The sequence below is a fragment of the Helianthus annuus genome, chromosome 15, assembly GCF_002127325.2.
Source record: "Helianthus annuus cultivar XRQ/B chromosome 15, HanXRQr2.0-SUNRISE, whole genome shotgun sequence".
NCBI classification, from domain to species: domain Eukaryota; kingdom Viridiplantae; phylum Streptophyta; class Magnoliopsida; order Asterales; family Asteraceae; genus Helianthus; species Helianthus annuus.
Window position 1 is genome coordinate 78,528,036 of NC_035447.2, and position 72,089 is coordinate 78,600,124.

At 36.3% G+C, this 72,089-nt stretch overlaps 1 protein-coding gene, 3 long non-coding RNA genes and 1 other non-coding gene across 11 annotated transcripts in view; 3 read left to right on the forward strand and 2 right to left on the reverse strand.

Moving 5' to 3' along the window:
- Positions 1–1,390: 1,390 nt before the first annotated feature.
- Positions 1,391–4,266, forward strand: LOC110912109. Of its 3 annotated transcripts, none has more exons than XR_002577696.2 (4): positions 1,391–1,751; positions 3,458–3,541; positions 3,782–3,851; positions 3,973–4,266. It is a non-coding gene; the product is annotated as an uncharacterized LOC110912109 (long non-coding RNA). The 3 variants fall into 3 exon arrangements; XR_004881138.1 differs by having other exon boundaries at positions 1,416–1,751; positions 3,793–3,851; XR_002577699.2 differs by lacking the exon at positions 1,391–1,751 and adding an exon at positions 2,078–2,180.
- Positions 4,267–18,468: 14,202 nt separating this feature from the next.
- Positions 18,469–21,694, forward strand: LOC110912108. 5 transcript variants are annotated; one of them, XR_002577693.2, is made up of 9 exons: positions 18,483–18,830; positions 19,112–19,139; positions 19,582–19,790; positions 19,985–20,050; positions 20,319–20,390; positions 20,495–20,558; positions 20,643–20,706; positions 20,785–20,856; positions 20,935–21,694. It is a non-coding gene; the product is annotated as an uncharacterized LOC110912108 (long non-coding RNA). The 5 variants fall into 5 exon arrangements; XR_002577691.2 differs by having other exon boundaries at positions 18,477–18,830; positions 19,112–19,790; XR_004881141.1 differs by having other exon boundaries at positions 18,469–18,830; positions 19,112–19,359; positions 19,582–20,390.
- A 1,385-nt stretch (positions 21,695–23,079) lies between these two features.
- Positions 23,080–25,035, reverse strand: LOC110909984. The gene is made up of 4 exons (XR_002575748.2): positions 24,640–25,035; positions 24,242–24,424; positions 23,980–24,121; positions 23,080–23,899 (listed from the first exon to the last, which is right to left on the reverse strand). It is a non-coding gene; the product is annotated as an uncharacterized LOC110909984 (long non-coding RNA).
- A 43,369-nt stretch (positions 25,036–68,404) lies between these two features.
- On the reverse strand, positions 68,405–68,510 carry LOC118487813. The gene has a single exon (XR_004882756.1). It is a non-coding gene; the product is annotated as a small nucleolar RNA R71 (small nucleolar RNA).
- A 605-nt stretch (positions 68,511–69,115) lies between these two features.
- Positions 69,116–72,089, forward strand: part of LOC118487478 — a 5,596-nt gene continuing 2,622 nt past the window's right edge. Inside the window, exons 1-5 of the mRNA XM_035984360.1 lie at positions 69,116–69,233; positions 69,423–69,892; positions 69,956–70,807; positions 71,588–71,729; positions 71,853–72,089. The exon at positions 71,853–72,089 is cut by the window's right edge and continues 211 nt beyond it. Of these exons, the coding sequence (XP_035840253.1) occupies positions 69,116–69,233; positions 69,423–69,892; positions 69,956–70,807; positions 71,588–71,729; positions 71,853–72,089 (1,819 nt within the window). The remainder of the gene's footprint in view (positions 69,234–69,422; positions 69,893–69,955; positions 70,808–71,587; positions 71,730–71,852) is intronic.

Below are 72,089 nucleotides of genomic sequence, written 5' to 3' on the forward strand. Positions count from 1 at the left end.
CTTGTGCTTTGAATCTGGTGCTTTTTTGATGAACTTTGATTTTTTGATATGTGGGTTTGATTTGATATGTGGGTTTGATCTGATATGTGGGTTGAATGATGTTCATGTTCCTTGTGGGTTTGAATCTGGGTTTAAATCGGTTGTGAATGTTGAATCTGGGTTTTGAATCGGCTGTGAATGTTGAATCTGGGTTTGAATGTTGAATCTGGGTTTTTAATTTTGTTGAATCTGGGTTTAAATCGGCTGTGATGATGCAAAAAAAAAAAAACTAACGATGGTGCGACAAGGATGGCGGAGGGTAGGGTTTTGAACCTGCAACCCCACTTTGCAGCCTCTGATTATCGGAAAATCTGAGCCAAAACTTCGTTTTTTTTTCTAGAATCCACTCGTTCTTTTGATTTTTGTTTGTTGGGTTTTTTATTTTTTATTTTTAGGCGTCGATGATGATAACAATATATCTGAGACGCTTCACCGAGTTTGCGATTTCTTGGTGCGTTCATTTTTGGGTAAAAAAGTTTTTGTAAAAAAAAATTAAACCGTAAACTTTTTGACGTAAACCGTAAACTTTTTAACGTAAACGTGCGTAAAACGTAAAAAAAACGTTAACGTAAAAAATCGTCGCGTAAAACGTAAATAACGTTAACGTAAAAATGGCGCGTAAAACGTAAAAAAACGTTAACGTAAAAAACCGACGCGTAAAACGTAAAAAAACCGGGGCTTAAAACGTAAAAAAAACGACGCGTAAAACGTAAAATAACGTTAACGTAAACGACCGTCGCGTAAAACATAAAAAAACGTTGACGTAAAAAACCAGGGCGTAAAACGTAAAAATGGCGCGTTGAAAAAACGACGCGTGAAAAAGCCGGGCGTAAAAACGGCGCGTCAAAAAACGAGGCGTGAAAAGGCCGGGCGTAAAAACGTAAAACGTTAAACGTAAAAATCTGTAAATAAATCTGAATTTGAAAATGTTTAATAAAAAAATTAAGTTTAAAAAAATAAAAATCTAATATAATAATACCAAAAAGTAATAAAAAACAATAAAGACAAAAACACAAAATAGTGTAATTTTACTTAAATACCCTTTTAGATTAAAATATAAAAGACATAATAAGACAAAAAGTATTTAATATTATTTTTAGTTACTTTTAATCTCATCCATTGATTTTGAAGATCTAATGGTTAGGAACTGGTTCTCGCGATTCTTACAACTGTAAGTGGTTTTCATTTTAGCGGTACCGTATATATATATATATTCTTCATTAATGTTGTATGCTCAAATTCCAACACATCAACACAAGTGACAAAACTTTGGTTTTCAGAATTACAATTTCAACATTAATCGACCACCAACACCTTTTAATCTCTATACTTATAAATCAAAATGATTGTACACATGGCTGGATTTTAGCCCACCCCTTTTAATTTTTCTCCTATTCTCTATAACCCACTGCTGCCATGTCAGAATATTGTACACGTGTCCAATTTCTTGTATGTACGCTCCTCTCCTAATTGATTTAATTAGGTTAATCCTTTTAATTAGGGTATTATTATACGCCGTTAGAGAACCCTCCCAACCCTTCTCCTTCAGCCCCCCATATCCATTACTCCGATTCCTCCCGATTCTTTTCACACCATGTCAATCTATATGAAACAAACTCGCACCGCTCAAATCAAATTGAACATCCGAATAGAATAGGTATGTAAGAGAAGATGCCGCAGTCCTTCGCCGGTCGATCAAACTCCAGTTCAAGGTATGGTTTAATGATCGAAATGTCAATTTTATATGTTCTGTTTTTTATATATTCATATGGATAGAATCACTGAGATTCGCATTGTGGTTCATTTTGACTTTTCTAGATAATTATGATTTTGATGTGTTTTTTGTTTATTTATTGTGTGAATTATATTATTTAACCTGTTTTTCAATGATTTTTTTGCTCATTCTTTGTTTTTTAATGAGTTTCAACAGTTTTAAGTAGAAGGTTTTTTTTTTTTTTTTTTTTTTTTTTTTTTTTTTTTTTTTGCGAACTTGACACTTTGCTGTCAACAAACTCAAATTAGTTGACAGATAATAGATGAATTGTTCTTGAAAACGAATTCTGAAGTTAGCAAAAGAAAGAAGAAATCCAAGCACTCTTTTTGAAAGTTTGGATGTCTTTGGAAATTATGAAGTTTTAGAGGTTAGTATGATCCATGTTTAGTATGCGATCGAACGTTGTAGTATGCACAAAGAAAGTGTGAATTGTTATATGTTTGCGATCTGGTATGAATGTAAGTTGTGGAATTGGTTCATTTTTTTAGGTTTTGATTAGGATCGTTTCGTTACTTGACTTGCTCGTGTTGACAATTCATTATTGAATTATGTGATTTCCTAGAGAAATGTAAATGATTATTGATATAAGGAATTTTTTAGAGAGTGATGGATTTTGGTCTTAGATTCTTAACTTATACCTACAGAAATTGTCAATTACATAACTAGAGAAATTCATTGGCAAATGATTTCAACCACGGGTAATTTGGGTTATACCGCTACTTATAAATAAAATTAAGTACACGGGGATAACTATTAGGCTCCTTCTTTGCTTTTTACTCCCTAAAAACTAGACACGTGTCGTGTACAAAGCAAAGAGGTATTAGTTTTTTTTTTCGAATATCACCGCCTCGTAACGAAAGTAATCTGTCTTCCGCACGGCTTTTACCAAATTTTTTCATCTAAATCTCAGTAGGATGAGAAGATGAACGCAGGAGGTGCAATATTTGATCCATAATCTGTTGATTTATGAGCACCTGCAGTTCATGTTCTTGACCTAAAAGTATGATGAAACTGTGTTTGGCTGTTGTTTGGCAACTTATTTTTTTAGTTTTAACTTGTACGTGTAGTTAAAAACCTAGATGCAATCATTTTAGGGTAATGTAAAGTTTTTTATTCCCCTCAAGGGACCCCATTTTTATGTGAAGTGATTGCCAATGAAAACGCCTAATTGAATTATTGTTTTACTCATACTGGAGTATCAATATCTTGGTTTTTTTATGGAAAAATAAATTTAGCATTTCTTTATTATCTTGAACTGAAGTTTTTGGAAAGTGTATGTACTTCTAAATACCAAAGAAAACCCAACCATTTTCATTTGTGGTTGTTCCAAAAGAGCTCAGTTTGTTTATCTTTTTGGAAAGTTTTGAATCCTCATGTACTTTTTTGGGCATTAACAGCCACTACAAAAATTCCATATCTATTCAGTTCAATATATTTTCTGAATAAAAGGATTTAGGAGGAAATTACACTTTGGGTAGTTTTCAACTTGTTTGTATCAATTTAATTGTTTCCTCTTAACTGTTAGGTATTAAACATAACTCAAGTCAACTTATTTTATAAGTAAATGGATCAAAATTGTTACCTATTTTATTTAGTATCCTCTTATGTGCTACTTTTGGCTAAACATGTACGTTTGATTTGTAGCTGAAGAAGATCGTTTGATTTGTAGGTGAAGAAGATCAGTAAAATGAGGCTTGCTGGATACATTGAAACTATGAGCGAGTGAAGGTATCCTTCGACCATTGTACGTTAAACTTTGTCACTAAATCACTATGCTTTTTCAAATTGATTTGGGTAATTTGACTAGAAACATACATAACAATATTAGAAAGTTCGACTGTTCTGGTAACGATCTTTAAAGTTTAATGACAAAGTTAGAAATGAAGTGGAAATAGGTTGCCTTTAATTGCAATTTGTCTCTTTTATTTGTATCATTTGTTATTATTTTCTTACTTGGAAAAGATAAAGTGCAATTGTAGGTTAGTTTGGATGCAATGTTCGGGCTGCGGATAAAAAGAATTTGTATGGGTGCACAAAGGTACTAATCTAATCTTTCTGCCAGTATAATTTTTATAATTTTTTTGTGTCTCGACCTTTTTTATTTAAGTTTGAATTTTAATTAGACTATCTTTTTTCGATTGATTGGTTGTTCCTTGAAGAAATTGCACAAGATATTCAAATTGTAGAGGGATTTGCTAAGATGCTTTATTCATCTTGGAGTTCACGAGAGAGCAGGGGAATTTGGTGAAGATGCAAATACCATCCCAAATAGTCTCATGCTTTATATACAACAAATAGTTGTTGTTGGTAGATTACCAAAGTTGAATGTATGTAGTCATGATTTTCTCATAAAAGATAGATGGCACTGGATATATGTAAATATTGAATTGAAATCTCAGTTGGAATTATAGTTTATATTTTACTTTGGTTATAAATTAGACATTCAGAGTTAATTGGCCACAGTCAAACTTTGACTTTGAATATCATATTAATGTATCCAGGACCCAAGTTTATAAAATTTTTAATAATCGATTATGAGATTGAACTCCAACCCCCCTTATTAAAAGTTACTCATACAAAAGTCACCACTATTCAAACCTACTAAGATCAAAAAGGTGCAACACTGCAACGAATCCCACTAAAATCTATACTAGCCCACTTGCACTTATATATCATTACACAACAAGAGAAGAGGAGTTTAGAAGGTAAGCATTTTGTCATATGTAATATGTAATATGTTTTTTAGTAATAAAAATTATATTTTACGGGTTATGAATAATAATATATTTTAATTGTCCAATGTGTGTAGTATACGGTTTATCAGTGTCATATAGTTTTATTTAAAACAACTTTTAACATAATATATTCTATCAGCCCGTGTATCACACGGGTATCTAACCTAGTAAATGTATATACACAATGTAAATAAATACCGATAAGAAGAATATGAAGAAAGCATCCTTTAGATGTATATCAAGAACGAAGAATTCTGAAAACTAGTTAAGTGCAAAATCAATCAAGTAAACTACAAGTATATGTCAACAGTCAAAAGAAAAAGAAAAGAAGATATAATAATCTTTATATATATATATACTAGTAGGGTACCCGCGCGATGCGGCGGGGGCGACACTTTGCATTGCAAAACTCGTTTCTGGTAGTTTTCTTATTCGTATAATATTTATGATAACATTATTGTGGTGGATATATGTCATAAGTTTACACATATGTAAAAGTTTTGTTCTTTTATAAAAAATAATAACCAAAAGACAAAAAATATTGTTTTTTTGTATAAAAATTAATAATCAAAAGACAAAAAATAAAAGATAAGTTGTTATAATTGTAAAGTTTGTTTATTTTATTGGTTAAATTATAAAGTATAATTTTATTCTTTAAAGTTCATAACTTTTTATAAATATCCACATAGTACTCATCCAATAAACTTTAAGTTTAAAATTTTCGTTTTTATAAAAATAAAAAATAGTATTTGACTCGTAAGTACGTTTTAGAGCTTTAACTTAAATTGTTAAATTTCGGGTTTTTACAAATATAAAAAATTTATATTTTTATAAGATTTCATAAACTGTTTTTATAAAAAATAGGATGATAAGAGTTTATATCTTTATTAACTTTATATCATACTAAGTTCAAATTTTTAGTTCCTAACTAATCTTATCTATATGAGTCTACTTTTAACTAATAATCCCTAAAAATATGCAACACAATCTACTACTATGTATCTAGTCAAGTTGATAAATAATTATTTTAGAACTGACTAATATTATCTATAACAATATAGTTGAACTTATAATTCCTAAAAGTTTGGAACCCAGTTTAGAATTTATCTAGTAAAGATTATAAATTTCTGGAGTATTTTATTTATATTACTTGTTATAAAAATGTTTATAAAATAATTATTTTTTATTAACTTTATATCATAGTAAGTTGAGTTTTTTAGTTTAGCTTTAAAGTTTATTACTTTATTACTTTTTAATTAAAAAAGGGTAAATTACATTTTTTCGTCCTTTATGTTTGTAGCGTATTGCAATGGATAACATTTACCTTCAATAATTATAGTCACAGTCCTTTATTTGGAAAACTCATTACACTCTACGTCCTTTAGCTCTAACCAGGTTATAATTTTTAGTTAAATCCAACCATGTGCAAGACATATGAGGGTAAATTGGTAATTTTATTAATTCATTTAAAATATAACAAATAAGATTAAAACAACTAAAATAATCATCCTTTCTCTCTCAACTAACTTCATCTCCCTCAACTATCAGCACAACCATCAATGGCAAGAAACCCTGCAACTCGTCTTCTCCACCATCTTCACAATATAAACTCTCAAAGGTCAGATTTTTCCCATCTTCTAATCAATTTTCTTCATATTCTACACAAACCCACCAATCTTTTTTCTTTTTTCACCCTAAAAGAACCAAATCTCATCAAATTTCCCTTTAGGAACTAAAGCAATAGATATGAGATAAAGTCACAAATAAGACGAATGAGAGAGCATCTGTATTATTGCAGTCATGCGTGAAGCCGTGAATGATATATGACGATACGTACATATTTTACAAACCATTACAGATGTGTGTCAGGGGCTTTAACCTCCTTAATAGTCACCATAGCCGTTCCCCAAAAGAAAAACGGTGAAATCAGCAACGTCCATCCCCAAATTAGGTCACTCAACAACATCGTTTCAGGTGATTCGATTCCGTAATCGCCAGTTCCCTCCGGTGGATACACGCATTCCACATCGGTTTCGGTTCCTACACAGTCGATTTCGCATGATTCTGGTGGAGAATTGGTGTCTGATTTGGAAACCCTATAGAGTGATGTAGGGTTTTGTTGAGGTAATTGAGAGTGAGAGTGATGGTAGGTGTTTGGAGAAGTGGTTATTGAGACGATGGCGGAGGGAGGTGGTAGGTAGGTGGCAGAGGTTAGAGGAAGCGGCCGAGGGAGAGGCAGTTTATTTCTATATCCATATGAATACCCTAGATCTGATATGGTTCAAGAAATGGATCTGCAGAATACCCTAGAAATAAAGTTAATTTCTATTGCAATCAATTTCATATGATTATTCATTAATATATATTTTAAATAAAAACATGAAATGACCAAAATACCCTTAACCGAATAGACATAACTGAAAATTTTAACTGAGTTAGTGCTAAAGGACGAAAGGTGTAACGCGTTTTCCAAATAAAGGACTATGACTGTAATTATTGAAGGTAAAGGTCATCCATTGCAATACGCTACAAACATAAAGGACGAAAAGTGTAATTTACCCATTAAAAATGCAAATTATTAGATTAATATCCAAGAATAAGTGCAATAATTATTTTTTTATTAGTTGACTTATAATTCCTAAAATTTTGGGACATAGTTTACTATTTGTCTACTAAATATCGTAAATTAGTATTAAATAATTCCTAAAATTTTGGGATATAGTTTACTATCTATCTACCAATCCGTAAATTAGTATTAAATAATTCCTAAAATTTTGGAACATAGTTTATCTTCTATCTACTAAATATCAAAGTTTTGTTTTGTTATAAAAATTAATAATAAATAAAGTATAGAAAAACTGTTTTAAACATGTAAAGATTCGTTTGTTAATAAAAAATACTAAACAAATGACAAAAAATAAAAAATAAGTTGCTATCGTTATAAAGTAAGTTTATTTTGTTGGTGAAATGATAAAGTTTATAATTTTATTGTTTAAAGTCCATAACTTTTTTAAATATCCACATCATACTCATCCAATAAACTTTAATTTTAAATTTTTTGTTTTTGAAAAAGTAAAAAATAAAAAATAGTAGGTGACTTGTAGGTACGTTTTAAACACCTTTAACTAATGTTAAATTTCATTTTTATAAATATTTAAAAAAATCATATTTTTATAAAACAGTTTTTATAAAAAAATAGGATGTAAAAGTTTATATCTTTTTTAACTTTATCTTTTTATTTAAGAAATACAAATTATTCCAAAAATCTATAATATTATATAATTATTTTTTCATATCTCGTGTCGTCCAACAGTTTTTTTTATAGAAGGCACTAATGGATATATACGAAATCCTCGTGAAACATGACTGTTAAATTGAATAAGTTTAGTGTGCTTTGTAAATACAATCTTGAATTTACTCCAAACCAAGAGGTAGTTTTCATGTTTTGGCCATTCTTGGTAATCGAATTTATCTCTTTGGAAATGATCAAGTACGAACACTTAAATTATATAATACGAACATGATTAAGTACTAAAGTATATTAGTTCAATCGAGATGTAAATTATAAGTGCAATAAAATAACACAAAACATAAACTTCAAATATAAAATAAACTTTTTTATTCATGGGATAGTCTATATCAAACAAAAACAACTGAAAATGAAAAAAACATAAAAACACTTGATATATTTCATCTAAAATCTCTACTTTTTTATGCGTTTTTCTTGTTTGTGCTCGAATCAGCAGTATCATCTAATTCATCTTCTTTCTCATCGTCTCAGAATCATCTAAATTTATAACCTCGACTCATTTCCATTCAGAGAGTCTCTTAGATCTTTTCTTTTGATTCTCATACTTCTGATCCTTAAAAAACAAAAATTTAATAAAAAAGTTAAAAAATGATTAATTAAATAAATTTAAAAAAAGAACAAATATTGAATAAAAAAATTTTAAAAAGATTAAATAAATTTTAAAATTACCTCTTCACTAAATTGACGTTGAAGCTTGGACTTGTATGGACTGAACATTGCACCATAAGAAATAATTTCAACACTATTATCACCATCATCCTACAATAAAACACCAAATAATAACATAACGAACTTGTTAATATGAAAGATTATAAGCGGAAATATTAATTAAAAACTAACAAAAGCTTGTTCGACAACTGGGGTGTTTAAATTGGTGTGTTGAATCTGAAAAATCAAATAAGTTAGTATTCACATAAAAGTAAATAAAAGAAAACAATTATTCATTATTGCGATATAACAAAACTTATCATATAACCGACCTTAGATTTTTCAATATCGCATGCTTGTTTTTTCGCATCAAGTGAATTCAGAACTGGCTCCATATTTTAAATCTGTTTAGCAATAGAAATATAGAATTGTGAGTGTTTGCTATGTATTTATAGTAGTCCATTAGGGTTTAGTTTTAGATTGGTCATCAATTTATTTAGGAAGTTTGTTGTGAGTTTTATGTTTTTAAAATAAGATGCACATATCCTGTTTAGTTTGTTGTGGCATGTTTAATAGGAAGTTTGTTGTGAGTTTTATCTATACTTAATATATTAAACATACCACAACAAACTGACTCTGTACAAGTAAAATTGGGGAATATTTTAGTTTATTAATGCCGTTCAAAATAAAAAAACTTGGGTAAAAAACAAATGTTAATGTACGGTAGCTAGGTAATGGTCAAAGCTGGCTTGGGTAAAAAACAAATGTTGGCTTTAATCAATTGTACATTTACGCATCGGATATTTGTACTTTATGAACGCACTATCGAAACGTTTAAAAAAATGTGCCGATCGTCATGGTACTTTCGGATTTTTTTAAAACATTACGGGTTGTAAGATATCACAGGATTACATTAAAGAATTAAAGAGTGGGGGGGGGGGGAGTGTAACTAATTACCCATAATTATGTTAAATGTCAAGGATTTAAATGTAATAGATTGAGGGATTAAAAAATAATTATGGTTTAAAGGACCATTTTACCCTCATTCTAGGGGTTTATTTATAAATAATGGGGGAAGAAGTTCTTAACTTTTGGGAATCCTTCCCTCATGTATTATAATATAGTATAGATATGGGTAAATTCCTTTTTGAGTCCATGTGTTTTATGTGTTTTAACCACTTGAGTCCAAAAGCAAAAAGTTTAACGACCTGAGTCTCCATAAGTATTTTTTTAACCATTTGAGTCTAAATTTCTAACACTTTTAGAATTTTTTGGTTAAATATTGTTAAATGACTAAAATACCCTTATAGTTAAAAAAATAAATTATTTGTAGATTTCTCTCACACTCTCTCTCTTTTATATATTCCTAGGATCACCAAATCCTTTCAATTGTTCAAATTCATCTTTCACAAATTCACCATTCAACTGTCACATCCATGGGACTGAAGAACTTATTCCACCGGAAAAAGAAATCCGGCACCGACAACAACCACAATGGCGTCGTTTCACCGCCCGTCAACAATTCTCGCAGGTAATCAGTAATCATGTGTGCTTTAATCTACAATGCAGAAACACAAATGAACAACTTTTTTGTATCTTTTTAAGCCTACTGACCAAAATGGCGTCTCAGTTGAGCTACCCGTACCAAAAAACGTTCTTGGTAAAGTTCTGATTATGTTTTAACGTTTATAAGTTTATTTCAATTTTCATTAGATATTACAACTTTTTAGTTAATGGGATAATAAACCTGATTGTGCAGGTGAGAAGGGAAGGAGAATCAGGGAGATGACATCACTTGTTCAGAAGAGATTTAAGTTCCCAGAAAACAACGTGGAGCTTTATGCTGAAAGGGTTAACAACAGAGGCCTTTGTGCATCCAAAACCCGTCGCATCACCATCGAGTCAACACCGACCCCGTCGTCTCTTTTCCGTTCAAAAACCTAACTCGCATGAATCTTTCAATTCATTCTTCAACATATTATTCACCAATTCAATTTACATCTGAAATCAAAATCGACATATATAATCAACATGTCGTCGGAGATCGAGGTCGAAGAAACCACCGATCATCCACCTGCCGGAACCGGAAACGGAGAGATCGTCGGTGGAGCGGCGGCTGCGTATGGTGATATGGAGAAGCTTCGGAATCTGGTGGAGTTTGAAGGTTGTTCCGTTACCAAACTGGTGGAATAAGTTCTTTAGTCCCATGGATAATGATTGATGGCTTCACAGATGAACTTAATTAACCTACAAAACCATTTTCCCCAAATCATTTCGTCTTAATTCCCAATAACTCACATGATCATCATTAACAGTATTCGAGGTTACAGTGGTGGTGTTGATGGTGGTCTGGAGGTTTGTGGTTGAGGTGGTGGTTGGAGACGAAGGTGGTTGTGGTTGTGGCTGTGGTGGTGTTGATGGTGGTCTAGAGAGACAGAAAGATGAGAGGAAGAGATAAGGTGAGAATTTAGAGAGAGAAAGAGATAAGGGGATATAAGAGAGACATAGATGTTTTTTTAGTTATAAGGGTATTTTGGTTATTTAACAATATTTAACCAAAAAATTTTAAAAGTGTTAGAAAGTTGGACTCAAATTGTTAAAGAAAATGCTTATAGGGACTCAGGTCGTTTAACTTTTTGCTTTTGGACTAAACTAGTAAAAACCCATAAAACACATGGACTCAAAAAGTAATTTACCCTATATATATTAGATCAAATGCTTAGTTACAGTAGAATAAAAATTTGTCTTTAAAGAAATGTCTAGCTGAAGAAGGAATTCAAGTTCCACTTGAAGATCTTCAAATCAACGAGACATTGCACTTCGTGGAGAAACCTGTCGAGATCATGGACCGAGGAGTCAAGCAATTGAGGCGCAGTCATATTTACATCAAGGTTCGATGGGAAGGAAAACGTGGCGCTGAGTTTACTTGGGAACTTGAAAATGATATGAAGGTTAAGTATCCGCATCTGTTCGTTGCATCTTCCTAAATTTCGGGACGAAATTTCCTAAAGGAGGGGAGACTGTAACGCTCCGCTTTTTTGTAACTTTCCTTAATTAGAAAGTTTTTCTTGTATTTCTATTTTTGGAAACTTGTCTTCCTTATAATCGTATTTCGTTGTAACGTTGTAAAATCCGAGACTTGTATAATAAAATTCGTTATTTCATACAATCTATGCCTTATTTATTCGTGCATGCTTATACGTTTAAATTCATCATACATGTGATACATTATTCGTGATTCTTATAAATACATGTCATACATACACAATTTATACGCTTTTCACTCGTGTTTATACATCATTGAACATTCACGATACTTATTCATGATTCACACACTTATTTATATGCTTAGATTACATAAATTCATCTTATATTACACTTTATACCTTAAAACACCTTAAAAATCTAATTTATATAAACATAAGGGACTAAAGGTGACAAAAATCAACAAGTTTCCCGGCCCGGAGGCCATTGCGCCCCGCGACCGTCTTCCTCTTCTTCCATCGCGCCCCGCCAGCCCCCCTGATCCGCAGAGAAATAAATCTAGCTCGTGGATTGGGCACTTGTGTGTTAGTTTGGTGTGTTTTCTTCACCTAATTACATTTATAACACAACCCTAAACCTCAACTATAAAACCCACCTCATTCCTACTCATTTTCCACTTTACAAATACTAATCTCACTCTCAAAACACTCTAAGAATAGCTGGAAATCAGATTCAAAGCAGATTCATACATGTTACTTAAGTGAGTTCATAGTCACCTTTCTTCCATTTTTCTTCACTTCTTCTTCCTCTACAAAGTTGGGAACACCTCTAGGAGTGTTTCCACAGGTTTTCCATGGAAAACCAAGGTGGAACATCACCATCTTGAGGACCAAACCTTCTGTTTTGGAAGAAATCTTTTTAAACTTTCTTTAAACTTGATTTTTCCTCTAGCAAACTTGTGTTCTTATGCCATTAATCAAGTTTATGATTAGTGAGCCTAACCAAGGTTGTTTCCCACAAATTCGGAGGTGTTTATTGCCTCCAAGCTTTCTGTTTTGTAAGGGTTTTTAACCCACAAGTGTTGAACCATACAAGCTTGTTCTTGTAACAAGACTTGTGTTTGGTATGAGTGTGATTACTTGGAAGCCTTGGCTATCCTACTTTCAAGCCACCACCTCACTTGATGATTTGTCCCTTCAGAAGTATGTACATTTCCTTTCTATTTCATTCATGACCATCCAAGTTGTCCTTGTGACAACTTGCGCATTGATGAATCTTACGAAAGAGGTTAAAGGAAGGTTATCCTTCTACCTCCTTGCATGACTTCTATGAAATTCCATGATAAACATGTTGGACATATTACATAACTATATAATATATATTAAATATATATACACAACCGAATCCTTGATAAAAATCAAGTGATTGTTTGTCGTGGTAATAAGTTATATTATCTAAGGACTTAAAACTCTCGTTACGATTCTAATGGGTATCTTAACCCATGAAATCACTTCAACCCATACGGGATTTATAGTGTCAAAAACGAGTGTTTAAGCCTAGATTATTACTTTCTCATATACATACTTTTGTGTACTTTAAATTTCGAATCCGAATCCTCTGTTATCATCCAAATAATCAATACACCTATGTTTCCTCATGTAGGAGAACTCAGTTTCCACCCTCAAACAACCAACTCTTCACGGAATTACCAAGTGGAAGCTTGCAAAAACCGTGAGTACACTTGACCCATTTTCTTTTTTTACACAATTTGGGTTGTAACATGTTAACTTACAAAATACACAAATACACACAACATACTTTATACACTCAATCCATTATACATGCTTATTGTTACGCTTAGGTTCATGCTAGATACATACATGCTTCTTGTCATTAACTTAGCTAACCCAACTTAACATATATAGCGCTATAGGAGTAGCACGTCGCCCGTCGGGGTATTGTTAAGCTTATATTATACATAAACAGTCTCGTCACTTTTGTGGCGAGGGACACATATAATTCTTGTGGACCATCGGGTTTGACACTTAGTATTGCATGCTAGATAACCTTGTATATGATTTGCTATGTTGGATTCGAGTAAATTCTTTTCATACTTATGCTATGTATTTACAAACTCGTGTACTCGCCAATGCTTTTGCGTTGAACCTTTATTTTTAACATGTTACAGGTGGATGATTGATGCGCAAAACGAATCTAGTAGGAATAACTAGAAACACGCTCAAGATACTAGATTTGAATATTTTGTTATGATATTGTTGTTGTAGTTTGCTATTTTGATGTTGTACTTGTATTTCTTTCGTTGTATTTGACATTTATGATTATGAATGAAATCGGTTTTGAATTAATTTATTGTCACATAATGTTATGAAGTGTTTGAGCAATCTTGTTCGTCTCACCCCGATGTTTCTGCCATCGGTTGGGGTGTGACACCACGCGTTGATGAACGTTAAACACCGCCACCACCCGTTTTTATCACGCGTCGAAATGGTAACGCGTGCTCGTGATCACGCGTGAGAAACTGGATTTTGAACGATATGTTTTGAACATTGGTGATTTATGAACATTGATTTTAACCGTTTGGGTTTTAAAAAAAAAACTTAACCACTATATATATATCATCTATTTTAACCTTTTCAACCCATAAAAAACACCTACATTCTACATATTTCACCCACACAAAAAACATAAATTTATACCACTTTCTTGGGTAAAAATGGAATTTCTAACGAATTCGTTTCCGATAGACACCGATAGCGATACGTCTTCCGACAATGACACGCTTGAATTTTTCGAGAAGGTATATAACGAACTTGAACGTTCGAGCCGCCCAAAGAAGAAAATGGTGGATGTGATCGTATACCCAGTTGGCCACCGACACCCACTTCTTCCCAGAGGTACCGGATTCGAGTCTTGGGAGTGGCATATGTCGCCCAGGGTAAGAACTCGGCAAGGGGAATTCACCGTGGAGCTTGCTTGGTCGGGTACCGGCTCCCGGAGTGGGATCACTCCGGCGGTTGGGAGGACAGTGCACTATCCCCCCTCCCCCCTACATGCCAACGAAGTGTTATTGAAGGATTATTTTGTGAAGAATTCCGGTCTACAATGCCGAAACGTTTAGAGATCAGTTTCGTTTATCAAAGGATTTATTTTTAAAGATTGTTGGAGACATCGAAGCAAGCGAAGAATAGTTTCAAGAACGTTACCGAAAATGTCCAACAAGACTTGCGCAATGAAGAAATTCACTTTCGGTTGAGATATGATTTAATTGAACTTATAGGTTCTTTAGGTTTGGAATTTCTGGATTCGGGCGAGGAGTAGGTTTTGTTAATGTATCTTTTTATTTTTATATGTTTATTTTTAAGTTGTAACCAAAAATATGTCTAGAAATATTTTTTTATCATTTTAATGAAATTTATAATTTTATTGATAATTTATATTTTAAAAATAAAAAAAACATCACTAGTGATGGGCACCCCTAGTAAAATCCATCACTAGTGATGGAATGAAGCTCAATGACGTCGCTGAACTTGATTGGATGTTGTGAGTGATGGAATTCCATCACTAGTGGAGCGCCCCTACCCCTTAAATTCAAGTTAGTTTACGTTTTGACTTAATTTTTTTTCCAAAATGAGTCATGTCAGATATAAAAAGTTTTTTTTTGCTTATTTTTATAGATATTTTTAGTTGATTTACGTTTGATGGTTAAGAAATTAAAAAAAAAAATCTTAGTACGCTAAAATCACATTGAAAAAGTCGACCATAACATGAGAAATTAATTCTAGTTAATTTAATTCAAAGAATCAGGTGCCTTGATTTGTTTTGGTCTAATCCTTAATAAACAACTTTTGACCAATGAGAAGGAAATGGTCAAAGGGCAACGGATTTTCTCTACTTTACATAGATTTTTTTTAAAGTTAAACTTTATTAAGAACCGGTCGGTCTGACAAAAAAAAGCATAAGACCGCACCAAAACTCGATTACAACATTTAAAGAGGAAACTTACACCATTCTCTCCAAACTAAGTTACAGTGTTTGAACCTACTTTTTAACCAAAAGAAACTAATATACTTCACTTCCCCAAAGATATCGTCACAAACGCCTCAACCGTTAGAAAAGATCTTTAAATTCCTAGCTTTCCATAGACACCAACACGTCACCAATAATATCCCCGAACAATATCCTTGGCCTTCGAGTTACATAGATAATATAAGTTCATAGATAATATAAGTTCATAAATTAGTTTTTGCATAGTTTTAACTTCATATACTTGTAAAATATTTAAGAAAACTATATTTAAGAAACACACATATATAGGGGTAGATCATGTAGAAAGGGAAATTTCGTGCAAATAGTAGAAGGGAATATGGAACAGTATAGGAGGTAATATGGACCATTGAACTACCAATCCTGTGATTTGTCACAAAAATCTTATAGTCATGAAAACAAGTACTAAAAGAACAAAAAAAGAAATAGCCAGAATTATTGATTTTTAAACCACTACTCTAACTATTTTTAAACGGCTATAACCTTTTTATACCATAAAAATGAACATTTATCACCTCTAATTTAAGTATAGATATATACTATTTTGATGCCGATTAACGTACAATATTATTTAACGTACGAGCGTACGCTGTGAAATTACGCACCTTATAAAACTCAAAACTCAAAACTCAAATCACACATGTTAAAAACCATAATCACGCATGTTGAAAAGACATAATCACGCATGTTAAAAACCATAACATGCTTCATTACATAATTATAACATGTTTCATTACATTCATGTTGAAAACCATAACATGCTTCATTACATAATTATAACATGCTTCAATACATAAGTATAACATACGTGATTATGGTTTCTCAACATGCGTGATTAGGGTTTTGAATTTTACAACATGCGTAATTTTACATTGTACGCTCGTACGTTAAGCAATATTGTATTTTACACTGTCACTACTATTTTTATGGTTCGATATTTTAAGGTAAATTAGAATGTTTTATGAATATATTTGTGGATATTTGGTACGTAGTCTTATAAGTAGTAATGACAAACTAGAAAAGCCTGAACCATTTAGGAAAAAACTTGAAATATTTGATACAACTGAGATAGGAATTTAGGTTTAATAACTTTATAGAGGTAGGGAAGAAATTGTGGATACATATGAGATGGTTTGACAAGCAGGGAAAAGTGAACAGAGGCGAAGTATAGAGGGGGGTCGACCCTCCGAACTTTTCGCTCGTATAGAAAGTTTTGGATATATACATTTTTGACTCCCCGGTTCTATAGAATTTTTTTGGTATATACGTTTTCGACCCCCCCACGCCCCCGTCATTCGGGTCAAACTTCGCCACTGAAAGTGAAGAAAAAGAAACTCGAAAAATACGAGAAAATATGAACATTTGATACAGATATGAGATTGGGTTTCATGTTTTTAAAACCTGTATGATACCAGATTATACCCAACCGTATAAAAATGGTTAATCTATTAGTCAATTTTCTAGTGAAAAGTCACCTTGGGGGTGAGACAAAACAAACATTATTAAATAATCCGCAGCTGTATGGAACGTGAGTTCTCGTTTACAACCTGATGCCATGAACATTTAAGTATTAAATTTAAATGTATAAAAGAAATATATGTAAAAGTTAATGGACAGAAAGTCTGATGCTATAAATTCTATGGTTAATAAATCAACTTTATAAAAGTGTTATTACATATTGCCTTTTGCGTGCATAGTGTATAACCATTAATACATAAAATGGTTATCATACGCGACTTGTAGTCATGCATTATATTTTCACACTTGTAGCATCAGGAATGTTTTCTTCGTTAGTAATTAACTAACAAAAAATCAATGGATATACCAACGTCAACGTGACTCAAGTATCGTCTTTTTTCTCATAATTTGTATCAGTAATGGCAACCCGATTCTTCGTGATATTAAACATACTCAAGTGGAATTCGAACATAAGTCGCGTATCTAGGTATAGCCACAACATCGATCGTGGACTTACTGTTTTGTTGCTGATCCTATAATTTGCAAATGTTTGTAACTTTGTTTGGTTGATGCACTGCTTGACCACGACATAGACCATGGTTTATACTTTGTCATTTGTGTAAATTTCTCAGAGTTGAATTAATATGGTGCCTTGATGAACGAACCATGCACGGTCGTTCTAGACCTCGACCGTGGGACTTCTGACATATTTTTTGTGATTTAGTCATGTGAGTTTCTGGAAATTTTGTTACGTGCATATGTTTGTTTATATGTAAGCATTTATCACACATGTTAACATTTTTATCATCTTCAAAATAACAATTTATTTTTGGGCATGAATGCCCCAACATATAATATTTTGTGTTTCTAGGTATTTTAACATACCTTAAACAATATATGAGAATATACATAGATTGCTACCTCAACAAGCACAAACTGGTTTTGTATTGGAGAGAAAGACATTATACATCAACATTTTTAGTTATATGGATAAAAGTGATTGAAGAAAAAGTTATTTTAAATATGTACAACTTTATGTCAATGTCACAAAAAATGTACAAAATCAACTGGTTTTAAGATTATCAAGAAAAATAAAATTTTATCTTTTTGCAACCTTTATTTAATTTGTTTAAAACGCGGTTTCAACGAATTTATTTTAAATACAATTGTGGAATAAGACAAAAAATGCTCTCCATTAAACACTAACCTGGTCAATGTTTATTTTATAATTATCTTTTAACCAAGTAAAAAATTACTCATGAAAAGGACTTCTAGTTGATTTAATTAGTTATGGCAAAACCGAAACAACATTAAGCGAAATGCATGATTTCGTTATACGAAATATTGAATATTTGTCGGATCATTATCTATATACTATATATAAGCATTTCCCTTGTTTAGAAATGTAATTTCACCTAACTTTTTTAAGATGACATACGAAAAGCCAGTTAAAATTCCTATTTTTTCTCATTTTCTCCCATTATTGCCCCTCCCCTCTAACACACCGGCCTCCCCGTGAAAACCCTACAACATGTCTTCACTCTTCAATTGCAGATGAAGCGTCTGGACTTCCAGCAGTTTCCATCGCCCCCTCTGCTCTATAATAACTATACAGGCTATAGAGAAAAATAGAGAGTTGGAGAGACAGAGAGATGGAGCCACTGACGGAGAACAGGAGAATATATATGAGGGATCCAGTCGGTGGTTCCGACGACCGTTCTACGGCGGCATAGCCACCACCACTACGACAACATCAGAAGCCGATTCTGTTGTTTTTTCCATTCTCGGTTCCCTTTGCTTGGTGCTCCGATTTCAGGTCAGTAGGGTTCCACCATTTGGTTTCGATTAAGGTTGTTGTTGATCGTTGTTTCCGAATTAATATTGCTTATATTTATGATAATTGATCTGAAATTGTTTTACAATTAGGGTTAGGGCTCTTAACTTCTACTCTTTTAGTATGAATTCTTTTTTTCTGGCTAATTTCAAATCTGGCCGGATTAATTTGAAGGCAACATGTATGATTTTCGATTTTGGTTTTGGTTTGGAAATCGATTGCCACCATTTTTCATCTGATTATTATTATTATTTTTTTTCCAGGAGAGAGCTTGGATTCCGGCAGCATCAGGTATCCATATGTCGAGAAAGTGAAACCCGTTACAGATCTGCAAGTTTGATTTTGCTATAATTTTGATTATCATGTGCATATTTTACCTAAGCTGATTTCAGATTTGATTGTGAGATGAATGATTTGGTTACTATTGTTATACGAGAAGTCTCTATCGGCATTTTGTTCACAGGCTGATGTTGGTGGTTGGGTCGGTTGGGATTTGCATTTAAAATAAGTGGTAATAATCATGTAATGTGTATGATTTTTGTTATCAACCCTTTTATATCTTGTAGAAACCACTAAGTGGAGCAGAATCTGTTCAAACTTTTTCAGGATAGTTTTAATTTCCACCATGGACTTATCTTTTACATCACTTACAGAACTTGCAGTTTTATTTTCTTAAATTGGCATATGTTCTGGGTCTGTTAGTGATTAAAATGGGTTCCCTGTGTTTTAATAGGTAAGAAACTTTGTCAATGCGATGCTATAGTTCGACTTTGTAACGCGAAACGAGAACTGTTATCTCGACTTACTCTGTCATCTCTATCGTAAGTCCGTAACCTAGCATTTTGGTGAAAAATATCAGCTAAGCCTACGTTTTTGGGGAAAATGCCGGCTAAGCCTGCACTTTAATTGTTGGAACGTTGTCAATACGATGCTATAGTAAAGGTGAAGAACTACATCTTTACAACAAAAAAAGGGATATACTGTGGCTATTTCTTTTGACCCTATTGACCCATAAATTTTAGCAATTTTTTGGTTTACCAATTGACCTGTCAAGATAACCTGAGTCTACACATTTTAAGTTAAAGAGCTGCTCTTACCACCTATAGACTCATAATTTATCTTTTTATTGGGTTCAGGAAGAAACCTTGATTGCAATAAAAGCCTCTCATAGAACTACTGTAGAAGTTCCAGATTCAGATGAGGTAAGTTTGAAAAGAGACTTAACTCGCAACTATCTCAGTGGTACCATCCCTCCAGCATGGGGTTCCATGGGGAAGATTTTAAACGTGTACTTTTTTCTTTATGTATAATCTTTAATCGTCGGATTCGGTATCCAAAAGCTTGTTTTTTTTTTTGCTTATTTTTGTCCTATTTGCAGTCCCAACTTTGTAAGTTTTCTTTAAACTTACTTTAAACATAACTTCAGTGACTTGTTTTGTTGTTTACGGTGTCACTTCTGTTGTTAATTAGATCTGTAGAGGACAATTTGATGTCTACAACGATTCCTGACGAGCTTGGGAATCTTGCAAGCATCGAGAGATTGTAAGCCTTCTTGAATTTTCTTTTTATTGTTGTTTGGTGTCCTTTGCCCTCTATATCTCGTTATCCTATCAACTTATATACGTTTGTTTCATTTTTAATTGTAGGTTTTAACTCTTTTAGTGGGTCGTTGCCTGCATCGTTTGCGAATCTGAATACCATCAAGGAATTGTGAGATCAACCACCTCATTAAATACGAATATATTGGTAGACATAACTGACTATTTTATTTATTTATTATTATTTTTTTTGCAGTCGGATACAATTTCTCTGGGAAGATCCCCGATTACATTGGGCGATGGCAAAGTCTCAAGAGCTTGTGAGGCATTTTGCTGCTGTTCGATTTTTAAATTATCGCTAATAGAAATTATATTTAATTAAAAATTTTAAATAACAGAAGGATGCAGGCCAGTAGATTGGAGGGGCCAATATCTTGGAGAATTACTCTTTTGGCGAACTTGTCAGACTTGTCAGTAATTCCTCATACATCATGTATTTAATTTCTTGAAATTGTGATCGTTTGTGTTGACTGAATCAAGATATGCAGGAGAATTAGTGACTTGGGAGGAACAGCCGCGCTTTGTCCACCTTTTGTTAACATGACATCTTTTAAGACCTTGTGAGTAGTTGAACTTCTTCTTCTAATGAACCAATCATTTAAAACGCCACATTGCTAAAGGCGGTTGTGCGCCGCAACCTGATGACCTCTAAGACGGCCCCGGTTAATGGTGCAGCCAAAGGGCGTTATAAAAGCTCAGTTGTTTCTTACTATGTGTTTGGCCTTGGTGTGTGTCGTCAAGAGAATGCTTGAATGATCATACCACATCATTACCTGCTTCACATGGTTGAACACACGGGGTTCATGACTTTTGTGCATAACTTACAGCCGAGTTTCAACCTGGTTAACTTTAATACGGTTCAAGGTGACTGTGTAGCAACTTATATTAGAGAAAAATAGACCGTTCACATGGTGATTAAAGTTTATTAAGTAACCCAACCAAAAGATGTTTAGCTTAGAGTTCCATCTTTGTTCCACATAGATGAATGACGCTTGTAGCATGTTTCATTGTTTCAATTTTTAGTGGTAGAAGCCTACAGTGAGAGTCTGAAATGAGGTGGGGCAACATTGTTGAATCGCTTGTAATTATCCAGACGTGATCTGATGAAGTGTGATTTAGCTTACTCGTAATATTTACAATATTATGTGAAATTTAACATAGCCAAGTGTAATATGAAGGGTATAAGATGAGTTTAAGTGTAATGTAATTAAGTTACTCATATAAATGAATGTATATTGTTTAAGATTATCTGTAATTTGAAATCATATGAGTACATTTCTGGTTAAAGGTTGTTCTTGATTTGGATGACTCTGGTATGTGCCGGAGGAGAGATATATACACACACAACTTAAATACGAATTTTTTTAATTGTTTTAAGGTTTGAACTATGTTTTCACCCCGTATTGTTAACCCCGTCGCAACGCGCGGGTTCCCCTACTATCTATTTTGAATGGTAAGAAGCTCCTCTTGGAAACCTATCGCCAGCCTTTCCTTATGGTTTTTGGCCGTTTTAAGGTTTGAATTATATTCTTGCCCCTTATTATCGACTCCGCCGTAACGCGCGGGTTCCCCACTAGTAGTAATATAAATTTAAATTATTTATGAAAATCCAGATTATATGTTACTAGAAATTATAAGTTATACTAGATTTTGAACCCGCCGCGCGTTGCGGCGGCACCGTATACGAAATGGGACGTATAGACTATAACCGATCAGGCTCGTTTCTGAACTAAATCTATGTAAAATGTATGATAACTCAAATTTATACCGTCGGACCAAAAAATATAAATTTACGTCAAAACATAGGCCAGCTCAAAACGTACATAAAATAAAACGTTTTATTATTGACCCGAATTAATTTTCAAACAAAAACTACGTTAAAACGTAGATGAACTCAAACTTATACCGAGACATCCATAAAAAAAAACGTAACCCATGAGAATCAGGGTGACCTTAAAACTTTAGAAACGTGAGTGGGTAAAAGTGACATTTATAAAGTTAAAGGGTTACCTTTAACACTATAGCGAAGTTTGGGGGTAGAGTGGATTAAAAGTTACGTTAAAGCATAGATGAACTTGAATTTATTCGATACATCCATAAAACAAACACGTAAGAAATTAGTTATATGGTAATAGCAACGTTTAGGGGTAGAATGGGTTGCATGTCAAAATTTTGAATGTTAAAGAGAAGTTAGAAAATATGAGGTCATTTTTTGTGAAGCTAAAAAAATTGGGGTCGGATGGGTTAATAGTTACGTTAAAACGTAGACAAACTGGAATATATACTGACTCGTCCATAAAAATAAACGCATAAGAAATTAGTTTTAAGTCATTGTTATAGAAAATAGTGCGATTAACTGATTACTAACATTTTCGTTCAATCTTGAACAAAGGGTAACCATACTAATATATAAACAAACATAAATATGAGGAAGTATGTAAATCATCATTTTCAACTTATATAACTTATATTTGTGATGCTTGAAATTCAACGTTATATAGTTGGTTAGAGCTTTATAGTTACTTGTTTATTATAAAAACATTAACTGCTTCTCAAATATGATATATTAATGTATAATACCCAAATGTTCATAAGCAAATGTACCAAAATTACAAAACTGTATTTAAAACTACTTTTTGCACTGTATCCAAACACCCATTTTTTTCCAATGACCAACAAAGTATTTTATTCAAAACAGGGAAAGCAAATAGGTAAACCCATTCACCTATGTACATCATCATATGCACCAATATCACAACATACCACCCAGGTTAGAGTAACCATTCTTGACGTGTTTCAGATCCATAGGACTTTGATCTCTTCCACGATTTTTTTGCAATGACGACGTACTCCGATTAAACACCCGCTCATTCCGGTTCTTCCACAAAACCCACATCGTGACCGAATTTTTAGCATGGCTGTTCTTTTCCTTGACACATTAATATATCTATGCATTCCCAGCAAGTTTTTCACATGAAAGGCAAAAAACGCAAGTTTCTTGCACCATTCTGAAACAATTTGCCATACCGATTGTGCCCACTCACATGGTACAAACACATGTTCCATTGTTTCTTCGTATACCCCACATATCAGACACAAAATTGATGGAAATAATAATTTTCTTTTAGCTAGGGTCGGAAGTGTTGGGAGCAGGTCCAATCTCGCTTACCAGTTACCACCCGAGCACATCAACTTTTTTTGGAACCTACTTGTTCCATGCATAGACCTGTGCTTGAACTTACCAACAAAACTCCTGAATTATGCCCTTCAAACTTTTGACCGTGAACCCCTTGTTATATCTATCACCCATTGCTACCTATCTTCCCCTACCCCGAACACTACTTTCTGACACAACATTACAATTTGGGTAAATTCTCCTAACTCTTCTACCATGTTTGGCTACCTTTTCCAACTCTATGACCAGGTTTCCATCTAGGATCCATCCATTTCAACCTTTCAGCAACATAATACAACAAATTTTAGAACTTTATGTCTCATACAAAGCTGGAAATTTTAATTCTAGTAGGTCAGACCTGATCCAACAATCCTTCCAGCAGTTTATTGCAGCCCCATTCTTAAGAACACCAGTTACATTTCTGCTCAAATCAATCCCTCGTTCCTTCAATGCATCTGCCACCTTGAATATTTGTATCCAAACACCCCCTACAAACAAAACTACAATGATGATAATGATTATCACCACACGTAAACAGTCACGAAACTGAAGAAAAAATTGAAATTCCTAATATGGTGATAGCAACAAATTTTAAACAAAAGGTGCATAAGATTTTATACCATGAAAGATGATCATTTATACGGCTTTCCAGTTCCCTCCTCCAATCCAAGATAATGACGACACATTACCATCATCGAATTTAAACTTTTTAAACTCATCATCGTCTTCAAACAGTTCTTCACTTCTTCAGTAGCAACTTTGGGTTGTTTAGTTCTTGCCATTCTTGCTTCACTTCCAAACACCTGGCAAAATGAAACATAATGTAATAATTTATCCCCAAATTTCTAGCCCTAGTTTATACTCAGTTAATACATAAGTTGAGTTTAAAAGTAAACTTCAATCAAGTTGAATCATAGTGTCTAGAGATAAACAATCAAACAAAAGAACATTCATTATGAAACTAACATGATAGCACAGGCAACAAAATCGAACCCAGGTACAATCTTCATATACTTACCAAGAACAATCAAAAGATCAATGATATATAAAGACATGACCTCTTTGCTGCGAGCAAGCTGGTTGCCACGACATAACTGGTCTTTGCTGATTTGAATCAGAAGTAGCGGACCGGCTTTAGGCTAGGACATCTCGTCGGTGAACCGCACAACAGAGATGACAGATCCTGGTCACATGGAACGACCGGTGGAGGTTGCGGTCTGCAACGGGAACTTTGCCTAATCTCTTCTCAGCAACGCGGATAAAAATCGAGCAAGGGAAGAAAAACCCTAGATGCTTACTGGTATATTTCACGCAATACTCAATTCAGAATCAATTTCATAGTCTCCACAGACACAACGAAATCACCATCGGCATAATTATTCACTTGGTTCAGATTTGCTTTGTAGAGAAAAGAGATCGGAGATGGAGGAGAACGTTTGCATGTAGCCTGTAGTAAAGCAGATGGTAAAGAAAGAAAGAGACTGTACGGACATGTAAAGGAAAGGGACTAAACATGCTAAAAGGAAAAGTTGAGGGGTGAAAGTCGGGCTCATGCATTGAGCACCGACCTTTCATTTTAAGATATAGATAATTTTATCATAATTCAGTGAATTCTCTCCTATAGTGTTTACATATAACTAATTATTAAAATAATATTTAGAGTTAATTACATAGTTAGTTCCCGTGGTTTGCATAAATTAACATATTTAGGTATTAATAGTTTAAAATCACATTCTAGGGTATTAACTTTTCATTTTGTAACGTTTGGAGGTATTAACGTTATTTCTAGGTTTAAAATCATATTCTATTAGTACCTAAGTATGTAATTTTGTGCAAACCACAAGGACTAACTATGTTAATACCCTAAAAGTTAATACCTCCAAATAGGGGTGTGCACGGTTCGGTTCGGTTCGGTTTTTGGGTAAAATCAAAACCGAAACCGAAATGTCGGTTTTCGGGTTTTAAAAACCATTCGGTTTCGGTTTTTTTTTGGTTTCGGTTTTTCGGTTTTTACGTCGGTTCGGTTCGGTTTTTCGGTTATTTCGGTTTTTGGAACAAAATTATGTAAGATTCAAAAAATAAAAAGTATAATTTATATTATAACAATCTTTTTATATGTTTACATTTAAATTATTATAGTTAACCTCTTTAATTAATATTGTTTACATAACCCTAACCTTCTAATCTTTTTTTATGTTTCTTCAAAGTTTTTATTAAATTTTGTTATATCTTATAGGTAATAATAAATCATTTCAATTATAATGTTTTTATTATAAACATTTAACATTCAAGACTAAACTTAACATTTTCTACTAGCATTGGGTTAAACACTTAAACAATTTAAACTTAAACATAAAAATATATAGATTGTAACATATCGGTTCGGTTCGGTTTTTTTCGGTTATTGAAAAAGTTTATCCGAAAACCGAACCGAAATTTTCGGTTATTAAAAATCCGAAAACCGAACCGTCGGTTTTTGTTTCGGTTCGGTTATTTCGGTTATTCGGTTACGGTTCGGTTATTTCGGTTTTCTTGCTCACCCCTACCTCCAAACGTTACAAAATGAAAAGTTAATACCGTAAAAGGTGATTTTAAACTATTAGTACCTAATTATGTTATTTTTTGCAAACCACAGGGACTAACTATGTAATTAACTCAAATACACAAATAATTACATTACATTACTTGAAAAAAGATTAACACAATCTACAATCACTAATTATCTAAATAATAATGCTAAACAACTAATTATATTCAATACTGTAACAAGGATAATTACATGATAAAGATTAACTAAGTGGGAATAATATTATTTTATACACTGAGGACAATACTATACACAAACTAATTGTAAGAATTTCAGTGCATTTTGGTTTGAATAAATTTAGCTTTCGGTATTCAAAATTTCTCTTATTTAACTATAGTGAAAAGGTGTTCATAGTTCGTACCATTTGCAACTTTATAATCAAATTTTTTAATATAATAATTTTTAGTATTGTTATTGTTAAAAGTTAATATAGCAAACATACAAAAACATATACAAATTTATTTTTAAATATATCCAAACTCAAAAAATTTATTAAAAAAAGAGTTAATTACATAGTTAGTCCTTATAGTTTACATAAAATAACATACTTAGGTACCAATAGTTTAAAATCACATTCTAGGGTATTAACTTTTCATTTTGTAACGTTTGGAGGTATTAACGTTATTTTAAGGTTTAAAATCACATTCTATTAGTACCTAAGTATGTTATTTTGTGCAAACCACAGGGACTAACTATGTTAATACCCTAGAAGTTAATACCCCCAAACGTTACAAAATAAAAAGTTAATACTCTAGAAGGTGATTTTAAACTATTATTACCTAAGTATGTTATTTTGTGCAAACCACAGGGACTAACTATGTAATTAACTTTTAAAAAAATAACGATAACTTAAATTTGGTTGTTATAAATTAAAAAAAATTAAAAAAAAGTTTATGCATTCATAAATCTATAAAAAGATTTTTAGGTTTTATCTTTAAAAAAACTGAAAAGAGGCTAGCATAAACGTCCATGAAGTCACCAGTTGCCACGAACAATCGAACCAGGGCCGGCCGTAGGGGTGTGGGGTGGACGACGGCACAAGGGCCAAACCCTCTGAGGCCCAAATCTTTTTTGTTTTGTTAATTTACGTTACATAAGATAGAATATATATGTATTGAATCGATTGATAACATAAATGAGCCATTGTACTAGTGGTTACTATCTAACTTAAACAACAAGAAGACGCTGGTTCTAAGACCAACCGTACTGGGGCGTGTTCCCCCCTTGATACCGCCGGAAAACGCCGACCCCCCATTACGCTAGGCGTTTTGGGGCTTTTTTTTGAAAAAAAAAATGAACATGGCGTTTTAAAAAAAAACGCTGAATATTGCTTTGGGCCAAGAGATGACCGTTTGACAACGGTCAATTGTTTTATAATTTTTTTTAATCTATAATTTACCCACTATATATATATATCACCATCTTTCTCCCATTTTTTTTTATAAAAAAACCTCATTTTCTCTTCTACTTCTTTTATATTTTATACAATCATGCATCCATTTCGATCCCCATTTTCCGTTTTTTTTTTATTTCAACTAGTATATTTTTTGGTTTAAATTAATGAAGTTTTTTATGTTTTAAATTAAAAAAAATAATAATTGGGAAATGATTGCATGGGGGTTATTGGAATAATGCCCCACTACACCACTTTATGCTATAATGCCCCATGCTGACTGGGATGACACGTGTCGAATAATGCCCCATGGTGGGGGTATTATTTTGATTTACTACACATGGTCTAAGGCTAGAGGGTATGGTGCCCATCCTCCTTGGAGGATGATCCGCCACGTATGCGCCACATCATAGTCCCCCGAAGGATGGTTCATCCCATAAAACTAGAGGGTATGGGAGGATGGTCCTAGATGATCCTACACCACCACTTTTATATTTTTTATTTTTTTAATCTTCTACTTTTTTTAACATTTAACAAATAAATTAACTAAATATTTTCATTAATATTAAAAACCATTACATAAACTTAAAAAAAAAAAGATAGACTTAAAAAAAACATAAACTTAATAAAAAAACATAAACTTAGAAAAAACATAGACTTAAATAATTTGATGCTTCTTCATGATGTCGGTTTGCAGTTTTTTCTACATCGAACGTTTCGGCTCGGGATAATCATCGACATCCATAGTTATTATTTCCCATTCCTTGAGCCGAATCTTTTCATCAGACAATCGGATTTTTTCATTGGACAATCGGACCTTTTCGCGTAACTTTTTTTCCGTCACACGAGTCTTTTCTTCGATGGCCCGCTCCTTCGCCATCGCCTTTTGGGCCGAGACGTCCGTGTACGTTTTAAATTGTTCCATAAACTCGTCCATCTACGGGTCCACCTTTTCCTTTTCTTTCCCCTTCGCCCGCTCCTTCTTTGATTTGTCCCGGCCCGGTGGACGCTCCGCTTCATGTACGGCGTATTCTTCTTCGTCGAACTCGGCGTCATCGTTTAAGTTTATGTGACGCCTCGCGTCCGATCTACCGACGCTAAAACTACCCGATTCCGATGTCCTTTGCCGCTTCGCCATCTCCACCTCGTTGGGAATCGGCGCCCATTTTTGGTGCGTTCGCAAAACTTCCCACGCGCAAACGTGTGCGAACGAGGTATTACCATTGTTCTCCTTGTACTTCTCCAACGCCTTTTTAAACACATCCTCGTCGCTCATGCCGCTACGACGCCCACTTGAATATATTTTATTTTATTCTTCGCAAAACTTATTCACGAAACCGTTCATTTTTCGCCACTTTGATGACACCGAGTCGATATCTCGATACGGGCCTTAGTCCATTAGCTCAAGGAACTTCGCCAAAACCTTGGTCCAAAACCCGTCATCCGTTTAATTATTACCTATAAAATATGTTACAAAAAAATAAAAAACTAATTCTAAAAAATATAAACTTAAAAAAAAAGTTAGTTTTACCAACCTTTTGTCGGGTGTGTAGACGTGCCTATGTAAGCCTTAGCTAAGGCTTCTTCTTCGATTGGCGTCCACGGTTTCGCCTTTGGTTTGGACGGTTTCTCACCCACCACTTGCTTGCCTTTTCTTCGTTTGTCTTTTTCTTTTTGCGATTGGGTTTCGGGAACAACTTCCACATCGTCGTCGGGTTCGGATTGTTGAACGGGTTGCGTCGGGATCAGTTGGGGTTGAACGGGTGGCGTCGGGTTCGGTTGGAGATTAAAAGCACCCCGCATCGTCATTTGTTGAAAGGCTTGATTTTGAGAGAATTAAGAGAATTGGTTCGGTGAATGTTGGAATGCGGCAAAGGCGTTTGACGAATATTGAGAGAATTGGTTCGGTTCGATCGTCGGATAATATCCCGGAACCGAGAAAACATTCGGTTGGGTCGGGTTGTTGGGGACGTTCGGGTTGTTCGGGTTGTTGAAGGGATCCATGGTAAAATATAAGTTTATAAAAGTGGAAGATGATTTATAAAAAATAAAGGGAGAGAGATGAGAAAAAGGGGTTAAAATAGTGAATGGGGGTGAAAAAATGGTTGAAATTTATATATTTGGGATATATGACCGTTGCTTTTTGAATTAATTTGGTAAATTAATTTTTTTATTTAACGGTAACTTTTGAGAGGAGGGCCCACATTTTTTGGATCGTCGCAAACGTCTAGAGCCGGACGGAGAGGACGGGGACGGGGACGGGGGGATGGTGTTACGGCGTCGCCGTTCCTCGACGGGGGTGGGGACGGACCCCATACCCACCAGCCTAATCCCGGCATCTCCATATTCTTTATTTTAGCTTATTTTTTGGTTTTTTGGTCAATGTCATTTAATGCTTAGTTTTGTCGACTGCATCTTTTCTTTTAATTAATAAATTGCTTTCTAAACTTTGCTAAAAATAACTATTCCACGTAAATTTTAGTGATTGATGAGTTTATATTAAATGGAGATTTTCAAATAGGGCCCGATTTTTTTTTATCTCGTACAGGGCCAAATTTTTTTGTGATTTTCAGAGACGACCCTGAATCGAACATCCATCTGGTTACAGAAGGACCCATGCAATGAGACGTCGATGGCTTAGCTACTTGTTTAATTGTTAAAATATAATTCTCAGTTTAATATTTTATTACTTAACCTGTTTTATTTTATGTTTCATGTGATGCTGAACAACTGGAACTGGACTGGCTGGTGAACAACTTGAACTGGACTAGACTCTTCAATTTGTTGATTGGCTTGATGGGCTTGGTTGGACGCTACATTTGCTGCTGGGCTCGTGACATTAAGTGGGCCTAAAAGAAGACTTGGACTGCCGCATATAATAGAATGGCTTCTCAAAGAAGTGATTCATTCAGTAGATCACCAGACACAATTATTGTTCTCTCACATTCACTCTTCAAAGGCGATTAGGGTTAATATTCATTCAAAGCGCATACTCATCTTGAATCTGTTGTCGTAGGTGTTAATCTTGTAGTCTAGTCTTAGTTAGATTATCATATTGATAATCTGAGTGTTCTTTCAATTGTGAGGTTTTGTATTGTGTGTTCATCAGAAATATTTGGATAATAAACGAAATCGGTTTGGGTATTTCTGCTGTTGTATGAGTTCTTCGTGATATACCTGTTAAATTTAACATGGTATCAGAGCATTGATTGCTCTTGGGATTTAGTCGGTGATATTTGAGTGTCGATCATCGTTCCAATCATCGTTCTGCTGTATATTTTTGGTGGATCTGGGTAGGTGCCTTCTTGCCGTTCGGGATCTTGAAGAGTTGTTGCCTTGGAATTTGTATTGATTGAGTTGCAGAAACCCTAAATCTTGGGTTTATGTACTGATCTAAGTCTTGGTGAACTGTATTGTTTACCGACATCAGAGCCGTGTGTTGTAGACTACTTGGAAAGGGTCATTGGAAGTTGCCGCTCAGATTAGGGTTCAATCCTCGAAGATTGTAAAACCCTAATCAGATTTGTAGGAACCCTGACTTGGGTTCATCTTCTTGGTGAGATCTTTCCTTTTTATAATTACGTTTTTCTTTTTCTGCATTTAGGTATTATTGTTGCCAGGTAGTTGGACCGGTTTAATTGATTGGGACATAGGAAGGTTACATCCTGTTACATTCTTAGTTGCCGTTGATTAACTCTTGTTGTTGTTTTGTTATATTTTGTGTTTCTTGTTATATTTTTTTGATTACCACTTGTTTGTTGTTGTTTATCTCTGGTCTATTAGATTGTGTCTTGGTCTAAAGGCTCCCTTGATAAGATTTGCAGAGGCACCTTTGAGTGATGAACATTTGATCTTGTCCCTGTCAAGGTTTCGCCGTAGTTGTTTTCTGATTTTATTGTGTGGTAGTTTTGTACTCTTGTCGATACTTTCTATTTAAGTATTTCTTGTTTGTTCCTGATTGTGTGTTTACAGTGGTTGATGGTCCTGTTGTTACAACAGGTGTTACAACAGGTGGTGGTCCTTCTAGTCCACCACCTGAGACTCTTGTTTGCAAATTAGATGCAAGCGATCCGTTGTACTTGCATCCCTCTGATTCAAGTAATCTTACCATAGTAACTGTAAAACTAAAGGGTTTAGAAAATTACACTGTGTGATCAAATGCTATGCAATTGGCTTTACAAGTGAAGAATAAATGGGGTTTTATTGATAAAACTTGTGTTAAATCTGAAAATAATGAGGTGTTAGCTAGATAGTGGGATAGATGTAATTCAATTGTGCTTACTTGGATTTTAAATTCTGTTAGCGAGGATCTTTATATGGGTCATGTGTTTTCAAAGAATGCTTGTGATGTTTGGACTGATTTAAAAGAGACATATAATAAAATCGATGGTTCTGTGGTTTTTGATCTATATCAGAAAATAAATTCTTTTGCCCAAAATGGTGCAGTTGTTTCCAAATACTATCATAAACTGAATATAATGTGGAAATAGTTGGATCAGATTTTGCAATTACCCTTTTGCTCTTGTGATGCTGCAAAGGACTTTAATGGTTTTAATGAGATGATAAAATTAATGCAGTTTCTTATGGGATTAGATAATCAATATCAAGGAGTGAGAACAAATTTGTTAATAAAGGAAACCTTATGTAACAACCCGAACTTTTGTTTGTTCCTATGTTACCATCATTTCCTTTGTAAACGCTTGTACTCCGAGATTCGATTATAAATAACCCATTGGCAACTCCATATTGGTTGAAGTATATTCTAAACCCATTTTAAATCGCTTATTTATCGCATTTCATTGCATTAAACGCTTATTACTTGAATGCTATCGCAACGCAAACTCGAAACGCGGATTTATTTACATTACTTGCGTGTTTAATTGTTATGTGTGTTATATGCGCTTGTTATTCGCTTAAAACGCTCAAACGCTCACACTAGCAACTCAATTTATCACACCGAAACGCAAAACAACCCTATACTTAACATCTCACTAAAATACTTAAAGTACCCTAGCTAAGGAATGAAATAAAATGCACCAAACGAGCATCCAACACGTGAAAGGAGAAACTTGTTGCACAAAATAGGCCCTTCGAACGAAGCCAGCAGCCTCGTACGAAGGCACTGCCTTCGTACGAAGGCAGCCGGCTTCGAACGAACGCCTCTGTGCGATCCCACCTCCTCTATAAATAGCCAAGCCCTCCTCATTTATTCTAACTTGCTGCCTTTTACTCCGAAACGCTGCCGAATTGCTGTCCAACTGTTTTCAAGTTAGATTTACTGATTTTTACATGTTATACAACGTTTTCCACTACGATTTTCCACAAGATTCACTCCGATTTCACCAAAACTTCTTTATTTTAATCAAAACTCCTTTGTTTTCAACTAAATTTCACCCTTTTCATCTTAACTTCTCTATTTTTATGAAAACCTTCATCTTTTTCATCAAATCTTCTTATTTTTTCATGGATCTACACATAACCGAGTGTATTGGGCCTAGCTTCGGCTTCCCAAGTTAGAGATGTACAGGCACTCGCCAAGTGTTAGATCTAAGAGAAAACCCTTTAAAAACCCTTTTAAACTCGATTTTTACACAAAAACGGACCAAACCGACACATATTTTGTTCATTGGATAATGGGACGAGGTGGTGTCAAAACCATCATGAATATGACTCGAAAACACCTCTGATTCAGACGAAAACACAGCTCCGAACGCCAAGAACAACCACGAATGCGAGCTGGACTGTTCTTTGCGAAGCCCGACTTCATATGAAGGTACTCATGGCTTCGTACGAAGGCACTGACTTCGCACATCACAGCCCGATTCTCATCCGTGACTCAGACAAAGACATCTCCAACTCTAAGTTTAATCAGTAGCTTAAGGTTGGAAGAATGAACACTCCATTTTCCGAAGACAGACGCGAAGCACACTCGATTTTGGACAATGGAAGCCACACATGTATGAAGACCCCACCTTCGCACAAAGGCACTGGCTTCGTAAGAAGCCTCTGTTTCCCACCCGACACTCCGATTTCGACCGTTTCATCACTTTGGAGGACTTACGCTTCTGTTCCCGTATGCAGGCTGATCCGGCGCTCCCTTCAATCCATTTTCAGACCGTGTTTACTTGTTAGACACGCACTATGAGTATACTCGAACCTGCACTTTTGGGTGTTACATACGTTCTCTATAAAAAACAAAACACTTAAACGCTTTATAAATGCTAAACGCACTCGCATGATATACATGATTAGTTTAATACTTGTTGCTATGTTACACAGTGATGACTTGCCCTACCGCCCTTAGCAACGATAGTACTATAGTTTAGACTCAGCACCTGTTTATTCAGGGGTTGTTAAGGATCACATACTTTACTTCACGTGTTTGCCTCGGTGAACATGTGTCGCGCATACTCTACTCGCAGTCATGTGGTTAGCTTGTTTCATTGTTGATAGTTACTTGATTCGATTTATTACGTGTTACATGCTGGTTAAACGTAAACGCTTTTATACTATACATATGCCAAACTTGTGTACTCACCTTTACATTGTTGTATTGACTTTATTCTAACGTATGTGACAGGTTGACGGTTTGTTTGCTGTAATGGATACGAAGTCTAGAAACCCACAATAAAAATCTAGGTTGTCGGATTGGATTATGTTTGAGAGACAGAAATTTGATGAATTTTTGTGGAATACTTGTTTGATAGTATGGGATATTAAACTTGTTAAATATTGTCGCTAAATTAGTCGTTATGGATTCTCTTGAGCAATCTGGTTCGCCTAATGCCACGCCCCGATGATTCCGCCATCGGTTGGGGTGTGTCAGATTGGTCGAGTCGTGCTAAAAAGACCTAGTCTATAGTCTAAGTTCCAAAACAAACCCCTTGTGCGAACCCACCTAGTGTGGCTTCGTACGAACCCACTTGTTATACCTTCGCACGGATCCATCTACTACACCTTCGTACAAACTCACCAGATTCGTACGAAAGCAGCCTTTTTTAAGGCTGAAAATTAATTATTGCCTTTCATAAAGCTAACACAATACACACGTTTGAAAATGCTCGTATAACACCAATGAGTGATTGTGTCGAGATTAGGTGTGAAACCAAGAACACTCGATAAGATCACTCACTCCGCGTATTTTTCTCTCGCACGAGAATCTTTCGTTGAGTTAGGAGTGACATCCACACCTTGACGGAAATCTCCACTTCTATCTCGTGGTTGTTTCAACCACAGTTAGGAGCGAAGTTGTTAAGTTAGGGGTGAAACCCGCATCTTAATAACCCGTTCCACTATCTACTTCGATTTTAAAGATCTCACCAAAGTCTCAGTTGTTCAAATGACTCGAGTCACGTAGTAACTGCAAGGATGAATGCCGGTAGCCGTATCGCGGTGAGAGCGTAGTCTATTAGGCCAAAGCGTGTGATCGAGTTTGCTGTGAATGGTCGAATCACTTTAGGTAGTCGATGTCTAACACCCAAGGCACTCTATTTGTTTTTCTAGCCTGCAATCACCGATTTTGCGCGTCATCGATTTTATTATGATTATGTGTTTTAAATTGTGGATTTTAAACTTTACGCTTTCATGGTTTTGATTTATCGCTTGTCACTTCCCGCTTGTAATATAAAGCTCAGGATCACACCACTCTCGCAATCTAAAACACTAACTAATCGCAAACAAACTAAGAAGACTCATACGCTATACTCGTCGCTTATACTACTCGCCTATGTCTCGCAACTCTCGCAAACGCTTAACGCGATTTAAGAGAAGGTGAATACGTGCAAAATATGTGCCTATGTGAATTATGTGCTCATACGTGCTTATGTGTATACGTGCAAATACATGATTATGTGTATACGTGAATATGTGCTAACGTGTTCCTGCGCTTTATGTGGATAAGAATAATAATAAAATATGTTGTATTAAACGCTAAACTTTTCAACAAAACCCGTTATAATCGAATCTCGTCTAACTCCTATGAAGGTATTTGTAGCAGGACTCACACTTGACAATGTCTTCTTTTGGATCCCTCACTCGCCGAACTATTCAAAGAAACAATGCCGACAAACGCATCGCCTCTCTCATGGCCAAGGAAATGGCCAAGGTGATCCCTCAAATCGTCAGTGAAATCCACGCTCTTAGCAGCACTTCCTCCGTGGATTCCAAGAATGACTCTCCGAAAGCACCATTCAGCTTCAAATAGTTCAAAGCCTGTGGTCCTATGAACTTTACTGGTGAAGATGGACCCAGTATGATGTTACAATGGTTTGATGCGATCGAAGTTACCTTCAGACAAAGTGGATGTCCTGAGAATCTCCGCACTATGAACGCCACTTGAGTCTTTCAGTCACGGGCACTTGATTGGCGGACCGCTGACAGACGCGGAAATGATGCAGCCTATGGTCTTGCATGGGAGGAGCTGAAAGAGCTCATGATGAAGGAATTATGTCCTCCCCACGAAGTCTAGAAGTTGGAGAAAGAATTCTAGAACATCAAGCAAGATGGAGGTGATAACTCTGGTCTTACTGCCCGATTCAAGCAGTTGAGCATCATTTGTCTAAGTCAAGTGAACACGCCTGAAAAAGCTGTCAAGAAGTACATCCGTGCTCTCCCCGACTGTGTCGCTAATTTTGTTCAAGCATCGAAACCTGCTACGATTGAGGAAACTTATCAGCTCGCAGCAGAGATCAATGACAAAGGAGACTTGGCTGGTGTTTTCAAAACCTTGATCAAGAGTCTCAACCAAGTTACCACAACACTAGGATCCGACTCTGCTCCATCTCAAGCTTCCAAGTCTAGTCGCCAAAGCCGCAAGGGAAGGAACTCCAACAAGAACTACGCGGTAGTAGCAGCACCGCCCAACACCTAGTCTCGTCAGATTGCTACTCGCAACGCACCGCCTGCTAAGCGTGCATATAGTGTTACTCACCCTCTGTGCCCTACTTGCACTTATCACCATCCAGTGGGGACAAACTGTCGTTTCTGTGTCAACTGCAACATGTTGGTGCATATGTCTGTCGACTTCATCTTGTATCGAGTCTTGTATTAGGTTAGATAGATCAGGGCACGAAATACGAGAAAAGTGTGATTGTGACCATTTCGCACGAAATGGAACAAGGGCATTTTGCACGAAATGGACATTGTCCATTTCCCACGAAAAGGGTCTTGCCCATTTCGTACGGAATGGTGAGTCTATATATAGTGGCCCTGTCCAATTCATTTGTAACTTTCCGATTCCAGAGCCGAAGTGCTGCTGAAGTGTCTACTCGCTGTAAAACGCTGTTATATCAATCAAAAAGACAATTAGAGTGTATATCAAGCTGTTTCAAAGCCGATACGTTAGTTTCCACCTCTCGTATTGACAAGAACTCTTCTGAACGACTCATTTGGTCGTGCAAACGATCCTACAAGTGGTATCAGAGCTCAGGAGGAAGAGTTCTTACCGAATTCAGCTTGATTTCATCAAAATTCTGTCTTCTACAACTTCTTTTCAAAATTAAACAAGTTTTCATGGTTAAAATGGCTTGAATTTCTCACATTATAAGCGAAACACTGTTTTAACAAAGTCTTGAAAGAATCAGACCTAAATTCAGCCTAAAACTTGATCAATTTGACAAAATCATGGCCGATTGGATTACATCAGTAGCATTTCGCACGAAATGATTCTTCCATTTCGCACGAATTGGCTTGTTTAGATTCCATTTCGCTCGAAAACGTTCATTTTGCGCGAAATCACCCATTTCGCTTGAAGATTGTTTCATTTCGTACGAAATCATCATTTCGCTTGAGATCAACTTCATTTCGCACGAAATCATCCATTTCGTTTGAAAGTATCCATTTCGTGTGAGTTATTTCGTACGAAATCGTCCAACAGGTTCATTTCGCTTGAAAGTGCCATTTCACATCAAGTTGATTTCGTTTGAAGAAGTTCATTTCGTTTGAAGGTTTTCATTTCGCTTGAAAATGTCTGAGTTTAAAAATTTTTACCGAAACATGGAAGAAGAGTTTTACAACGCGTTTGCTACTTCCCCGAGTACACCTGTTACCATTGCTCAGAGCGTGAACATGGAAAATGAAACAGGAAGTTTGCAAAAACCCCCCGAAGCTTATGGGAATTGAAGAATACTATGGTTGGAAAGATCGTTTCGAAAATTGGGTTCAAGCAAATCATTTGAGGTCTTGGGAATGTATTGAGAAAAAGTATGCTAAACCTCGTACAGATGTGGGAGTTATCAAAACTATTTCTGAGTTGTCGGACAAAGAGAGAGACATGTATAAGGCAGAAAAGATGATGATCAGTCTACTCCAGCAAGCTGTGAAAGAAGACATATTCATATTACTTCAACACGACAATACTTCATGTTAAATTTGGGAAGCACTTCGAGTTAAGTTTGAAGGAAGTACAGATATGATCAGGAGTAAGAAATCATTGTTAAAGAAAGAATTTGACTTGTTTACGAGTTTACCAGATGAAACTACAAAGAAGCTAATTGAAAGATATTGTCATTTGGTGAGATCAATGTCTCTGTTGGATATTAACAAAAATCGAGAAGAATGGGTTGACAAATTAGCATATGCTTTACCTCAGAGAGAATGGGGTACATATCTGATGATCTTGAAAAGCACTAGAGAATATGATAAATTGACAATTTCTCAGTTTATTGAAAAGCTTAAAGGACAAGATCTTAAACAACAGAAGATTGCTAGAATGAACAATCCAAGTGGTCAACAAGACATCAAAATGTATTACAAAGGAAATATTCAAAATATTGAAGAAAGTCCGAAGGTCCAAACTGCTTTCAGTGCAGAAAACTCATCTGGATCAATCAATCAAAGTCCAAAAAGCAACAGTGGTTTTTCTTCATACTCGAGTGTTAGTCCGAATGTTTCAACCTCAAGTCATCAGTTCCAAAGTTCAAACAGCAATAATGGTCATGTTTTACATTGCAACATCGCGTTGCATCTTCAGAACGGTCAAAATTTCTCTGAAGAAGTCGCTAAAGGTCACATGGCATTACTAGATACAGTGTTAGAATCATATGAGGGATTGGTTGCAGGAAGGGTCGGAAATCCTATGTTGACAGAAGAGGATTACGATCAGATTGATGCTGAGGAAATGGAGCTTATGGATAATAAGTGGTGTTTAGTAAGTGTGTTGAGGAGAGCTGAGAAATTTAAGATGATTATTGGAAGAGATGACTTTCGTGATGCTAATGTTTCTACTTTAGGTTTTGATAAATCTAAAGTTACTTGTTTTCGATGCAGGGAAAAAGGACATTTCAAGAGGGAATGTACCAATCGAGAAGCAGGTGGAGCTCAGAATGCGTTCGGGAATAATGATTATTATCGAAAAGCTATATATCAACAAGTTGCTCAACAACCGTATCAAAAACAAGAACCACAAACTGCACATGCTAAGAAGGCGATCGAAGAGTCAACAAAGAGAGCTTATTATGGTATAATAGATCAAGATGATGAAAAAGTGGCAGAAGGTTTTCGCTGGGATAAATATATTCCGCCTGATTCAAAGTTAGCATCATTCATTGCACAAATAGTTCAAGAACCAGATTTGATGAAAGAGTGGATGAATATGTTTGACAATGATGAGAAAAGTCAAAACGAAGAGTCTATGTCTTCAGAAGAAAGCTCAGAAAAGACAACAATTTTATCAATCATCAACTGATAGTAGTGATGATGAAGAAGAAATACAAATAAACATTGGAAAAACTCAATTATCTCCTGAAAGTTTTAAATTTTATTTTACAGATAGATTGGAGAAACTAAAGGAGAATCGAGCAGCGAAAGAACACAAAAAGGTAAAATGCAAGAATGTAGCTCAGAAAGAGAAGTCTGAACAAAGTGAAGAAGTAAAAGTCGCTGAGAAGTTGGTTGAAGCTGAAAAAGTTGAAATTGAAAAGATAGTCGTAGTTGAGAAGATTATCGAAGTTGAAAGAATTGTCGAGATCACGAAGCCTTGTCTAAAATGTTTAGAATCTTGCAAACAATGTGAAGAAAAAGATGAGAAACTGAGTGAGCTTGACAAGATGAAGGAAAAATTATTGTTTGATGTCAAGTATGTGAAAGAATCGTATGATGTGTTGAATAGAACGGTGAATAGTCTGCAAAAGACAAATTCTGAAAGAGAAGATGCCTTAACTATGATGAATGCAGTGATGATGTCTAAACAAAAGGCTATCAATCACTATATTGAAGAATGTGCAAAGTTGAAGCATGAATTGGAGACTGAAAGAATAGAGAATGAAAGAATCAGACGATTACTGCAAAGTTATTCAAGTTCTGATTATTTGATTGACATAATTTATCCAACTGTTGCAGGTTTAGAAGTATTTCAAGATGAGAAGCCGAAAGAGAAGGATACTGGTAAGAAACACAGAGTTAGTTATAACAAGTGTCCGCCTCCGATTTGGGAAGGTTATTCTCCCAGAAAACCAAATGAGGAGCAAGTCAAAAAGGCAGTCAATATAAAATTGAAGTCTGAAACAACTGATGAATTACCAAAAAACATTGACGTCACGTTCACATCGTCTGACACTGATCATGAGTCTGAGTTAATAAAGAAAGTGGTCGATCAGGTGTTGGATAAGGACGAGGAGTCAGAGTCAAAGTCCGAATTCATCGGTTGACAATTCAAAGTCGTCGGTCAAACGGGTTTACAATAAAGAATTCCTGTTATCAAAATCTAATTTGAATGACGAACCAATCAAAGTGGCATATACTTTGAATGATTCAGACAAATTATATTCTGATGAGGAATTTCCAATAAGAGGTGTTAAAACGGAAATGATTAACAAGGTTTTTAAGTTAACAGAAATTAATATTTCTGAAATTAAAGATATAAATCTTACTGAAAAACCTAAAAAGTACACCTCAAGAGTTCAACAAAGGCTAAACAAGAAAAAGGGTTACAGTTCTGGTTCTGGTTTTCAAAAGAAACCAAATCATAACAGTAATTTCAAAAAGAAAGGTTTAGGATTTATTCCACCAGAAAAGCATAAAAAGAGAAAATTTATAAATCAAAAACTAAATTTGTTTCAGGAACAAGTTCGTCAGAAGAAGAAAAGAGCTCATTCTGGAAGCAATCAAACAAAGACTTCCTTGCTAAAAAGCAAGATGGAATGAATAATGAAGTTGCTAGGAAGAAAGAAACAAGAACTTGTTACTGATGTCAAGAATTTGGTCACATCGCCTGGAATTGTCCAAAAGCGACCAACACAAAACAGGAAGTTGTTTCTAAACTCAAAGAAAAGATTGTTGATAAAACCGAACCACCAACTGAAAAGTTTAAAGTGTTTAAAAACTCAAAATATGAACTTGGTGAATGTTTGAAAAGGTTTTACAAAAGAAGGGTGAATCTTAACAACCAAACATGGGTTGTTAAGAAATCAAATGTGAAATCTGGCGATGAATCTGACTCGTCAAAGTCAGAATAGCCACAAGTTGAGGTTAAAAGTGAAAATTCAGTTCCTCCAATCGATGATGTCAATTTTCCACCATTGCGGGCTGAAAATTTAAAATCAAAAGTTGGAAAAGTGGAAATTTCGAATCAATTCTATTTTGAAAAGAAAGAATTTGATGTCGAAAAAGCATTTAATGGGAAAGTGAAACATATTTTCGGAAATATGGTCGAGGGTAAGACCAAAGGGGTAAAAGATTTTTATGGAGAAAAAAGGAATGTTGAAACCCCGAGTGAAATTGAGAAGGTCACACCCAAAGCTGGTCAGGCTTGGGTGTCTGTATTCTTTACTTAAAATCTTGACTAGTCGGAGCTCCCAAGTTTGTAATCCTGGAGAAGGAATCGGCATCATTCTTGAATTTTTTTTTGAAAAATTTGTTAAAATTTGACAAGTAAGGACTTGCCGGAACTCCCAGGTTGGTAAGTGTGGAGTAGGAATCGGCATCTTTCTTGAGAAAAGTCACAAAAAGTGATTTCGACCTACAAGTGGTAGAATTTTTTAAATCGTCATATTTCGATTTTCAAGAGGTATGATTGAAAAGCAAACCTATAAGTGGTTGAAAAGAGGTTTTCATCTACAAGTGGTTAATCAAGGTTATTAAGTTGAACTTGATTTAACTTTCATTCAAATGGTGGGAAAACAATGTGATGAGTGTAACCCCTATCCTACATGTGGTTTATGATATCAACAAAACTTATTTTCCGGAAAAACCATTTTGATTAAAACAAACTTAAGTGTTTTGAAATCATTATGGGAAAATAATTTGTTGTCAGGGGAAGTTCTGATTGTTTAAGCCAAGAGGATGGAGAATTGAAGCTTGAAACAACAGTTGTCAAATTTTTTTGTACAGTTTGTTTTTCAAATTTTCCTTGAAAATCAAAAATTGAAATATATTTTTGATTTTAGGGGTGTTGGTGCACTTACGTCTGCTGACTACGTCTTATATCGAGTCTTAGAGATAGACAGTTCGGAAATGACATGGAAACCTAGAATAGCCTGTTTTTATAGGTTCGCTTATGTATACATGTCCTAGGTCCGCTTATGTGTCAGTTTTGGTCAGGATCGCTCATAGGGTATGTAGTTGATTCGCTCTTGTGTCACGATGTAGGATCGCTTATACGTACATGTACGTATAAGCGAACCAGGATGTCTATAAATAGGTCCGTATGAGCGAGTCTGAAACACATAGTTGAAGGTGTTTGTTCCGGTATGCTGCCGAAGTGCTGTCAAATCTTGTAATCGAGTTCAATTTCAATAAAACAGCAAGTTTAAAGTGAATACAGCTTCAATAGCACCGAATTATTACTTTCCGCCTCTTAATTCGAATACGAACTTCTCTGAACGACTCAAACAGGGCCGAGAACGATCCTACAATTGGTATCAGAGCACAGGAGGAGGAGTTCTTGCCATTTTAGCTGCATTTCTTCTGATTTTCTACACTTTCTTCACTTTTTCAAAAATTTTCACGGTAAAACAAGCTCAAAATCACACAGTGCACTCGGAATCATGAATTAACAAACCCTTGAAGTTTTCAGAACTAAAATCGATCTAGAAAGTTGATTTTTAGAGGGTTTGCTTGAACGTACTCGCACAAATAGTGACGTCATCACTCAGGACCGCTCCAAAATACATGTCTGGTTCGCTCCAAGGAACATTTTTGAATTAGGTTCGCTCGAAATTTCAGTTTGGTCCGCTTTTAGTGACAATTTCTGGTTCGCTCAAAGGTGCATCTGGTTCGCTCATTTGTCAATCAGCTGGTCCGCTTATCCGGTAAATGGATCGGTTCGCTCGAAAGACAGTTCGCTCGAAGGGTTTAGTTGTTTGGTCCGCTTATCTGGTCAAGTCTTCTGGTCCGCTCATTGGACATTTCATCTGATCCGCTTTTAAGACACTGATTGGTTCGCTTTTGGAACAGTTCGCTTATTTGAACAATTTGTCAAAGTTAGGAAATTGTTGTGAATTTGTGAACAATTTGTAAATGATGGATACTGAATTTTATAACGCTTTTGCTACTCCAACCTCGATTACTCAAAGTGCTTTGATCGACAATGAAACCGGAACGTCTCAAAGACCACCTAAACTCATGGATATTGATGATTATAACGTTTGGTCGGAACGGTTCGGAAATTGGGTTGAAGCTTATCATCTAGATGCGTGGGAACACACTGAAGAGCCATATGTCAAACCCACAAAGAATGATGTTGTGAATGGTACTCCATTAACACTTAGAGAGATGAGTACTGCAGATAAAAAGAAATATCGTGATGAGAAATTGATGGTGAGTCTACTTCAGCAAGCTATAAAAGAAGATATCTTGATACTGCTTCAACATGACGGAACTGCATATTCAATGTGGACAGAATTGGAAGCAAAGTTTACGGGAAGTGATGATATGTTAAAGAACAAAATGTCTCTCATGAAGAAAGAATTTGATTTGTTTCGGGGATTGAAAAATGAAAACACCAAGCATATTATTGATAGATATTGTAACTTGGTTAGAAATATGACAAAAGTTGGTGTTAAGAAAGATACTGATGAATTAATTGAAAAACTTGCAGATGCGCTTCCATATGAAACATGGGGAACATTTTTGATGATGCTGAGGTCCAACAAAGTAGAATATAAAAAGATGACACTAGGAGACTTCATAAAGCATCTGGAAGCTCAAGAGATGGAGCAGAGGAAGATCGCTAGGATGAAGAACTACGATGGAGAACAGGATATCGGTCTGTACTACAAGCATGGTGCTACTGATTCAACAAAGTATTCTCCTAAGATCGAAACTGCTTACAGTGTTAAAGATTCCCCTGAGAAGACAACATCTCAAGGATCAAGCAACATCACAAGATTTTCATCTTTCGATCCTAACATCTCTGTAATAAAGAATGGTAGAAAACTTCAGTGTAACATTGTGTTAAGCCTTAAAAATGATCAAGACTACACTGAAGAAATTGCAAAAAAATCAAATGTCTTTCTTAAGGATGATTTTAGAGTCTTATAGTTGTTTTGTTGCAGGAAAGATCGGTAATCCAATGCTAACAAAAGAGGATTACGATCAAATTGATGCTGAAGAAATGAAATTAATGGATATAAAATGGTGTATGGCGAGTGTGATGAGACGTGCTGAAAAGTTTAAACAAATTACTGGCCGTGATGATTTTCGTGATGCAAACATTTCAGCTTTGGGTTTTGATAAATCTAAAGTTACATGTTTTCGTTGTAGGGAAAAGGGGCATTTCAAGAGGGAGTGCAAAAACCGTGAAGCTACCGGTGCCCAGAATCCTTTCGGAAACAATGACTATCACAAGAAGGCCATTTATCATCAAATCACACCACCAGCACAGCAGCAGGCACAAACAGCTCATGGGAGAGATGTGATGGATAATTCAAAAAGAGCATGTGTTGTTAGTCAGGGAAAATATGATAATTTTACCTGGGAAAAGTATCTTCCGAAAGACAGCAAAGTGTGCTTAGCTGAACAAGATGATGAGAAATTGGCTGAAGGTTTTACTTGGGATGATTTTTGTCCAGACCAAAATCTTATGGCCAAAGAGATGTCTAAAAACACTTCTCATGCTTTCTTTGCTAATGCTTATGATTTGAAATGTGCAGAAAGGTGCAGAAAAGTCATGGAAGCTGCTGAAGAAAAACGAAGAAGGAACAGAGAAGAGGAAGAGAGATTGAAGGAAGAAGCGAAAGCTGAGAAAAGAAGAAGAGCTGAGTTTTTACAACCGAGCAGAAATGTCAAAGAAGTTCCAGAATATGAAGTGAAGATTGATGCAGAACGAGTTGAAGTTTCTGAAAAGTGCTTAAACTATGATTCGCTGATTAAACAAAACAATGAGCTGCTGTACAATATTCATAAGTTGAAAGAATCGTATGATACTATGAACAGAGAAATCAACAAATATACAGATTCGGATGGTGAACAAGCTGAAGCTATGAATACTTTGAAGATAGCTTATCTGAGACAGCTTGATACGGCGAACTTTAACATAAAGAAATGTGCAGATCTCGAGCTGGAATTGGCAACACAAAAGATAGAAACTGAGAAAGTCAAGAGATTATTAGATAGTTACTCATGTTCTACTTTTGTGGTTGACAGGATTTATCCGGTGGTGAAAGATTTGAAGACATTCAAAGAAGAGCATACATCGGATGAAGAAAAATGTGTGACAAATGTTGAACAACAGGTGAGGGGGAGTCTGTTTAAAAAGAGAAAAGATTTCGAAATAATTAAAAAAAAAACTTGAGATAATTTGTGAAATGTCATATTATATCAAATGATGTTTTGAGTTTGTTTATTCAAGTGGTAAGCAGAGAATAAATTTGTCAAATTTTAAATTTGTGAAATTTATTTTGAGGTAGAGAATGTGCAGGTTAGCCAGGTTCCTGATTCTGAGTCTTACAGAGAGCCAGGCTATGATTCTGAACCTGTGAGTTTGAGCCATATTAGATCAACATCCAAGAGGGAGTTTAGTTGCTGATGATGAAGAACTTAAGGAATCAAGAGATCTTATCAAGAGAAGATAGAATCAGATTGAGATCTTGGAAAAGAGACAGAAAATATAGAGATTGAGGATACTTACATTGTCAGATACTTCGGAAAGAGCAAGAAGACTGATAAAGACTGAAGACGTTGAAGACTCGACACTGAAGACTACGTCAACATCCAAGGGGGAGTCTGGTGGTGCATATGTCTGTCGACTTCGTCTTGTATTGAGTCTTGTATTAGGTTAGATAGATCAGGGCACGAAATACGAGAAAAGTGTGATTGTGACCATTTCGCACGAAATGGAACAAAGGCATTTCGCACGAAATGGGTCTTGCCCATTTCGTACGGAATGGTGAGTCTATATATAGTGGCCCTGTCCAATTCATTTGTAACTTTCCGATTCCAGAGCCGAAGTGCTGCTGAAGTGTCTACTCGCTGTAAAACGCTGTTATATCAATCAAAAAGACAATTAGAGTGTATATCAAGCTGTTTCAAAGCCGATACATTTGGTCGTGCAGACGATCCTACACAAACTCTATGGGCACTACATAGCTCACTGCCGCTCAGTCCCTCGTCAGCAAGCTCCTCAAGCTCTTCCCGCATCGCCATCTCAACCACTCGCTCCTCAGGTTAACCCAGCAGTTCCTGCACCCGCTGTTCACGCATGTGCTTGCTACACGTGCGGTGACCCGAACCAATTTGCAAATGCCTGCCCCCAGCGTGTTGTGAAACAAGAGCCGCAGCAACAACCACCACCGCAGCAACAGCAACCACGGCAGCAGCAGCAGTAGCAGCAACAACAACCGCAAGCAGCACGCGGAAGAACTTTCAAGATCAATGTCTGCCAGGCTCAGACTGACAACAATGTTGTCAATGGTACATTCCTTGTTAATGGTATTTACGCTTCAAGCTTATTTGATACTGGAGCCGATAACTATTTTGTATTGTTTGAATTCGAAAAGATTCTAAAATGTAAACGCGCTAACCTCCCAACGACCTTCGACGTAGAAGTTTCCATCGAAAGAACCGTTACCGTTAGTTCCATTCTACGTGATTGTACTCTTGAACTCAACAATCTCGTATTTGCGATCGATCTCATACCTATGCAACTAGGTAGTTTTGACGTCATAGTAGGCATGGATTTTCTCCGTGAGAATCGTGCCGAAGTGGTTTGTTTTGAAAAGATGATTCGTTTTTCTCTTTCAAACGGTGATTAGTTATGTATCTACGGTGAAGTACTCTCGAAAGAATTGAAGCTTATGTCGTGTATTCAAGCGAGCAAGTATTTACGCAAGGAATACTTCGCTTTCTTAGCCCATATTGTGGATATGAAGAATGAGAAGAAAACTGTGAAAGACGTTCCTGTTGTGTTTCCCGACGATTTACCTGGTTTACCCCTACTCGCAACATTGACTTTCGTATCGACCTTATACCCAGTGCTACACCTGTCGCAAAAGCTCCCTATCGCCTCGCACCATCTGAAATGTGCGAGCTATCTAGCCAACTTCAGGAATTGCTTGATAAAGGCTTTCTATGCCCTAGCACATCATCATGGGGCGCATCTGTTCTTTTCGTGAAAAAGAAGGATGGATTGTTCCGAATGTGCATCGATTACAGGGAACTTAACAAGCTTATTATTAAGAACCACTACCCGCTACCCCGAATCGACGATTTATTTGAACAACTCCAAGACGCTACGTGTTTTTTAAAGATTAACTTACGTTCTGGCTATCATCAGTTGTATATACAAGAGCAAGATATTCCAAAACCGCTTTCCGTACTCGTTATGGCCATTATGAATTCGTGGTCATGCCTTTTGGTCTCACAAACGCACCCGCGGTCTTCATGGAGTTGATGAACCGTGTGTGCAAACCCTTCTTGGATCGTTTCGTCATTGTTTTTATCGATGATATCCTTATCTACTCGAAGTCGAGAGCCGAACACGCGCAACATCTTCGTTTAGTTCTCGAGCTTCTTCAAGGAAATCGCCTCTACGCCAAGTTCTCCAAGTGTGAATTTTGGCTCATGGAGGTTCAATTCCTCGGTCACATCGTTAACAGTCAAGGAATTCACGTCGATCTTGCAAAGATAGAGGTCGTAAAGAGTTGGATTACGCCGAAGACTCCATCCGAATTCCATTCATTCCTTGGATTGGCGGGCTATTACCGTTGATTCATCGCCGACTTTTCTAAAATCGCCGTACCACTTACCGCCCTAACTCATAAGGATAAACCTTTTATTTGGGGCTCTGATCAAGAGGATGCCTTTCAAACTCTTAAGCGTATGCTTTGCAACGCTCCTATTCTCACTCTCCCCGACGGAAATGACGATTTCGTTGTTTATTACGATGCCTCTAACCTAGGTCTTGGTTGTGTTCTTATGCAACGAGACAAGGTTATCGTGTATGCGTCTCGGCAACTCAAGGTCCACGAGAAAAACTACACTACCCAAGATCTCGAGCTCGGTGCAATTGTTTTTGCGTTAAAGATATGGCGACACTACCTCTATTGTACCAAGTGTACTGTCTTCACCGACCATAAGAGCCTAAAACATATCTTAAACCAGAAAGAACTGAACATGCGCCAACGCAGATGGGTTAAACTTCTCAACGACTATGATTGCAAGATACGCTACCATCCTGGCAAGGCAAATGTCGTAGCCGATGCTCTCAGTCGATGAAGTTATGTGTATAGTATTCGTAATGTTCAAGCCCAGAACGACCTCGAAGCTCTAATCCGCGGCACTTAACACGCATGCTTCATTGAGAATACCTTGAAACAGGAAATGAAGTGTGGTGCCGAAACTAAGCTAGTTACTAAATCAAATGGTATTTATCACTATCTCAACCGTATTTGGATTCCTAGTCACAATAACTTACGGGGAATATTGCTAACTGAAGCTCACAAATCCCGAAACTTCGTTCACCCAGGTGCCAACAAGATGTACCAGGACCTCCGTTCTAGGTATTGGTGGTCGGGCATGAAAAGGATATTGCCCTGTATGTTTCAAAATGCCTAACTTGCTCAATAGTTAAGGCCGAACGCCAACGACCCTCTGGTTTACTCGAACAACCCGAAATCCCGAGGTGGAAATGGGAAACTATAGCCACGGATTTTATTACCAAACTTCCCCGAACGCCTTCTGGTCACGATAGCATTTGGGTTATCGTTGATCGTCTTACGAAATCTGCTCATTTCATTCCGATACGAGAAGACTTTAAGATTGAACGATTAGCACGAATCTATACCGACGAATTCATTTATCGACACGGGACCCCTCGTGACATCATCTCCGACCGCAATGGCCGTTTTACCACATGTCTCTAGGAGACGTTCCAATCCGCTCTCGGTATGACTCTCAATTTCAGTACCGCATTCCATCCCCAGACTGACGGTCAGAATGAGCGCACGATCCGCACCCTCGAAGACATGCTTCGTTCGTGCGCTATAGATTTTGGTGGTAATTGGGATTCGCATTTACCTTTAGTAGAATTCTCGTACAATAACAGTTATCACGCTAGTATTCAGATGGCACCCTTTGAGGCACTATACGGTAGAAAATGTCGATCGCCTATTGTTTGGCACGAGATCGGAGACGCACAGATCACCGGTCCCGAGTTAATACAAGAAACAACAGACAAGATTCTCCAAATAGCTACGCCGATAAACGCCGCAAGCCCCTCGAGTTCGAAGTCGGTGATCACGTACTCCTAAAGGTTTCACCTTGGAAGGGGGTGATCCGATTCGGAAAGAAAGGGACACTAGCGCCACGTTACGTGGGTCCCTTTAAGATTTTAGAAAGAATTGGTAAAGTGGCCTACCGACTCGAATTACCGGTCGATCTCAGCAACGTACATTCGACTTTCCACGTCTCAAACCTCAAGACGTGCCTAGCTGAAGAAAATCTTCATGTACCTCTTGAAGACTTGCAAATAAACAAGACACCATACTTTGTGGAAAAGCTAGTAGAAATCATTGATCGAGAGACCAAGAAACTATAACGCAGTCGCATTCCCATAGCCAAGGTTAGGTGGGAAGGCAAACGCGGCACCGAGTTCACTTGGGAACTCGAAAGTGATATGAAAGCTAAATATCCGCAACTCTTTGTTATGTCTACTACTTAATTTCGGGACGAAATTCCCTAAAGTAGGGGAGACTGTAACAACCAGAACTTTTGGTTGTTCCTATGTTACCATCATTTCCATTTGTACACGCTTGTACTCCGAGATTCGAAACCCATTGGCAACTACATATTGGTTGAACTATATTTTAAACGCATTTTAAATCGCTTATTTATCGCATTTCATCGCATTAAACGCTTATTACTTGAATGCTATCGCAATGCAAACTCAACGTAAACTCGAAACGCGGATTTATTTACATTACTTGCATGTTTAATTGTTACGTGTGTTATATGCGCTTATTATTCGCTTAAAACGCTCAAACGCTCACACCCGCAACTCGATTTATCACACCGAAATGCAACACAACGCTATACTTAACATCTCACTAAAATACTTAAAGTACCCTAGCTAACTAACGCAACAAAACGTACCAAACGAGCATCCTGCATGCGAAAGGAGAAACTTGTTGCACAAAACAGGCCCTTCGTACGAAGCCAGTAGCCTCGTATGAAGGCAGTTCCTTCGTACGAAGGCAGCCAGCTTCGAACGAACGTCTCTGTGCGATCCCACCTCCTCTATAAATAGCCAAGCCCTCCTCATTCATTCTAACTTAATGCCTTTTACTCCGAAACGCTGCCGAATTGTTGTCCAACTGTTTTCAAGTAAGAATTACTGACTTTACATGTTATACAACGTTTTCCACTACAGTTTTCCACAAGATTCACTCCGATTTCACCAAAACTTCTTTATTTTCATCAAAACTCCTTTGTTTTCAACTAAACTTCACCTTTTTCATCTTAACTTCTCTATTTTTATGAAAACCTTCATCTTTTTTCATCAAATATTCTTATTTTAAAACGGATCCACACTTAACCGAGTGTATTGGGCCTAACTTTGGCTTCCTAAGTTAGAGATCTATAGATTTCGCACTCGCCAAGTGTTAGATCTAAGAGAAAACCCTTTAAACTCGATTTTTACACAAAAACGGACCAAACCGACACATATTTCGTTCACTTGATAGTGGGATGAGGTGGTGTCGAAACCGTCATGAATAGGACTCGAAAACACATCCGATTCAGATGAAAACACAGCTCCGAACGCCAAGAACAGCCACGAATGCGAGCTGGATTGTTCTGTGCGATGCCCGGCTTCGTACGAAGGCACTGACTTCGCACATCATAGCCTGATTCTCATCCCTAACTCAGACAAATACCTCTCCGACTCTAAGTTTAATTAGTAGCTTAAGGTTGGAGGGATGAACACTCGATTTTCCGAATACAGACGCGTAGCACACTCGATTTTGGACAACGGAAGCCACACATGTACGAAGACCCCACCTTCGCACGAAGGCACCGGCCTCATACGAAGCCTCTGTTTCCCACCCGACACTCCGATTTCGACCGTTTCAGCACTTTGGAGGACATACGCTTCTGTTCCTATACACAGGTTGATCCGGCGCTCCCTTCAATCCATTTTCAGACTGTTTTTACTTGTTAGAAACGCACTGTGAGTATACTCGAACCCTTTTTCGCTTAACGCACTTTTGGGTGTTACATACGTTCTCTATAAAAAACACAACACTTAAACGCTTTATAAACGCTAACCGCACTCGCATGATATACGTGATTAGTTGAATACTTGTTGCTATGTTACACAGTGATGACTTGCCCTACCGCCCTTAGCAACGATAGTACTATAGTTTGTACTCAGCACCTGTTTATTCAGGGGTTGTTAAGGATCACATACTTTACTTCACGTGTTCGCCTCAGTGAACATGTGTCGCGTATACTCCACTCGCAGTCATGTGGTTAGCTTGTTTCATTGTTGATAGTTACTTGATTCGCTGTATTACATGTTACATGCTGGTTAAGCGTAAACGCTTTTATACTATACATATGCCAAACTTGTGTACTCACCTTTACATTGTTGTATTGACTTTATTTTAACGTATGTGACAGGTTGACGATTTGTTTGCTGCAATGGATAGGAAGTCTAGAAACCCACAATAAAAATATAGGTTGTTGGATTGGATTATGTTTGAGAGACTGAAATCTGTATGACTTTTTGTGGAATACTTGTTTGATAGTATGGGATATTAAACTTGTTAAATATTATCGCTAAATTAGTCGTTATGGATTCTCTTGAGCAATCTGGTTCGCCTAGTGCCACTCCCCGATGATACCGCCATCGGTTGGTGTGTGACACCTTACCTACTGTTAAAGAAGCCTTTGCTGTAGTTTCTTGAGAGGAATCTCATAGAAACTACAGTGGAGGTAATAAGAAAGGATGTTTTATAGCATTTGCTGCTAAGACTAATCAATCAGTTGAGTTTAAGAAAACTAACAGAGTTTCAAATCAGAACTTAAAATGTACTCATTGTAACAAAGTTGCTCACTCCGTAGATACGTGTTTTGAAATAATTAGTTATCCAACCTGGATGAAGTCTAGATGTAATAATCAAGGGAAGATGGTAGTTGCGAATAGTAGTTCTGTTGATAAATCTGAAGTGCCTGTTAATGGGTTGGCTAGTGATCAAATTGTCAGATTACTTAGTTTGCTAAATGATAAATCATGTGATGTTTCGCAAAGCTGCAATGTGTCAGGTAGTTGTCATAGTCTGTTTTGTGCTAATGTGTTCTGTAAACCAGTATTCTGTTTTAACAGTAGTTTAAGTAGTGGAGTTAAAGTTGGTTGGATTGTGGATTCAGGGGCAAACTAACATATGGTTAAAAGTGAAGATGGTTTAATAAATGCTGTTAATATTTCAGAATTTAATGTTCAAATAAAACATCCAAATGGTACTAAAGCATTAGTTACTAAAATAGGAAACCTTAAATTAGTAGAAAATGTTACACTTAAGGATGTTTTTGTTGTCCCTGGCTACAATATTAACTTGATTTAAGTACATAAACTTGCTGAGGACGATAAGTTGTATGTTGGTTTTGATGCACATGCTTATTATATTCAGGATTTGTCAACCAGGAAAACCCTGGTGACTGGTAGTCAAGTTGATGGTCTTTATTTATGTGGCAATGGTTGTGTGATTGACAAGGTGTGTTATAACGGTAGTAATGATACAAACCTTTGGCATACTAGACTTGGTCACCTGTCTGATCAGGCCATTAATGATTTTAAAAAGAGGTCTAACGTAAAAAAATGGATAAGAATGAACCATGAGAAGTATGCCAAAGGGCTAAACAACATAGAGGTCCCTTTCCCTTGAGTGATCATAGAACTTGTGAAATAGGACAACTTGTTCATCTAGATGCTTGGGGTCCCTATAAGGTTCCTAGTAAGGAAGGTTTTAAATATTTTTTAACCATAGTGGATGATTACTCAAGGGCTGTGTGGGTTTGTCTTATGAAGTCTAAGTAGGAAGTATTTGAGAATGTCTTTGAGTTTGTTAATCTTGTTAAAACACAATTTAAAAAGGATGTAAAGTGCATTAGAAGTTCTAATGGGCCTGAATTTATAAATAAACAAATGCAATTTTTTTTGTAAAACTAAAGGTATCCCGCATCAGACTTCTTGCACATATACCCCTAAAAAAAACGGGATCGTTGAAAGAAAACATATGCAATTGGTGAATGTTGCTACTGTTTCAAAGTTGTTTCCCGATTAGGTTTTGGTCCGAATGTGTACTAACTGCAGCTGATTTGATTAATAGGATACCTTCCTCGGTGCTAGGTGGTAGATGTCACACCCCAACCGACGGCAGAAACATTGGGGCGCGACACTAAGCGAATCAGATTGCTCAAGAGAATCCATAACACTACTTGTTTTAATATGCATTAATCAAAATTTCATAAATATGTCTAAAATGTCAAACACATACCACAATCAACATAATTGTAGGATCGTTGCATGACCAAAACGAGTCGTTCAGAAAAGTTCTCGATCAATACGAGAGGTGGAAACAGACGTATTGACTTTGAATCAGCTTGATATACACATTAACTGTCTGGTTTATTGATTTGGCAAAGTTTTACATGCTAGAGACACTTCGACAGCACCTCGGCTTCCGGAATCAAAAGTTACAAATGAAAGACCAAGCACAACTATTTATAGGCAAGCCATTTCGTGCGAAATGGATATCTGCCCATTTTGTACGAAATGGACTTCTCCATTTGGTGCGAAATGGCTGAAACCCATATGTTTCTCGTTTTTCTCGATCTACGTGCCCTGATCTATCATACTAATTACAAGACTCGATAGAAGACGAAGTCGACAGACATATGCACCAACAGACTCCCCCTTGGATGTTGACGAAGTCTTCGGTACGAGTCTTCAGCATGTCGACTCATCAGTCTTGATCAGTCTTCTCGCTTTTTCCAAAATATTCTCCATTGTAAGCATCCTCACCTTTTCTCTTCTTTCATCAGCTTCTGCAGCTAATCTCCCCCTTGGATGTTGATCTTATAATCTTTGAATTCTTCAGCATTAGCAGCTTCTGTCTTGAGTATTGTTCCTGGATTTGAATCTGGCTCTAACATCATCTGACTCCCCCTATCGATCAGCTGGGATCGCAGTCTGGAATCGCTACCGCCTTAAGATCATATCCTGGTTCAAACTCTGCTCAGGCTTTCACAGGATCTGAAACATCTCCTGGCTCTCCATAGCAACAGGATCAGAAACCTGGCTTTAACCTGCACATCCTCTTCCCAGAACATAAGTTTTTCATATATAACAATTTTAACTTCAGCCTAACTACTTATAAACAAAACATTCAAGTTTGGTTTCAATTTAATGAACCATTTAATCTTTTCAAAATCAAATCTCATTCCAATCAAACTCATCCAAACCTCTGTTCATCATGTTTAACGTCCGGAATTCTGAAAATTAGCTTTCCAACATCAGTTCTCGAAAATCTTTTTGAGTTTTTCATTTTAATGCCAGTAAGTAAAGAAATATTTACAAACAATATTTTCGTGAGTTTGTGTTAGGGAATCATATCAGCTATCGACAAGTTACAAGTACCGTTAAGCTTTGATTTCATATTCAGAATTAAACAATTCGCTTAGATTGCTGATATACTGATCCTCTTAAGTTTTCATACAAATTTCAATCTGTTCAGGACACGAATTTAGTGTTTTCAGATTTTAACTTATACGCGTGTACCACCTCAGAATATACTCCCGTATCCAGACTATTATATTCAGTCTTACAGGTGAGTGCACACTAATGATATCTGTAAATGGGTAAATGCGAGGCAATGAGAGCTCAGGCTAGAACTTCCGTTCAATCAGAAAGATGATGGCTCGACTTTAGGTGGGTCCCCTTTGGAAATCTTTTTTTACAACACTACATGATGCATTTTTCAATGATTTATCATTTTTATGCTGAGGGTGAGCTTTAAGAATAAAACAATGCCAAGTATTATACGAGGACTAGGCTATTGCTCCCGCAAAATCAGAAGTCCTGGTATAATACCCCAGATATCATCACGTACAAAGACCTAGTATGTCAGAAATAGAGTCTTTCAAACAGGATTTCAGGGGTTACCTATATATACGAGAGATGTTCCCCACGTAAAAGCAAGTTATGATTTTATGTTGATATCTTGAACAAACTTACTAAATGTCTAAAAACCTACCGGCATATCATCAGCGAGACTGCTTAATGCTTTAAAACTTTTCATTTCTTTAGCGTACCGCAACTGTCTAGCTGATGTACTATCATTTCCCTTTTTCACAACAAAACTCATTTTTGAATTTTTCCAATGTTTTTGACTTTTTCAAATTTTCGAATTTTCTAAAATTTTTACTCCCCCTAAAATCAAAAATTATGTTTCAAATTTTGATTTTCAAGGAAAATTTGAAAATAAACTATACAAAAATTGACAACTGATTCGAATTGCTTCAATTCTCCATCCACTTAGCTTAAACAATCAGAAATCCCCCTGACAACAAACTATTTTCCCATTATGATTTCAAAACACTTAAGTTTGTTTTAATCAAAATGGTTTTTCCGGAAAATTAGTTTTGTTTGTCATTTCACAAACATGGGGTTTATTTCATCACCTTGTTTTCTCAATCACTTGTAGATTCAATTTTCTTTATATTTAACCACATGTAAGAAAGTTAAAATAAGTACAATTTAATGTCCTTGATTAACCACTTGTAAGACGAAATATCACAGTTACCAACCTGTGAATTTCTCAAGAAAGATGTTGATTCCTACTCCCCACCTGGGAGTTCCGGCAAGTCAGGATTTTTATTTAAAAAGATCTACCCAAGCCTAACGGACCTGGGTTTGCCAGCTGTTTGTTTTAAATTTCCGTTTGACAATGATGGAAAATTTGCATCATCCATTGTCGACACGGAATCATCACTTTTTACCTCAATTTGTGACACTTCTGATTTAGATGAATCAGATTCATTGCCTGACCATGGCTCCTTTGACTTTGACATGTCAAATTCATTGCCAGAAGATGGCTCTTTTGTTTTTAAGAAAACAAATTCATCGCCATTCTTTATTGGAACCCAATCCTTACAAGATTTAAGTTTTCCAAACTTATCAACCTGTGACATGAATGATCTTTCACAGTTTCTTTTATACTAAAAAACCTTGATAAAGACTTTTTCTGAAAAACTAACTTTCTTTGATTTTTTATCAGTTTAATTAGTCAATTTTTCTTTCTTTATCCTCTCTTTTGTCCTCAGATTTGTATCTGATGAATTCGTTTTGCTTGACTGACCATTTTTTGTTGAGCAAATCGATTCATCAGAACTTTTATCTGAATTACCAGTTGTACCCGAGGACAAAATCTTTTCAAGATACTCACGTGCTTTCTTCCTTTTCTTCATCAGTCTGTCTTTCTGCCCTTGTGAAATTTTCACTTTCTGTTCTTTCTCTTTCTGTTCTTTGGGCTTTTCTTTGACATTGACTGATTTTTCACCGTTCCATGAAATTCAGCCCTCGATCGCCCCTTTGATCTCATTGGGCAATCTCTGGCAATATGACCTATGATTTGACATTCAAAGCATCTTCTTGTCTAAAAACTCTTACTCTGGCAGTTAACAGCAATGTGTCCTTGAAAACCACATTTGTAACACACTCTGTTATCATACCATTCACCATTTTCAAACCAAACACTTAGATCATGACATTGTCTGGCCTTATGGTAATCCTTACTTCTCTTGTAAGCTTGATTTGACTTTTGAGCACTGTGGTCAAACCTGCACCACTTATTATCAACTTTTTGTGAGTTTTGATTTTTAACTTTTTGTGGTTTTTGATTGGATGATTGAACTGATGATCTATTATATTTACTTTGAAAATTTTTCGAATTTTTAACTTTTTATTTTTGTTCTACATTCTTCTTAGAAGGTTTTTGCGTTGAGCATTCACCTTTTTCAGTAGACTGTAAAACAGTTTCTTCAAATTTTTCTTTTAATTTCAGAAATATTATCTTTTTCTCATCTTCATCATCAGATTCATCATCACAATCCTCAATTATGACTTTGTCATACTTTGTGACATTGTCACTTATTGGAATTTCATTGATCGGTTTTGGACAAATTTGATCTAGAAATACTGACGAAGTCACAAAACCTTTCAATTTCTTTTCCAACTCACCAATTTTATTTTTTGCACACTCAACTACATTTTCAAGTTGAGTGATTTTCTAAAGATGAGAATTTATTGCCTTTTCATTATCAATCTTATTTTCCTCTAAAACAGATTTTTCATTTTTTAAAATGTTTATTTGATCTTGAAATTCCGTTTCTTTTTCTTTTAAAACTTTATTTGCTAATTTTACCCAAAAAACATCTTCTTTTTCTGAAATTTTTATCTTGTTTTCAAAATCTTTTTCACTTTTCAATTTTTCATTTTCCAAAAATGTTATTTTATTTTGAAATTCTTTTTTATTTTCTTTTAAATTTTTATTTTTCAATGTCAAACTCTCCACATTTTTCAAGAGTTTGACATTTTCTGATTCATATTTATCACATTTTGAGCATTTCTCAGGCATCTTTTCAACATCAGCTTCCATATCAATCCTGAAAGCTGGAATTTCTTTAACCTGTTTCTCTACCACTTGAACTTTTTCTTCAGGTTTGACTTTTGAGTATACTGGTCCAGAACTTGAAGTTTCATTTGTTAATACACTTGATTCTTTGACTTCACCGTTCTATGAAAACTCAGTCGACTCATCTTGCTTAGATTTTTCTTGGTGAGCACTGATAACCTGTTTCTTCTCGGATTTGACATTTTCTTTAACAGTTGCTGCTTTATGATTCTTCTTTTTCTCAGCTTGTCCTTTTTTCATCTTTTCTATTTATCTGCAAGAAACATATTATACAAATCAGGTGAAAATTCTCTTATATGATATTCAAGTTTTTCAATTTCTTCACAGTCATCGTCACTCTCTTCATCTGATGAGTGATCAAAAATTGGAGCTTTTTCTAAACCAATTTCTGAAGCCTTTTCAGCTTTTTCTGGACCAATTTCTGAATCTTTTTCAGGTTTTTCTGAAACAACTTCTGAAGCCTTATCTATTGAAACTGGTTCTTCTTTGATCGTTACAGGACTGTACTGCTGAGATTCGTAATAATAATATGCCAATTCTTCTACAGACTCCATGTTTTAGTTTTCAAGAGTTTACAAATAAACAGTCTTTCAAACAAACAAAAGTCTTGAAACAAACTGAAATCTTTCACACAACCTGAAAACAAATCTCAAACAGACTGGATAAGTTCAAACGAGTTGGACTTGATACGAAACAGCCCAATTGTTCAATTCGTGCGAAATGAATTACTTAGTGTCCAATTCGTGCGAAATGGATACTTAACCTTTCAAGTGAAAAGAAGATGACTTTCACACGAAATGGAACATTGAATCGAAATGGACCTTTCAATCTCAATTCGTGCGAAATGAAATCCGATTTCAAACGAAATGCCAATTTGATGCGAAATTGAATGCCCGTTTCGTGCGAAATGAGGTAATCTCAAAAGAAATGGATCTGTTACACCCAATTCGTACGAAATGAGATCCAAATTGTCCAATTCGTGCGAAATGAGGGCCTGTTTCACACGAAATGGTCCATTTCGTACAAAATGATGATGATGTCACACAAATAGAACGATTTTTTACAAAATTGAACAGGATATCGGTTGATTTTAAGTCTGATTCTTTCAAGGATTGTTTAACACAGTATTACGCGTGTTATATGTGAAAATCAATCCATTTTAACCGTTAAATCTTGTTTAATTTTGAAAAGAAGGTGTAGAAATCAGAATTTTCAGTGCAATCGAGCTGAATCGGTAAGAACTCTTCCTCCTGAGCTCTGATACCACTTGTAGGATCGTTGCACGACCAAAACGAGTCGTTCAGAAAAGTTCTCGATCAATATGAGTGGCGGAAACAGACGTATTGACTTTGAATCAGCTTGATATACACATTAACTGTCTGGTTTATTGATTTGGCAAAGTTTTACATGCTAGAGACACTTCGGCAGCACCTCGGCTTCCGGAATCAAAAGTTACAAATGAAAGACCAAGCACAACTATTTATAGGCAAGCCATTTCGTGCAAAATGGATATCTGCCCATTTTGTACGAAATGGACTTCTCCATTTCGTGCGAAATGGCTGAAACCCATATGTTTCTCGTTTTTCTCGATCTACGTGCCCTGATCTATCATACTAATTACAAGACTCGATAGAAGACGAAGTCGACAGACATATGCACCAACAGACTCCCCCTTGGATGTTGACGAAGTCTTCGGTACGAGTCTTCAGCATGTCGACTCATCAGTCTTGATCAGTCTTCTCGCTTTTTCCAAAATATTCTCCATTGTAAGCATCCTCATCTTTTCTCTTCTTTCATCAGCTTCTGCAGCTAATCACCCCCTTGGATGTTGATCTTATAATCTTTGAATTCTTCAGCATTAGCAGCTTCTGTCTTGAGTATTGTTCCTGGATTTGAATCTGGAACTAACATCATCTGACTCCCCCTTTCGATCAGCTGGGATCGCAGTCTGGAATTCACTATCGCCTTAAGATCATATCCTGGTTCAAACTCTGCTCAGGCTTTCACAGGATCTGAAACATCTCCTGGCTCTCCATAGCAACAGGATCAGAAACCTGGCTTTAACCTGCACATCCTCTTCCCAGAACATAAGTTTTTCATATATAACAATTTTAACTTCAGCCTAACTACTTATAAACAAAACATTCAAGTTTGGTTTCAATTTAATGAACCATTTAATCTTTTCAAAATCAAATCTCATTCCAATCAAACTCTTCCAAACCTCTGTTCATCATGTTTAACGTCCAGAATTCTGAAAATCAGCTTTCCAACATCAGTTCTCGAAAATCTTTTTGAGTTTTTCATTTTAATGCCAGTAAGTAAAGAAATATTTACAAACAATATTTTCGTGAGTTTGTGTTAGGGAATCATATCAGCTATCGACAAGTTACAAGTACCGTTAAGCTTTGATTTCATATTCAGAATTAAACAATTCGCTTAGATTGCTGATATACTGATCCTCTTAAGTTTTCATACAAATTTCAATCTGTTCAGGATACGAATTTAGTGTTTTCAGATTTTAACTTATACGCGTGTACCACCTCAGAATATACTCCCGTATCCAGACTATTATATTCAGTCTTACAGGTGGGTGCACACTAATGATATCTGTAAATGGGTAAATGCAAGGCCATGAGAGCTCAGGCTAGAACTTCCGTTCAATCAGAGAGATGATGGCTCGACTTTAGGTGGGTCCCCTTTGGAAATCTTTTTTTACAACAGTACATGATGCATTTTTCAATGATTTATCATTTTTATGCTGAGGGTGAGCTTTAAGAATAAAACAATGCCAAGTATTATACGAGGACTAGGCTATTGCTCCCGCAAAATCAGAAATCCTGGTATAATACCCCAGGTATCATCACGTACAAAGACCTAGTATGTCAGAAATAGAGTCTTTCAAACAGGATTTCAGGGGTTACCTATATATCCGAGAGATGTTCCCCACGTAAAAGCAAGTTATGATTTTATGTTTATATCTTGAACAAACTTACTAAATGTGTAAAAACCTACCGGCATATCATCAGCGAGACTGCTTAATGCTTTAAAACTTTTCATTTCTTTAGCGTACCGCAACTGTCTAGCTGATGTACTATCATTTCCCTTTTTCACAACAAAACTCATTTTTGAATTTTTCCAATGTTTTTGACTTTTTCAAATTTTCGAATTTTCTAAAATTTTTACTCCCCCTAAAATCAACAATTATTTTCCAAATTTTGATTTTCAAGGAAAATTTGAAAATAAACTATACAAAAATTGACAACTGATTCGAATTGCTTCAATTCTCCATCCACTTAGCTTAAACAATCAGAAATCCCCCTGACAACAAACTATTTTCCCATTATGATTTCAAAACACTTAAGTTTGTTTTAATCAAAATGGTTTTTCCGGAAAATTAGTTTTGTTTGTCATTTCACAAACATGGGGTTTATTTCATCACCTTGTTTTCTCAATCACTTGTAGATTCAATTTTCTTTATATTTAACCACATGTAAGAAAGTTAAAACAAGTACAACTTAATGTCCTTGATTAACCACTTGTAAGACGAAATATCACAGTTACCAACCTGTGAATTTCTCAAGAAAGATGCTGATTCCTACTCCCCAATTACCAACCTGGGAGTTCCGACAAGTTAGGATTTTTATTTAAAAAGATCTACCCAAGCCTGACGGACCTTGGGTTTGCCAGCTGTTTGTTTTAAATTTCCGTTTGACAATGATGGAAAATTTGCATCATCCATTGTCGACACCGAATCATCACTTTTTACCTCAATTTGTGACACTTCTAATTTAGATGAATCAGATTCATTGCCTGACCATGGCTCCTTTGACTTTGACATGTCAAATTCATTGCCAGAAGATGGCTCTTTTGTTTTTAAGAAAACAAATTCATCGCCATTCTTTATTGGAACCCAATCCTTACAAGATTTAGGTTTTCCAAAGTTATCAACCTGTGACATGAATGATCTTTCACAGTTTCTTTTATACTAAAAAACCTTGATAAAGACTTTTTCTGAAAAACTAACTTTCTTTGATTTTTTATCAGTTTAATTAGTCAATTTTTCTTTCTTTATCCTCTCTTTTGTCCTCAGATTTGTATCTGATGAATTCGTTTTGCTTGACTGACCATTTTTTGTTGAACAAATCGATTCATCAGAACTTTTATCTGAATTACCAGTTGTACCCGAGGACAAAATCTTTTCAAGATACTCACGTGCTTTCTTCCTTTTCTTTCTCAGTCTGTCTTTCCGCCCTTGTGAAATTTTCACTTTCTGTTCTTTCTCTTTCTGTTCTTTGGGCTTTTCTTCGACTTTGACTGATTTTTCACCGTTCCATGAAATTCAGCCCTCGATCGTCCCTTTGATCTCATTGGGCAATCTCTGGCAATATGACCTATGATTTGACATTCAAAGCATCTTCTTGTCTAAAAACTCTTACTCTGGCAGTTAACAACAATGTGTCCTTGAAAACCACATTTGTAACACACTCTGTTATCATACCATTCACCGTTTTCAAACCAAAAACTTAGATCATGACATTGTCTGGCCTTGTGGTAATCCTTACTTCTCTTGTAAGCTTGATTTGACTTTTGAGCACTGTGGTCAAACCTGCACCACTTATTATCAACTTTTTGTGAGTTTTGATTTTTAACTTTTTGTGGTTTTTGATTGGATGATTGAACTGATGATCTATTATATTTACTTTGAAAATTTTTCGAATTTTTAACTTTTTGTTTTTGTTCTACATTCTTCTTAGAAGGTTTTTGCGTTGAGCATTCACCTTTTTCAGTAGACTGTAAAACAGTTTCTTGAAATTTTTCTTTTAATTTCAGAAATATTATCTTTTTCTCATCTTCATCATCAGATTCATCATCACAATCCTCAATTATGATTTTGTCATACTTTGTGACATTGTCACTTATTGGAATTTCATTGATCGGTTTTGGACAAATTTGATCTAGAAATACTGACGAAGTCACAAAACCTTTCAATTTCTTTTCCAACTCATCAATTTTATTTTTTGCACACTCAACTGCATTTTCAAGTTGAGTGATTTTCTAAAGATGAGAACTTATTGCCTTTTCATTATCAATCTTATTTTCCTCTAAAACAGATTTTTCATTTTTTAAAATGTTTATTTGATCTTGAAATTATGTTTCTTTTTCTTTTAAAACTTTATTTGCTAATTTTACCCAAAAAAATCTTCTTTTTCTGAAATTTTTATCTTGTTTTCAAAATCTTTTTCACTTTTCAATTTTTCATTTTCCAAAAATGTTATTTTATTTTGAAATTTTTTTATTTTCTTTTAAATTTTTATTTTTCAATGTCAAACTCTCCACATTTTTCAAGAGTTTGACATTTTCTGATTCATATTTATCACATTTTGAGCATTTCTCAGGCATCTTTTCAACATCAGCTTCCATCTCAATCCTGAAAGCTGGAATTTCTTTAACCTGTTTCTCTACCACTTGAACTTTTTCTTCAGGTTTGACTTTTGAGTATACTGGTCCAGAACTTGAAGTTTCATTTGTTAATACTTGATTCTTTGACTTCACCGTTCTATGACAACTCAGTCGACTCATCTTGCTTAGATTTTTCTTGGTGAGCACTGATAACCTGTTTCTTCTCGGATTTGACATTTTCTTTAACAGTTGCTGCTTTATGATTCTTCTTTTTCTCAGCTTGTCCTTTTTTCATCTTTTCTATTTATCTGCAAGAAACATATTATACAAATCAGGTGAAAATTCTCTTATATGATATTCAAGTTTTTCAATTTCTTCACAGTCATCGTCACTCTCTTCATCTGATGAGTGATAAAAAATTGGAGCTTTTTCTAAACCAATTTCTGAAGCCTTTTCAGCTTTTTCTGGACCAATTTCTGAATCTTTTTTAGGTTTTTCTGAAACAACTTCTGAAGCCTTATCTATTGAAACTGGTTCTTCTTTGATCGTTACAGGACTGTACTGCTGAGATTCGTAATAATAATATGCCAATTCTTCTACAGACTCCATGTTTTAGTTTTCAAGAGTTTACAAATAAACAGTCTTTCAAACAAACAAAAGTCTTGAAACAAACTGAAATCTTTCACACAACCTGAAAACAAATCTTAAACAGACTGGATAAGTTCAAACGAATTGGACTTGATACGAAACAGCCCAATTGTTCAATTCGTGCGAAATGAATTACTTAGTGTCCAATTCGTGCGAAATGGATACTTAACCTTTCAAGTGAAATGAAGACGACTTTCACACGAAATGGAACATTGAATCGAAATGGACCTTTCAATCTCAATTCGTGCGAAATGAAATCAGATTTCAAACGAAATACCAATTTGATGCGAAATGGAATGCCCGTTTCGTGCGAAATGAGGTAATCTCAAAAGAAATGGATCTGTTACACCCAATTCGTACGAAATGAGATCCAAATTGTCCAATTTGTGCGAAATGAGGGTCTGTTTCACACGAAATGGTCCATTTCGTACAAAATGATGATGACGTCACACAAATAGAACGATTTTTTACAAAATTGAACATGATTTCGGTTGATTTTAAGTCTGATTCTTTCAAGGATTGTTTAACACAGTATTACGCGTGTTATATGTGAAAATCAATCCATTTTAACCGTTAAATCTTGTTTAATTTTGAAAAGAAGGTGTAGAAATCAGAATTTTCAGTGCAATCGAGCTGAATCGGTAAGAACTCTTCCTCCTGAGCTCTGATACCACTTGTAGGATCGTTGCACGACCAAAACGAGTCGTTCAGAAAAGTTCTCGATCAATATGAGAGGCGGAAACAGAGGTATTGACTTTGAATTAACTTGATATACACATTAACTGTCTGGTTTATTGATTTGGCAAAGTTTTACAGGCTAGAGACACTTCGGCAGCACCTCGGCTTCCGGAAGCAAAAGTTACAAATGAAAGACCAAGCATAACTATTTATAGGCAAGCCATTTCGTGCGAAATGGATATCTGCCCATTTCGTACGAAATGGCTGAAACCCATATGTTTCTCGTTTTTCTCGATCTACGTGCCCTGATCCATCATACTAATTACAAGATTCGATAGAAGACGAAGTCGACAGACATATGCACCAACAATAATGTATCAAAATAACATAATGATTCAAATATTGTTCAAAATTGTCTAATTATCTAAGATGGGTTTCTAAGCTCATCCTAGCTTGATTTCTTGATTTCCCAGCTACTATCAACCAGCAATATGTATTAAAATAAATTCAACAAAAATGTTGGTGAGTATACAAGTTTGATTACGTACTATAATAGTTTAAACGTGCAAAACTCGTATCCAACATGAACAACATATCACAAGTTTCAACATGCTACTTAACGTGGTTCATATGATAACCCAATTCTCCAACGCGTTAACGTGCCTTTCCTACTCCGATGCATCGAAGAGGAGGTAAAAGAATCAAAACTTAACAATACTCCCCAAGACTCAAAGAGCGGTGCGTTGCCCCTATAGCACTATAATTGTTAAGGCGAGCTACACATAAGAATCAAACGTTCACATAGCATAAAAGTCTCAAGTATCACAAGTATCATGTTTTCATGTTTAATGCGGATAGATATGTTTCAAATAATTTCAAGTGTCAAGTGTCTTGATATAGAATACATGTTGTATCCCAAAAGTGTTTAAAACAAAAAAGGGATCGAGTATACTCACAGTGGGTGCTTAGAACCAAACATTGCCTAATTGGATCGAAGGGAGCGCTGGATCAGCCTGCGTGTGGGGAACAGAGCATAAGTCCTCTAAGTGCTGACCCAGTCGGAAACAGAGTGTCGAAAAGTGCGAAAATCGAGTTAAAGTGTCTGATAGGCTACCTTAGCGGATGATCATCCGGATGGATGACCATTCGAACGGATGGGCTCCACCCGATCAGATGGTTATCCGAGCAGATGACCATTCGAACGGATGGCCATTCGAACAGTGTCTAGGTATCTGTGAACTTGTTTAAGTGTTTGATCATTGTGTCCTGTAAAAACAAACAACAAGTGTTATCATAAGCAGATCATCTGGTCGGATGGTCATCCGATCGGATGGCCATTCGAGTAGATGGTCAGTGAGTGAAGTTTTTGTAAAATTTCTAAGTTTTAAGTTAACGGAGATGGTGTGATGACGGGTGGTCCATTGGACAACCCTTAATCATGTTAAAAGACAAACTAATCCTTCACTTAATCATGTAATTATCTTGAATTAGATAACTACTCTTGTCTATGTTTCAGGTGCGGTTAGGGAGCTAAAAAGTGGATTAAACGTAGCTTTGGAGGATTCGGAGATGAACGGGTCGAGCGTGGAACAAAAGATGAAACAAAGAAGAAATTTCAAGACATCACCGTAAATTCGGTCTCACCGTAATTTACGGTGGACCTGATGATGACCTGAAGCTGCCGTAAATCAGTCCTTCTCCACCGTAAATATATCAAGTCCACCGTAATTTACGGTAGGACCGTAAATTACGGTGGTGGCCGCGTGAAAAAGTGTAACTGCCACATTAAGTTGGTTTTTGATGGGTCTTTTCACATATTCTAATCATTGTCGGTTTTGAGGGGATTCGAGGGGCGAATTGGCTGCTTCTTGCTTGTTTTTGGACAATCTCTAACATTCGGTTTGTGTCTTTGATCCGTATGAACAATAATATCTTTGTTAGGATGTTGATTCGAGCCATGTGTGGCTAAACACTTTATGATTGTCCTAGATTGAAGGTTTGTTTGAGACAATTTGTATTTGATTTCCTAATTTCTATAATAGCAATTCTAATCTTTATGGTTGGTTTGTTATGGTGTGTGATTGTTTGTTAGTAACTTGTTAATTCTTATGATTTTCTAGTTTGAAACCATACGTTCTTGGTGCCGTTAGCAATCGAGATATCATGGGTAGAATTAGGATTGGGTAAGGGTTGATTGATCATCGGGTAACAATCTCATGTTCTAGGAATCTGAGTACTTAGTTCCCTTTCATCACTGCAAGTAATCACACATGAGCTATGTCTATGTAGTTCTTTCTAGTGGAATGATAATATGAATGTCGATACAAACCGGAAATCTAGGATGGTCATTTGTCTCTAATTTGCTTACAACCAAACTTTTCTCTTGCAATTTACTTAGTTTAATTTAGTCTAAAACCAATTCACTCACATAAACTCTTGAATTTTATTTCTCTTGCAATTAGATTAATTTAGTTAAAATCTAGATAAACTGTGAAATAACACATTTTCCACATACTCCCTGAGTTCGATACCCTCTTACTACTATCTATAGTTGTTTTGGGGATTAAATTTGATAGTGACCACGACATCACGTCAAATTTTGGCGCCGTTGCCGGGGAGTAGTGCGCAACGTGTGTTAGTTTAATAGTTTTGTTTTGTTATTTTCGGGTTTACGTTGGTTGTGTTTTAGTGTGCAGGTACTTCAGGTGTATGCATACTAGGGGCTCTCACAGGTCATCACCGCTATCGTTTGATCCGGAAATTGAAAGAACGCTAAGACAAAACAGAGTTTTAGTACGAGAAAACAAGATCATTGGTTCACCCACTTCACCCATCACACCTCGAAACATCATGGCTGATTCTCAAATTCCACCTACAACAGGTCAAACGACCTCATCCTTTATACCTACTTCCACCCAACCATCACCAAACACCACATTACCTAATACCACCGCCGAATTCACACCATCCAATGTCACCCAACCAATCACCACTCAAGCTGAACCCGCCATCACCTACAACCCATCCACCACAATCCCACCATTATCCCACTTCTTTCCCCCAACTACGGGTCAATCATCATCCACTTTCACAATTGCACCAAATTCAACCATTGTGCATACTACTTCATCCTTTAGACCACAACAATCGGGTTTTCAGTATTCGACCATCCCATTTGGGCAAACTTCGGGAATTCAAGGAGATGGTTATGATGAGGGATTTGAAGATTATGAGGGGTGTGAAGAGGATGGGTATTTTTATGGAGGTTATGGTGATCAAGGAGATTTTGGATATGTTCAAAGTCAATCTCAAGGGATGGAAAGTGTTGGTGGAACGCCACAACAACAACTTATACCACAACACATTCGGCCAAGACCTCAAGGGCCACCAATGCCACAACCTATTCCATTGCAACAAGTCCGGCCACAACATGTACAACAACAATTTCAAAGACCACCTCAATGCCCACCGATGCGACAACAACAGTTTCAACAACCAATCACACCACAAGGGCAAGTACCAAGGCCAAATGGTCCTATTATTCCAAGAGGTAGGTATGGTGTACCAAGGAGACACCTTAGAGAAAATGTGAGGGGCATTGAAGCACATTTTCGGCCGGTAATCACGCAAAACCCTTCACCGGTAGTCATTCCTCATAATGATCAAGGGCGAACATTTGAAGTAAGAACCAATTCTTTGCAAAGTTTACCAAAGTACAAGGGGTTGGCAACGGAGGAGCCTTATTTTCATTTAGAGGCTTATGACTCGATTTGCAACACTCTTGGGAGCCAAGGGTTTTCAGCTGACGATATTAAATTGGTTTTGTTCCAATTCTCCTTGGAAGAGAAGGCGAAAAAATGGTTCTACACGTTACCTTCGGCATCCATATATACATGGGGGGAGATGCAACAAACTTTCTTGGATGAGTTTTACACCGCCCAAAAGACCAACGATGCAAGGAAGGGGTTGAGAAGCTTCCAACAACAACATGGTGAGATGTTTCATGAGGCATTCGTGCGTTTCAATATGATGATTAAAAATTGCCCTCACCATGGAATTGAATTGTGGGAGTTGATGAATGCCTTTCACGAGGGGTTGAGTGCCGAAGATGCACGTGATTTGATGTCTATCACCGGTGGGACTTTTGGAACAAACTATGAGAATGATGATTGGGAGTTCTTGGAAAGCATGGCAACTACATCAAAAAGGAAAGCTCAAGCCTCAAGAAGAGCTCGACCGACCACTACCCGACCGCAAGTGCACGCCATAGATGATGGTAATGTTCAAACCACTAACCAAATATATGATGTTTGTGCTTTGTGTAATGAAATAGGTCATGCGGCTGAAAATTGCCAAGGGATGTTGGACGGGCAATACGAGGAAGTCCATGTGGTTCAAGGTCAAGGTCAAGGAGGAGGTGGTAGGAACTACAACAACATGAACTCTAATACCTACCACCCCGGGTTGAGGAACCACCCGAATTTTAGATATGGGAACCCTTCAAATCAAGCAAAATCCGAATTTTCAAGGTAGCCAAGGTAACTTTGGTTCACGCCAATCTTACAATAACCAAGGTGGATATCGAGGCGGAAATAACCAAGGTTATCAAAAGCAATACCAAACGGGTCAAGAACAAGGGGGGTCTTCGGGTGGAAACGAAATGATGGATATGTTGAAGAGCATGCAAGCGGAGATGCAAAAGAGAAACCAAATGGATGATGCTCGTATACAAAAAGATGAGGCCCGAGATAAGGCAATTCAAACTTTGACCACCCAAATGGGTCAACTTGCAACTGAAGTGTCAGAATTGAAGAAAAATAAAGGTCAATTACCAAGCGACACTAAGGTAAACCCATCTCATGGTACTTCTAGAGGTAATCATGTTCCCATTCATCATGTAAGTGTTTTGAGGAGTGGGAAGGAGTATAAAACCAATCCTTCACCGGATTTGGTTGATGGGGTGGTTGAAGATATAACGGGTCAAGATAGTGAGGAAGAAAATGAATCACCTATTGTTTCTTCTAAAAAAACCGATTTTGAAAAACCCGAAGCTAGTAAAGAAAAAGAAAAGATAAATGAGGGTGAGAGATCTAGTGAAGTACCATTTCCCTCGGCTTTATTGGATCCGGGTAGAAAAAAATTTATTTCAAAACGGGGTCCTCAAAAAGAGGAAATGTGGGAGGTTTTTAAACAGGTTAAAATCAATCTTCCTTTGCTTGAAGCTATTAAGCAGGTACCTGCTTACGCGAAGTTTTTAAAAGAATTGTGTACCCAAAAGAGGCAACAAAAAGTGCCTAAATTGGTTGATTTGAAGGAGCGGGTAAGCGCGGTTTTAAAAGGAGATCTTCCTCCTAAGTTACAAGATCCGGGAACGCCTTTTATAAATATTCAAGTAGGAAATTTTCAAACTGCGAGGGCGTTATTGGATCTTGGAGCCGGAGTAAGTATCTTACCGGGGGGGTTATATGACCAATATGATTTTGGTCCATTGAAACGGGTTGAGACAACGGTGGTATTAGCCGATTTATCTCATAAACTTCCTCGGGGGATTGTACGGGATGTGATAGTTAAGGTTGATGAGTTCTATTATCACGTGGACTTTCTTGTGCTAGACTACTCATCCGCGGACCCAATTCAACAACAAAATATTATTTTGGGTCGGCCGTTTTTAAACACCGCACATGCCGTTATTGATTGTCGATATGGTACGGTCGACATAACATTCGGTAATAGAAAGATGAGATTAAACGTTTTTACTAATGGTACTAATGTTTATGATGAGTGTTTTGTAGCAAACTTCATAGATGAATATGACCCAAAGGAGTTCGAGGAAGAGATTTTGGGTTCTTGTGTTCGTGGTGTGTCTTTGCAGGTGCACGCATGTGATTTGGAAAAAGAAGAGAAAGAGCAAGAGGCTCTTGCGGTAAAAGAAGGAAGACCGCCATGGACTCACCAAACGGATACTCTACCGGTGGAAATTAATTCGGGCACAAAGCCTTCCTTGGAATGTCCACCAAGTGTGGAATTGAAAGAGCTACCAAAGCATCTAAAATATGTATTTTTGGGGGACAATGACACTTTACCGGTGATCATTGCTTCTAATTTGGAGGTAGCTCAAGAGGAGGAGTTGATACGGGTGTTGAAGGCTCACAAGGCAGCAATTGAGTGGACAATAGCTGATTTAAAGGGTATTAGTCCTTCCATTGTAATGCACAAAATCATTACAAGTGAGGATGCAAAGCCGACACGGGAAACACAAAGAAGGTTAAACCCGAATCTGAGAGAGGTGGTAAAGAAAGAAGTTATCAAGTGGTTGGATGCAGGGATCATATATCCCGTTTCGGACAGTGCGTGGGTAAGTCCGACTCAGGTAGTGCCTAAAAAGTCGGGCATTCAGGTAATAAAAGACGAGCAAGGTGAGCAAATCGCCACCCGCCCGGTAACCGGGTGGCGAGTTTGTATCGATTATAGGAAATTAAACGCAGTTACCTCCAAAGACCATTTCCCGTTACCCTTTATTGACCAAATCATTGAAAAACTTTCCGGTCAAAAATACTATTGTTTTTTGGATGGGTACTCGGGATATAACCAAATTGCTATTCACCCGGACGACCAACACAAAACCACGTTTACATGTCCATATGGTACATTTGCCTTTTGGCGAATGCCATTCGGACTATGTAACGCCCCCGCCACATTCCAAAGATGTATGATGAATATATTTTCGGACATGGTGGGGGAGTCTCTTGAAGTGTTTATGGATGATTTTTCCATTTTTGGGCCAAGTTTTGACTCTTGTCTTGATGAGTTAGAAAAAGTGTTGAAAAGGTGTGTGGAGACAAACTTGGTCTTAAGTTGGGAAAAGAGCCATTTTATGGTTCAAGAGGGTATTGTGTTGGGGCATGTGATTTCGGACCGGGGAATGGAGGTGGATAAAGCAAAAATTCGGGTAATTTCATCTCTACCCCCACCAAAGAATGTTAAGGGGGTGAGATCATTTTTGGGACATGCGGGGTTTTATAGAAGGTTTATTAAGGGCTTTAGTGTAATTACAAAACCTTTATGTAACTTATTGTTGAAAGATGTTCCCTTTGATTTTACTGACGAATGTTTGCAAGCGTTTCATGTGTTGAAGGAACAATTGGTGAAGGCTCCTATCTTGCAGCCACCGGATTGGTCAAAGCCATTTGAAATTATGTGTGATGCTAGTGATACGACCATTGGAGCGGTTTTGGGTCAAAGAGTTGATAAGAAGCCGGTGGTAATTTACTATGCAAGTAAAACTTTGTCCGAGGCGCAACTGAATTACACCACAACCGAGAAAGAATTATTAGCGGTGGTGTATGCCTTGGACAAGTTTAGAGCTTACATTTGGGGGAGCAAGGTGATTGTGTATTCAGATCATAGCGCGGTCCGATATCTAATGGAAAAGAAGGATGCAAAGCCTCGGTTGATTCGTTGGGTGCTTTTGTTACAAGAATTCGATCTCGAGATTCGGGACAAGAAAGGGTGTGAAAATGTTGTTGCGGATCATTTGTCCAGAATCCCGTTGGAAGGTGTTGATGACCCGAGCGAGATTAATGAACGGTTTCCCGATGAACAATTGTTAGCCGTTTCAACTTTTGTTGCACCTTGGT